Raw genomic sequence first — 72,089 nt, forward strand, 5'->3', positions numbered from 1 at the left:
TCTGAAATTTGTCAGTCAGATTAGTCATTGCATGTACAAATGTACACTCACTGGCCAATTTATTAGGTACACCTTGCTAGTACCAGGTTGGACACTCTTTTACTTTCAGAGCTGCTTTAATTCTTTGTGGCATAGATTCAACAAGGAGTTAGAAACATTCCTCAGAGATCTTGGTCCATATTCATATGATGGCATCACATAGTGACCCAGTCTGCCCACTGTCCTCTGACCTCTGACAGCAACAAGGCATTTTCCTCCACACAACTGCCGCTCACTGGGTATCGTCTCTTTTTGGACCATTCTCTGTGAACCCTAGAGATGGTTGTGTGTGAAAATCCCAGTAAATCAGCAATTTCTGAAATACTCAGACCAGCCCGTCTGGCACCAACAACCATGCCACGTTCAAAGTCACTTAAATCCCTTTTCTTCCCCATTCTGATGCTCAGTTTGAACTTCAGCAAGTCGTCTTCACCACGTCTAGATGCCTAAATGCTTTCAGGTGCTGCCATGCATTTGGCTGTTTGTTAACAAGCAACTGAACAAGTGTACCTAATAAAGTGGACACTGAACGTATGTGTCAACTCTAAGAGATTTGGATCCTTATCTCAATCTGCATGAAATTTCACTTATTGATGATCTTCTATTAGACGTGCACAGCAGTCCCTGTGTCAGTCTGCAAACATTTAACACAAGTAAATAAATAAAACCCACAATTCACATCCAGACACTAATTAACACCAGCTATTGAATTGACAAGATTCATTATTCCACCACATTTCACAGATATCAACTAAACACACTGTGTAATCCCAGTAACAAACAAAATTCTACTGCAGATAAAAAATATAATAGTTTTGATAACTGATTAATCATATAGTCTAAAAATCTAAGAAAAAAATTAATCTCCTCTGAGACCAGTTCCTCAGAAGTGCTAATCACTAGAAACTGAATATCTTTGGGGTTTGAACTGTTGAACAGTCAATAACCCGTGAGTATGATACATTTGAAAAGTATTTTTTCTGAAATTTTATAGAGAAAATATTTAGCTGATTATATAACTGACAGATTGAGGATAAATTGATCATTTTTATTGTTGGAATGTGTAGCAAATAACTGCTCTTTGTTATTGGGAACCTGAGCTGGATGGAGGCAAATTCCTGCCCAGTGATGTCCGTATGATTATAAAGTCCTGAATCTTGAACCTGATACACAGTAATAAGGACAATCTGAGGCATGTGCTGTAATTTGACCTGCCAGTTTTGGGAACTAACAGCACATCACGTCACTCACACATGAAGAAAACTAATGTTTCTGTGCAGCTCCTCAATAAAACAACACGTTGCACTGAGGTGATTCCCGGTGGAAATCGTGACCCCAGAACGGAGAAATACATTCGACTTTAAAAATAAAATTAAATCAAACAGGAAACCACACAACTCTGCTGAAGAGAAACACTATAACCTCACAGGCCACGGCAGGAATCATGGGTAAAGTGAAACTGAGGAGGAGAGGAGACAGAAAAACGTGTGTGATGAAGAGGAGGTAAAGAAACAGGAAAGAGCTTCTCAAACGCTTTCCTGCGTTGGAGGGTCTCCCCCCACCGCAAAGAAAAAACTAAACAGTACACGAATTATCTGAAATCACAGTGTCACTGGAAATTTACCTTGGAGTCGCCTCCTCATAGCAGAAAAGGTCATGCTGGTTCACAGTGAACTTAGTACTGCAAATATCAACTGTTGTCATATTTAAAAACACTTTTTTTTTTTTTTTTTATGCAATTAGATCAGTACTCAAGTTTAGTCATTTCTTCATTCATTTTCCAAACCTGTTTATTCCAGTTAAGGGTCATGGGTGGGTTGGAGCCTTTCCCAGCAGTCACTGGGTGAGAGACTGGGTACACCCTGGGCAGGCCACCACTTTATCACAGGGGCCTGACATGAAAGTGGATTATCACAAGATTTCAGAACAAGAATACTGCATTTACTGCTACACAATATGCAATGGAAGTAAACGTGCAGCCTTAGGACCCGGTCACATGGCACACGGCGACAGCTGAAAGAAAAGATAAAAAGTCGCAAATCGTTGAGAAAAGGTGGATGAAAGATCCTGCACTTTTCCTGTCACTCTTGATTCGAAAAGCCTGCGAATCAAGAGTGCAAGAGGGAACGAAACAAAACCAAAACTAACAAAAGAAAAACAAAGCAAACGGCAACCTCAACGCTTTGAATGAAATCAGAATGAAACATTCACAATGACGTTACCGACAGCAGGTATGAGACCGAGCGCAGCCCGCCCTGTTCTCAAGGCTGCAGTACTTGCAGGTGCGGGATTTGGTTGTCTTGACGACAGGTGTGAGATGTTCAACGACACCTCATATTGCATGATCAGCAAGGAGGCTAGGGAGGAAGTAGGAGTCACTCATGTCTGACTTTTGTTGTGTCGATAGGTGCCATAATTCTGATGTCTGATGCCTTCTATTGAAAGCCCTGCATCATCCAAGTTGGACATAGTGTCTAAACTGAATGAACAACCTGGTTCACAGTGGCAGTGAACCAGGTGAATATAACATGTTACTTAAGGCAATTAGGTACTTTACCAACAACTGCATAATTCCAGTGACAAAGTTTTGAAAAATAAGTCCAAATGGACTTGTTTGGCACAGTGGCTTATTGGTTAGCACTGATGCCTCACAGCAAAAATGTATGGGATTACTTCTTGCCTTGTCCTCTCTGTGTGGAGTTTGCATGTTATCCCCGTGTCTCTGTGGGATTTCTCCAGGCACTCAGTTTCCACAATCAAAAACATACAGATTTAGGGTCTGGTCTTTTCTCCATCCCTGCCCAAGGCAGTATCTCTACATCTTGAGTTGGTCCCCTCTGGCTGCCCACTGCTTCCTAGTGGTTGGAGTGTGTTTAACTGTACTTAATTCAATTTCAATTCAATTCAATTTTATTTATATAGCGCCAAATCACAACAAACAGTTGCCCCAAGGCGCTTTATATTGTAAGGCAAGGCCATACAATAATTATGTAAAAACCCCAAAGGTCAAAACGACCCCCTGTGAGCGAGCACTTGGCGACAGTGGGAAGGAAAAACCCCCTTTTAACAGGAAGAAACCTCCAGCAGAACCAGGCTCAGGGAGGGGCAGTCTTCTGCTGGGACTGGTTGGGGCTGAGGGAGAGAACCAGGAAAAAAGACATGCTGTGGAGGGGAGCAGAGATCAATCACTAATGATTAAATGCAGAGTGGTGCATACAGAGCAAAAAGAGAAAGAAACACTCAGTGCATCATGGGAACCCCCCAGCAGTCTAAGTCTATAGCAGCATAACTAAGAGATGGTTCAGGGTTACCTGATCCAGCCCTAACTATAAGCTTTAGCAAAAAGGAAAGTTTTAAGCCTAATCTTAAAAGTAGAGAGGGTGTCTGTCTCCTTGATCCGAATTGGGAGCTGGTTCCACAGGAGAAGAGCCTGAAAGCTGAAGGCTCTGCCTCCCATTCTACTCTTACAAACCCTAGGAACTACAAGTAAGCCTGCAGTCTGAGAGCGAAGCGCTCTATTGGGTGATATGGTACTATGAGGTCCCTAAGATAAGAAGGGACCTGATTATTCAAAACCTTATAAGTAAGAAGAAGAATTTTAAATTCTATTCTAGAATTAACAGGAAGCCAATGAAGAGAGGCCAATATGGGTGAGATATGCTCTCTCCTTCTAGTCCCCGTCAGTACTCTAGCTGCAGCATTTTGAATTAACTGAAGGCTTTCAGGGAACTTTTAGGACAACCTGATAATAATGAATTACAATAGTCCAGCCTAGAGAAATAAATGCATGAATTAGTTTTTCAGCATCACTCTGAGACAAGACCTTTCTAATTTTAGAGATATTGCGTAAATGCAAAAAGCAGTCTTACATATTTGTTTAATATGCGCTTTGAATGACATATCCTGATCAAAAATGACTCCAAGATTTCTCACAGTATTACTAGAGGTCAGGGTAATGCCATCCAGAGTAAGGATCTGGTTAGACACCATGTTTCTAAGATTTGTGGGCCAAGTACAATAACTTCAGTTTTATCTGAGTTTAAAAGCAGGAAATTAGAGGTCATCCATGTCCTTATGTCTGTAAGACAATCCTGCAGTTTAGCTAATTGGTGTGTGTCCTCTGGCTTCATGGATAGATAAAGCTGGGTATCATCTGCGTAACAATGAAAATTTAAGCAATGCCGTCTAATAATACTGCCTAAGGGAAGCATGTATAAAGTGAATAAAATTGGTCCTAGCACAGAACCTTGTGGAACTCCATAATTAACCTTAGTCTGTGAAGAAGATTCCCCATTACATGAACAAATTGTAATCTATTAGATAAATATGATTCAAACCACCGCAGCGCAGTGCCTTTAATACCTATGGCATGCTCTAATCTCTGTAATAAAATTTTATGGTCAACAGTATCAAAAGCAGCACTGAGGTCTAACAGAACAAGCACAGAGATGAGTCCACTGTCTGAGGCCATAAGAAGATCATTTGTAACCTTCACTAATGCTGTTTCTGTACTATGCTGAATTCTAAAACCTGACTGAACTCTTCAATAGACCATTCCTCTGCAGATGATCAGTTAGCTGTTTTACAACTACCCTTTCAAGAATTTTTGAGAGAAAAGGAAGGTTGGAGATTGGCCTATAATTAGCTAAGATAGCTGGGTCAAGTGATGGCTTTTAAGTAATGGTTTAATTACTGCCACCTTAAAAGCCTGTGGTACACATAGCCAACTAATAAAGACAGATTGATCATATTTAAGATCGAAGCATTAAATAATGGTAGGGCTTCCTTGAGCAGCCTGGTAGGAATGGGGTCCAATAGACATGTTGATGGTTTGGATGAAGTAACTAATGAAAATAACTCAGACAGAACAATCTGAGAGAAAGAGTCTAACCAAATACCGGCATCACTGAAAGCAGCCAAAGATAACGATACGTCTTTGGGATGGTTATGAGTATTTTTTTCTCTAATAGTTAAAATTTTATTAGCAAAGAAAGTCATGAAGTCATTACTAGTTAAAGTTAAAGGAATACTCGGCTCAATAGAGCTCTGACTCTTTGTCAGCCTGGCTACAGTGCTGAAAAGAAACCTGGGGTTGTTCTTATTTTCTTCAATTAGTGATGAGTAGTAAGATGTCCTAGCTTTATGGAGGGCTTTTTTATAGAGCAACAGACTCTTTTTCCAGGCTAAGTGAAGATCTTCTAAATTAGTGAGACGCCATTTCCTCTCCAACTTACGGGTTATCTGCTTTAAGCTGCGAGTTTGTGAGTTATACCATGGAGTCAGGCACTTCTGATTTAAAGCTCTCTTTTTCAGAGGAGCTACAGCATCCAAAGTTGTCTTCAATGAGGATGTAAAAACTATTGACGAGATACTCTATCTCACTTACAGAGTTTAGGTAGCTACTCTGCACTGTGTTGGTATATGGCATTAGGGAACATAAAGAAGGAAACATATCCTTAAACCTAGTTACAGTGCTTTCTGAAAGACGTCTAGTGTAATGAAACTTATTCCCCACTGCTGGGTAGTCCATCAGAGTAAATGTAAATGTTATTAAAAATGATCAGACAGAAGGGAGTTTTCAGGGAATACTGTTAAGTCTTCAATTTCCATACCATAAGTCAGAACAAGATCTAAGATATGATTAAAGTGGTGGGTGGACTCATTACATTTGAGCAAAGCCAATGAGTCTAATAATAGATTAAATGCAGTGTTGAGGCTGTCATTCTCAGCATCTGTGTGGGATGTTAAAATCGCCCACTATAATTATCTTATCTGAGCTAAGCACTAAGTCAGACAAAAGGTCTGAAAATTCACAGAGAAACTCACAGTAACGACCAGGAGGACGATAGATAACAACAAAATAAAACTGGTTTTTGGGACTTCCAAATTGGATGGACAAGACTAAGAGTCAAGCTTTCAAATGAATTAAAGCTCTGTCTGGGTTTTTGATTAATTAATAAGCTGGAGTGGAAGATTGCTGCTAATCCTCCGCCTCGGCCCGTGCTACGAGCGTTCTGGCAGTTAGTGTGACTCGGGGGTGTTGACTCGTTTAAACTAACATATTCATCCTGCTGTAACCAGGTTTCTGTAAGGCAGAATAAATCAATATGTTAATCAATTATTATATCATTTACTAACAGGGACTTAGAAGAGAGAGACCTAATGTTTAATAGACCACATTAACTGTTTAGTCTGTGGTGCAGTTGAAGGTGCTATATTATTTTTTCTTTTTGAACTTTTATGCTTAAATAGATTTTTGCTGGTTATTGGTGGTCTGGGAGCAGGCACCGTCTCTACGGGGATGGGGTAATGAGGGGATGGCAGGGGGGAGAGAAGCTGCAGAGAGGTGTGTAAGACTACAACTCTGCTTCCTGGTCCCAACCCTGGATAGTCACGGTTTGGAGGATTTAGAAAATTGGCCAGATTTCTAGAAATGAGAGCTGCTCCATCCAAAGTCGGATGGATGCCGTCTCTCCTAACAAGACCAGGTTTTCCCCAGAAGCTTTGCCAATTATCTATGAAGCCCACCTCATTTTTGGACACCACTCAGACAGCCAGCAATCAAGGAGAACATGCGGCTAAACATGTCACTCCCGGTCCAATTGGGGAGGGGCCCAGAGAAAACTACAGAGTCCGACATTGTTTTTGCAAAGTTACACACCGATTCAATGTTACTTTACTTAACTTAGGATAGGTTAATTTAATTTAACCTTTATTTAACCAGGTTAGTCCCATTTGACATCAAGATCTCTTTTGCAAGGGACACCTGGACAATTATAAAGTTTCCACTTCACCTAACCAGCATGTCTTTAAATGTGGGAGTAAACCAGAGCACCTGGAGGAAATCCACACAAACACGGGGAGAACATTCAAACTCCACACAGAAAGGCCACAGGTGGGAATCGATCCCATGACCTTCTTGCCGTGAGGCAACTGTGCTAACCGCTAAGCTACCATAATGCCACCGTGATAAATAAATGCAGAGGACAAATTTGTTGTATGTATGTACAGTGACAAAAAAGGCCCTTCTTGATAGCCACACTCCAAATTTCCAGTGTGGTAACTTTTGGGATTAAGTTAAAACAGAGACCAGCAATTACACTAGTGTGTCGACATTTTTAAAGCCCCTTTGATATGTTGTGTGAGTATGTATGTGTGTGTGGGGTTTTTTTTTTTAAACAGAGTCCAAGAGCCCATTTTGTTTATCGTTTCAGCTACATGGCATTATTGTTGTTGACAGTTCAGCTGGTCCCGTTAGTGTCCAGGGTCGCCACAGCTGATACAGTCTGATCCGCATAGGTATTTGGCACAAGTTTTACACCGGATGCCCTTCCTAATGTAACTCCAGTTTTACCTTGAGAAACACACACAGCCACTGGTGTTCCAAAGAGGTCTCCCATCCAAGTACTAACCAGACGCTGCACCGCTTAGCTTCTGAGATCTGAAGGGATCAGGCTGACACAGAGCAGACTGGCTAGCTACATGGATTTATTATTATCTATATTATAATTGCCAAGTGGCCTCTGTATGCATGCGTGCAATGGATTAGATCACGCAGAAACCGGGGAGGGCTGACATTTGCTGTTTGGTATGCATATGCATTTTGGGTCAAGGATGAACGCTGTGAAAACGGAAGGTTGATAGGACAAATATTTGGGGAAAATTACAATTTTAGCTAACCAGTAAACAATGGATGTGTGTCGAAATGCACCATGGAAGTGTGGGGGTTTTAAATGTTGTTATTTTGGTTCATGTCAGTTTAACAGTGTTGTTAGTGTTATTGATTTATTGTGTTTTTGTCATTTAATTGGTTTAGTCAGTTTAGGGTCATCTTGTTGTTACCATGAGTGAGTTAAGTGTCAGTTTTAGGTACCATAAGTAAAAAGTGTAGTGCTGTTGATGTCTTCCACCACAGTCTGTTTGTGTGTCAAATTAAAAGCACCTGCTTACAGCAGAATGCAGAAAAGACAAAAAGCTCTGTGTGCGTGCATGCGTGCGTGCAATTTATATCACACACAAACTGTGGAAAGCTGACATTTGCTATTTGGTGTGCTTATGTATTTTGGATCAAGGATGAAAGCCGTCAAAGAAGAACGTTGACAGGACTAATATTTTACAGAAGGTACATAAATTAACTAACAACACTGAACAATGGACATTGATTTTTATATTCTGGACTCACATGCCAATCCAGCAGGGGCGGTAAATCATCTATATATTACAAGTATGCATGTGTGCGTGATTTTATTTAGTAAGTTCAATGTAAATACATAACTGTAAATACATTACAAATACATGACTGACACAAGAAAGTGAAAACACTTGTTTTCATTGTGGTCCATTTAAAAATCAAATGACAAAGAAGTAATAGTAATAATAATAAGAAGTAATAATATAATAATAAAAATAATAACAGTAATAACAGTGTATATGATAACAAGAACCTAAACAATTTCTAAATACATTAAGACAGTAAAGTAACAAAAAAAGTAAAGAAATAAATAGGAAATAAAAGGGTTAACTTCTTCTACAAACTGTTGAGGTCTAAGCTCTAAGGTTCTAAAAACATTCTGGACTTACACACCATTCCAGCTCATGATAGAAACTTTGCATAATTTATTACCACCCTTGAAAAATGTCAGCTACCTATTTTATAAACACTACCCATTCTAGAGCCCATGGCAACGCACTAGTTTGTTTTATTGATTTTGGATATTGCAATATTTTTGGTTTCAAATTACAAAATCTGACCATACATAAGAATTAATAGCTCATTGCTGATTGAAAGGGTGTATTTACATTATTAATGACATGATGATGATGTGACAATAATATTTTTTATCACAATTATTTCTGAGACCTTCCTAGGGAGGTGTTCCAGGCACGCCCAGCTGGGAGCAGACCCCGGGGACGACCCAAGACTAGGTGGAGAGTTTGTATCTCCACACTGGCCTGGGAATGCCTCGGCATTCCCCAGTCAAAGGTGGTTAATGTGGCCAGGGTAAGGGAAGTCTGGGGTCCCCTGGAGCTGTTGCCCCTGCAACCAGGTCCTAGATAAGTGGTTGAAGATGAGTGAGTGTGATGAGTATTTCTGATGCAATATCTTATCATATAAAATAATTATTGTGGCAGGCTTCATCATATCCAGGTAGAAAGTTTGCCTGAAGATGCAAAGGATGATGGTTTCATGATTATGGCAGCTTGCAATTTTTTTATGTTGAATAATCATTCACTGTACAAAAATTTATAAAATATTACTTTTAAATACACATCAAATTTTCCTGTATGACATTTTTAAAATCTAAAACATAAAAAATAAGTTTAAAGGGAAAGCTAGCAATAAATAAATAAATATATCTTACAATTTAGCAGATAAAACCCCCCAAAAATATTGGAATTCATGCAGAATAAATGCCCCAAACGAATCACTTACAATAAATAAATTTAAAAATAACTGAGGATTATTTTGTCATCTTTTTAATAATTTCAGACCAAATCAAGTTCACCAAAGGACTGCTTATCAGTATGAGGTATGTTTTATGTGTTTTTACTGTACATCGCTCATTCTGCAGCTGTGTGTGCAGCTGAGTGTCTCCTCACTGCACAATAACTGACATGTTTGTGATTAAAAAACAACAACAACAACACACATATATGAACCATGAATACAACTCCTTTCTTCAGCTCTAAAACTAAAAACCTGAAAATCTACTTATTCAAATGCAATTTGGGTGAACAATATGTTTGCAGATTCAAAAATCTCTGGTCTAATTGCTCCCATTTGAGGGTGAGTGCGAGCCAACAAGGACAAATGAAAGTTTAAGGAGGCAGTATCGATTTGTGTGGAGGTCAGGAGTAGGTCACCTCTATCAGAGAATCAACAAACAGCCGCTAGCACCCTCCTCAGCTAAGCCAATCACCTTCTGACCCGGCCTACCGTTACCATGGCAAATGACCCTTAACCACATGGACCATATACTGCGCTCTTTGTTGAGTGAAAGCAGCACAGTGGAGCTATAAAACATCCGCAGCTAATGGCTACTAATTGCACATTTTCACTTGGAAAACACTACAATTTTCAGAATCATTTATTTTTGCATCTCTCATTTCATGTTCCTTCCATGATCTACTTTTGAGAAATAAACTCTAATTTCTTACATTTGGCTACTCGTTCCATCGTTCCCTCCTACTCTGCTCTTCATCCCTTCCTTCCTCTTTTTCCCCTCCCTTCCTCCGAGGCAGGCAGGCGGTGGTGGAAACCAAGCCTCTGGCAGTGTCTTCCTATCCTGAAGGAGCCCTCAGGTTCCAACCTGTCAATATCCCAGGCAGCATCTTGGCTCTGCTGTGGTGTCTGTCCCTCCTGTTAACCAAGAGACAACCACAATTTCAGCACCCCCGGCCCCGGGCCCCCCTGCTTTTCCACCATCCAGGCTCCCAAACCACACACAGGCCTCACATGTGTAAAAGGGCAGCACCCTGGCAGAAACAGCCAGCAATATGGCAGCTGACGGCAGCATTCTGTTCAGTGACATCACAAGCAGTCTGGATGAGATTCAAGTTGGCAAACTACAGTCAGTAAAATGCAAGAAAACCCAGTTAACGCAGTGAAAAAGGTCTAGTAATGTCACCACCTGTATCAATTTTACTTTGAGGAAGGACAAACCGAGCTATATATATATATATATATATATATATATATATATATATATATATATACACACACACACACACATACATACATGCATACAGACACACAGCAAGTAAAATCAGTATTGATCATGTCACTATTTTTCTCAGTAAATATATGAAATATATATATGAAATTTTCACCAAATGTTAGTAATAACCAAAGTAATCCACACATACAAAACATCAAACCATAAATTAAGTTAGCCTATGTGTGATAATATGAAATGTCATAGGAAAAGGGTATTGAACACCTGAAGAAACATAGGTGCAAAAAGGCATGGAAAGACACCAGCTGAAATGTACAACCCCAATTCCAATGAAGTTGGGATGTTGTATAAAATGTAAATAAAAACAGATTACAATGATTTGCAAATCCTCTTCAACCTATATTCAATTGAATACACCACAAAGACAAGATATTTAATGTTCAAACTGATGAACTTTATTGTTTTTGTGCAAATATTTGATCATTTTGAAATGGATGCCTGCAACACATTTCAAAAAAGCTGGGACAGTGGTATGTTTACCACTGTGTTACATCACCTTTCCTTCGAACAACATTCAAGAAGCATTTGGGAACTGAGGACACTAATTGTGAGTGTCATGATTTGGTATAAAAGGAGCATCCCCAAAAGGCTCAGCCATTCACAAGCAAAGATGGAGCGAGCATCACCACTTTGTGAACAACAGTCCCAGCTTTTTTGAAACGTGTTGCAGGCATCCATTTCAAAATGAGCAAATATTTGCACAAAAACAATAAAGTTTATCTGTCTGAACATTAAATATCTTGGCTATGTGGTGTATTCAATTGAATATAGGTTGAAGAGGATTTGCAAATCATTGTATTCTGTTTTTATTTACATTTCACACAATGTCCCAACTTCATTGGAATTGGGGTTATATCAGAAATTAAAAAGCAGTCTTGCCCCTTATCAGTGCAAATTAATATGAGCTGGGTCAGTCCCAACTGATGGCCTATAAAAAGGTGTCTCGTTACAAAGGTGTCATACAAGAAACATCTCATGATGGGTAAAAGCAAAGAGCTCTCTGAAGAGCTTCACAACCACATTGTTGCAAAACATACTGATGGCACTGATGACAGAAGGATTTCAAAACTTCTGAATGTTCCAGTGAATAATGTTGGGGCGATAATCTACGACCAGGTGCTCTTTGCAAGATTTCTGACAGAGGACTGAAAAGAACTATCTAAACAGTTGTCCAAGAACCAAGGACCACTTCAGAAATACCTGGATTTAGCTGGTACAATTGTTTCAAAGAAAACAATAAGTAATGCACTCAACCACCATGACCTGTATGAAAAATCTCATTTAAAGTTTGCTGCACAACATTTAGACAAGCCTGTGAAATACTGGGAGAATATAGTCTGGTCAGATGAAACCAAAATTGAACTCTTTGGATGCCATAATACACAACATAAGTGGCACTGCACATAACCACAAAAACATCATACATACTAACAGTGAAGTTTGGAGGTGGGAACATCATGGTGTGGGAATGTTTTTTCAGAATACATTTCAGCAAGACAGTGGACATTTCAGCAAGACAGTGATCCCAAACACAGAGCCAAGGAAACTTTCAATTGGTTTCAGAGAATGAAAATAAAGCTGCCACAATGATCCAGCCAATCACCTGATGCATGTAACTAGTTTCTCTATACAGGAGGCATCTTGAAGCTGTCATTACCAAAAAAGGCTTTTGTACGAAGTGTTCAATAAATTTCAGCAAGCGTGTTCAATACTTTTTCCCTGTGTCATTCCATTTTATTGCAAATAACTTAATTTCTGTATTTATTTGTTTTGGTTTCTTTGCATGTATGGATTACCTTGGTTGTTACTGACATCCAGTAAAAATTTAATGTCAGTTGCACCTTTAAAAATATATTTACTATGAAAATGGTGACATGTTCAGCACTTATTTTACCCACTGTACACAGGTAGCTGACATTTTTCAAGGGTGGTAAAAAATTAAGCAAAGTTTGTACAATGAGTTGAAATGGCACGTCAGTCCACAATTTTAGAACTTTAGACCAATATTTTTAGAAGAGGAACTCAACCCTTTTATTTCCTGTTAATTATGTAATTTTTAATGTTAATTTACTGTCTTAATGTATTTATAAATTGTTTAGGTTCTTGTTACCATATACACACTATTATCATTATCATTAGTCTTATTATTATTAACATTATTATTACTATATTTTATTATTACTTGTCTTTTGTCATTTGATTTTAAATTGACCACAACGCAATTGTTTTCACTTTCTTGTGTCATTGATGCATTTTTAACGTATTTACAATAATATTATGTACTTACATTGAATTTCCTAAATAAAATCCCGCACACATGCACGCTTTAATATATGATGATTTACTGCTCCCTGTTGGAATGGTGTGTAGTCCAGAATGTAATTAGCAACATTAGCTAACATCCGTAGTTTCTCCAAAAATACTAGTGCTATCAATGTTCCATTCTGGCACAGTTTATGCTTGACCCAAAAAAACATAAGCATACCAAATGGCAAATGTCAGCTGTCCCCAGTCGCACGCACGCCGACCTTTTCATTTTTTCTGCATTCTTCCCCAAGCAGGTGCTTTTAATTTTTACACACCCACAAACAGAGACAGTGGCGGAAGACATCCAAAGCAATACTATTTTCTCTCATGGTAGCCACAACATGACAACTAAGCTGACTAAACTAATTGAACTACAAAAACACAATAAATCAATAACAATAACAACACTGTTAAACTAACATGAACCAAAATAACAACATTTAAAACCCTAAAACCCTGAACCCCCATGGTGCATTGCAGCACAATGTCCACTGTTTAACTGGTTAGCTAAAATTAACTGCTATCAACTTTCCCTTTTCACAGCATTCATCCTTGACCCAAAATACATAAGCATACCAAACGGCAAATGTCAGCTCTCCCCAGTTGCATGCACGCATGCACAGCTTTTTCTTTTTTATGCATTCTGCTGGAGGCAGGTGCTTTTACTTTTTACACACGCACAGAGACGATGACTGCTACAAGCAAGTGCTTTTAATTTTTACACACCCACAAACAGAGACAGTGGCGGAAGTTGTAGTAACGACAATATGACACTTAATTAAACTGACTAAATCAATTGATTTACAAAAACACAATAAATCAATAACATTAACAACTCTGTTAAACTAACAGAATAAATTAAAAACAATATCAACGCTGTTAAAATAACATGAACCATAATAACATTTTCAACCCCGAAATCCTATGGTGCATTGCAGCACAATGTCCATTATTTACTGGTAAGCTAACATTGTTAATTTCTCCAAAAACATTAGTCCTGTCAACTTTCCGTAACACCTCATTAAAGATGTTTGACGGACACGTTACTTGAACCAACCTACCAAATATCTGACTACAAGTTTCACGGAAAAAATACTCAGTGTCTTTGCCAATAGCGCCACACTAGGGTCAAATCACAGAAAGGAATTTTAGAGCAATTTAAGGGACCAAATGGAAAGGAGAGTCTTAGCTTTGGCGTACGTGTGATTTTATAATATACACATGCACAAAGGCGTACATGTGGCAACATGTCACCCATTCTGTCTCATTCACACTCAAAACATGCACTCTTCGTGGCTGACTGCAAGGCACCGTGGCTGTCTACTGGGAGCTCAGGTTACAGCCAACCGGCGGGACAGACTTTATGAAATCCTCTCTCTCACACCCACTCTCTCCCCCTCCACAGGGCTCCGGAGGAGATATCAGGTTGCCGGTTCAGCGCCGGCCAGGCTTGGCGCTGGCGGCAGCTTGTGATGTTGGATGCCTGTGTGTGTGTGTGTATGTGCACGCTTGCATGCATGTGCATGTTTTATCTCCCATTCTTTGAGGGTATCAGCACACAACACTGCTGATACCCTCCAGGTATACAGGTGTGATTTACAGCATAGACGCCACGCACACTAAAGCTGACCGCTCCACATCCTTTGAAGCACACTGTATCACACAGTGCTGTGAGAAATAATGGAGTGATGAGGAGTTTAAATACTGCAATTCCTCAGTTTCACCACTACCCCAATTACAGGAAGTAAACAGAAAACTATCAACAGGCAGCATCTACTTCAGATTCTATGATGTCGTCTCTCCTCTTGCAAAGCCACTTGGAATAATCCATCACTGGAGAAATTGCTGTGGCCTACTTGCAGGACTGAGTTACAGGAAAGGTGGAAGAGCCACTATGTGGGCACGCCACGCAATGGTTCTGCTGCTGGCTCGCTTGCTAGCCCAGCATGGAATGGCATTCATGAATAATGGATGGAGACATCTGCCATCCCTGAATTATAGATCTGTGAAGACTCAGCACATGGGAACAGCCCAACAAGCGCTAATGGCTAACTCCCCATGACAAAATATGGTTTTGAGACACATGAATGATAGTTGGTTTGGGCTACCTTTCAGACAAGTTGAGTGAGGTGTGCATATATATATATGTGTGTGTGTGTGTGTGTGTGTGTGTGTGTGTGTGTGTGGTGTGTGTGTGTGTGTGTGTGTGTGTGTGTGTGTGTGTGTGTGTGTGTGTGTGTGTGTGTGTGTGTGTGTGTGTGTATTTCTCTAGCTAGATGAAGTGTTTAATGGATAAACTATACAGGAACTAATCAAGGCATTTAATTAGAAGGTAGAACTTGGAAATTCCAAGTTCTTGTGAGGATATACAGACATTTACAGACATTTAATGGAGCTTCATCAAGAGTGCCACAACGTTCAGGATCTTATGATGAGTTTTTTCCCCGATTCAATGTTTTATGTCTGGTTAATATGTCCAGTCAGGCCAGAGGGGCAAAAGTGTTCACAGCAAATGATCTTTGATTGAAGCACCATCTTACAGAGAGGACACAGTGTAGTCACATGAGCATGCAAGCTAATACCAATCGCACCAACTTGAGGCTAAAGGTATCCAACTATGATTCAAAGCAACAGCTAATCAAATCAAAAGTTAAATTTGCTCCAGTTTTGATTTTTTTTTTTTTTTTTTTTTAAAGTGTTGGAAATTTTTGGTTAAGCAAATAGGTTTCTAAAAAGGAATAATTTGCACCATCTCTCATACATCGTTATGTTATATGTCATAGAATCCAATGGACATTGAACTTGTTTGTCCTTTGGAGACCAAACATTCAACACAGTCAAAATGATGCCATTTAGGCTATTAATCCTATTAGTTGTAAGGTTTTCCTGTATTTTCAGTACACAGCATAACATATATAGTAATACTGATTAAACCAAGCATGTAAGTAGCAGCCAATTTACATTCTAGTGTGCTAACAGCTAACAAGCTGAATTATTCTCAAATACATTATTAACAGTGACTATGTTTACATGCCGTTAATATTCAGGTTAAGGTCAATATTCCGGTTTCTGAATCATTAGGAATAACCCGTTTACATGCTTAAGCAGACAGAGTTACTCCTGTATACATGGTCATTGGTATCATTTAGAATATCCCCATCTAAACAGCGACGCACATCTTCCACGGGTGCTTGATTTGTTCTGGCGTTCGTGCAAATCCTGCTTCGTGTAATCCTGCTTCATGTAAAACCCCTCACTACACACTTTTCTCAAACAGGCATTAACATTTTTCTCACTTTTCTCTCCTGCGGGCTGCCTCCTCATCAAAGCAGCAAGCACAGTCTATGGACCTGTTGCCAGATTTGGTGCAGGTCCGCACAGCAGAGAGGGGGGCGGTGTGAGTGGCCTGCTGCGGCATTTACTGAGCCCACAGACACGGTAAGCGCATCGGAGGCAATGAGAGCAATCGCGGTGATATGCCGACCGGTGCCAGCGACCAGCTCGCCTAATAAGGACGCAGAACACAATGCGTTGTTTACATCTGCTTCTGTGGTGTCCGGTGGGTTGCGCGCGCCGCATACAAGTAGTTGCCATACTCAAAAGACCAAGATTCCTTGCGGATAGGACATGCGCAGAACACAAAATAATGTTCCTTTCTACGGGGATATCCCGATGTGCGTTTATATGACCTGATATTCAGGTTAGAAAAGGAGTAACCAGGGGTCTTATTCGGGTTTTTAAAAACCGGAATATGAACATATTCGGGTTTTTGCGGGTGTTTACATGGCCGTGCGCAACCGGGTTATTGCTAATATTCCGGTTATGAAAGGGTTATTGGCTGCATGTAAACGTAGTTAATGACAATCAGCACCTCTAAATCTGAGGCCATAGTTCTCAGCAGGAAACCAATGGATTGCCTACTCTGGGTAGAGAATGTGATCTTGCTCCAAGTGAAGGAGTTCAAGTACCTCGGGGTCTTGTTCACGAGTGAGGGGACAATGGAGGTTGAGATTACTCGGAGAATCGCCGCAGCAGGTATGGTGTTGGATGCGCTTTACCGTACTGTTGTAATGAAAAGGGAGCTGAGCCAAAAGGTGCAGCTCTCAATCTACTGGTCAATCTTCGTTCCTACTCTCACCTGTGGTCATGAGGGTTGGGTCATGACCGAAAGAACTAGATAGTGGGTACAAGCGACTGAAATGGGTTTCCTCAAAAGGGTGGCTGGTGTCTCCCTTAGCGTTAGGGTGAGAAGCTCAGTCATTTTGTAAGTTCAGAGTAGAGCCGCTGCTCCTTCAAGATTGAGAGGAGCCAGCTGAGGTGGTTCGGGCATCTGGTAAGGACTCCTCCTTGTATGTTCAGCTGGAAGGAGACCCTGGAGAGGACCCAGGACTAGGTGGAGAGATTATATCTCCACACTGACCTCAGAACGCCTTGAGATCTCCCAGTCAGAAGTGGTTAATGTGGCCCAGAAAAGGGAAGTTTGGGGTCCCCTCCTGGAGCTGTTGACCCCGCGATGCGATCCAATCCAGGATAAATGGTTGGAGATGAGTGAGTGAGTGACATTATTAACCCTAATGCAGGGTGAAGAAACAGCAAGAAAAGTTAGTACTGTGTGGAACAATCAAAGAGCAAATCAAAGAAAACACCAAACTGTTTTTAATGTGTTGCAATTTCTTCCAATTTCCCTTTTCTACAGTTAAGCAAATACAGCAACAAACCCGAACTGACACTGAATTTCCAGTTTCATGCAGCGGAGGAAAGTGACAGCAGATTGTCCATAGAGGAATCAATACAGTGTATCAACATTACAACACCAAACCAATGGATGCAACTTTAAATGAGCTTCAGAAATCCTCATCCTAATAAGCCGTGGCTAATGTATTTGAGGTATTTGTAGGCCTCCTGCTTCTGATGTACAGTAGCTTCTTAAATATTCTATAATCTATGGTTACAAGTCCTGCTTTTTTAAAAGCAACAGAAATGAAACAGGAGGTGGATTTTTTTTTTTCCGGCTGACTCTACCAGGGACCACTTCGATCTCAGCCTCCCTCCCCAGGATTATCCTCTTATCAGTGCCTCAAAAGCCGGGCTAAGACGCGCCAGTAATTAGCCTATCTTTAATTAATGAGCACCTCTTTCCAAAACCACCCACAGTCCGTGTAGGTTCCCACTTGGAAGGCAAGCACTGCGGCGTAAAAATGAGCAGACTTAATCTTGTTTTCGTCTGAACAAAAGAATAAACATGCAGAAAAGGGCAAAGTTCATTTGAAGTAGTTGGGGAGTTGCACCACGCAGAATGTCCCTCATCTTGCATGCACGCCCGCAAACAAGCCTTTCTACACTGCAGGTTTCAAAGGGAATCCTGCCACCCACCACTGTTCCACTTTCTTGTGCGTGTGTTTGTGATGTCTGAGTGCGTGTGCACATTTGAGTGTGTGTTATCCGCTGTGCGGTGCTGCTCTGACATTATGCTACCACTCAACAAATTTCCATGCTCGATAAGCATCCTTGTGATCTGCGATGGAAACATGTAGGGGGGGAGACGAGGGACAGATTCACCTCCATCAACCTCCCTCGAGCTCAAACGATGAGCACACACAAGCTCGTTTGACCCTGTCACCTTTTGAAGCAGCCTCCAGACTGGGCAGAGAAACGGTAACGGCTGCATACTGTATATCTGGAGACCAACAGCTGCTGAAGGACACACACACACACACACACACACACACACACACACACACACACACACACACACACACACACACCAGCACGACTCCTGGTCACTAATTTTCTTGCTAATAGAATCAGAAAGGAGTGGGTCATCCGAAGGGGAATCGCAGCAAGATAACAGCTACTGATAAAAACAGAAGATGAGAAGAGAGAACGCCAACGGTGCCATGGCCTGGCACCCCAAAACGACAGGGGTGCAGGGATGCAGGAGGGTGGGGGGGGACTGCTTCTGCATGCATATATTAACGGTGCTTAGGCACACTAATTGCTTCTCACTTAGACAAATCTCCTGCAAATCACGGCTGCGCCGCCAGCACCGCTCAGGCCCCCCGGGAAGGAGAGACGGCAGGCAGGCGGACAGAGCGAGGGGCAGAGGAAGGGGGGTGCGGTGGCGGCGAGTGGAGCGTGTGTACCAGAGGCGCCTTGCAGCATGATGAAGGAGGAAGAAGTGGAAAAGGAGGAGGAGGAGGAGAGGGGGAGGCTCCCATGAGGATGTACAGAAACGAAAGAGAGAGAGAGAGAGAGAGAAGCTCCAACACTTTAAGAGTGTCTGTCTGTCTGTCTGTCTGTCTGTCTCTCTCTCTCTCTCTCTCTCTCTCTCTCTCTCTCTCTCTCTCTCTCTCTCTCTCTCTCTCTGTGTGTGCTCATCCATAGTCCAGGAAGAGCGCCCCCTCCCCAACCTTTTACACCCGTACCCTCAGAAGCCTCACTGCTGCTCCGCTCCTCCATCCCTCCACCTCCCTCCTTCTACTAGCTCTCAGATCTCTGCTCTGCCCCCTTGCTCTCGCCTCCTTTCACTCTGCCTCTCTCCCTCCCTATACAGAAAAGTGGAGGAAAGATGAAACTCTACAAAGGGGGAGGGAAAAAAAAAATCAATAACACAGATGGATAGCTGGATAACAGGGTCCGGCATGCTTCGGCGGTGAGGCAATCCAGAGGGTGCCCACACAACTTCCACACAGGCGGAGAGACAGGCAAAACAAGACGGCTGGGAAGAGGGCGGTGATCAGCCTCAGGAAGCCGATATCACCCTCAATACACAAGAACACTTGCAAAAGTACACACTACAGTGAATGTATGGCTGCATCCTGCATACACCAACAAAAAAATAACCTAAAGTACACTACAGTCCACACGCGCCAGTAAAGCACAAAATATACAGTGTGCTTGTTAGTAAATACACCCACATCTGCAAGAGTGCTCATCTTCAGCCACATGCACGCAATCGGAGAAAGGATACAACACAGTATCACACATCCTGAGGTGATGGAGTTGTTGTTGTCGTCACCAATATCATAGACGTTGAATAAGATCGATGTTACTGAAGGGCCTGTAATATTCTGTCGGGGTTATGGCACTAGTCAGGGTCTGAATGCAGCGAGTCCCATTAGGGGTTTAAGGTTCACAAGGCCTGATCGAACACAAGATCAACTGGAGTTCAGTCAAAGCAAAACCAAAGTACAGCAAACAGGAAGCGTCGCAAAACTTCCACCACCACTCAGTTATAAGCGCAGTCATGACTGAAAAACATGTTTTTCCCAACTTTTGACCTTAACCTCACTGAAAGTGCCGCAAGTAACCATCAAACAAACGAAGTTGTGGAGGACATATTATTGAAAATTATGGGGGGGGTCCCAAATAAGAGGCTGAGGTATAGCCATAAAATGCAAATTGTTGAATTTACATGTATACACTCACCATCCACTTTATTAGGTACACCTTGCTAGTACAGGGTTGGACCCCCTTTTGCCTTCAGAACTGCCTTAATTCTTCGTGGCATAGATTCAACAAGGCTTTGGAAACATTCCTCAGAGATGCTGGTCCATACAGACATTATAGCATCACACCCATTCAACTAGCCTGCCCATTCTCCTCTGACCTCTGACATCAACAAGGCATTTTCATCCATACAACTGCCGCTCACTGGATATCATCTCTTTTTCGTACCATTCTCTGTAAACCCTAGAGAAGGTTGTGCGTGAAAATCCCAGGAGATCTGCAATTTCTGAAATACTCAGACCAGCCCATGTGGCACCAACAACCATTCCACGTTCATAGTCACTTAAATCCAGTGGTGGGCACAGCTAACCAAAAAGTTAGCTTCGATAACAGATAATCAGCTAACTGAAAAGTTATCTTTTATAAAGCTTAAACCGTTTAAACCACTCAAAAAATTATCGGAAGCTACAGCTAACCAATAACTTTCAGTATTGTCTCCAGTACACTTACAACTACTAACAAGCTGATTTTGAGTTTTAACACAACGGTCGCTGCCGGTAGCATCAAAGGCAGCCACAGACCCAAACAATAAGTCAGCACTTCTGTCTTTGTGCATCCTCGCCCCTGCTGGAAGCTCCTGTTTACTACACAGGGTGCAGCAGCGAAACAGTTGAGAGGAGTAGCAAAGCTCAACTCTCTACTCAATAGCCGTGTCACCGTGAGACGGAGGTCTTGGAAAATAAAGCAGTGCTGACTTATGTTTTGTGATTTATAAATAAAATGAATACGGATAAAATAACTCCATTAACCCTCTGATGTCCAAGGGCATTTTTTTGGACAGTTCACTCGCCTGGCATAAATGTTTTATTATTGCTGTTAACAGCTTTTCCTGCATCCCACAATCAAGTTTTATGCCTGTTTTTTTCAGGATAACCTGTGCTTTCAGAATATATATGCTTTTGTTGAGTTTTATAAGTGTAATAAAGGTTTACAATCAAAAATAAGGAAGGAAAAAGTAAAGCGGAAAATAATTTTCCACGCACATTTATTCAAAACATACAGCAAACTATAATAAACAACTGTTTTGACACTTTATAAAGGTAATTTGAGGTCTTGTGTGAAAGACTGTACAACAAAAAGGTTCAAACACACACAAATGCACATTTTGAACAATATATACAAAATGATCTATGTGGTTTTTTTTTATTGCCTTCATGGTAAAAGCAACAGAGTTATCCAGTAACATTCACATGCAAACTAGTGGAGCAATCCTGATAGTTACACACTCTTTGTTTGAGCACGTGAGATTGTCATCAGAGGCTCTCCATCTGCGCAGTCTGCTTTCAGTGATCGCTGTGCGCAATGGCGCAGGGTGCATTTGGAGACCAATAGTATGTACTCATTGGAGCACCCAGGGGGCTATTCAAACGGGCCAACTAGTAACATATCATTCCTGAAAACGATCTTTGGTTTTTCTCATGAGGTGAATCTGCCCTACGATTGGATTTTGGAAAACCATGTGACGGTGAACCAATTCCGACTGGACACTCACATTGCACACGTCATCACACAGCTTCTATGAGGAGTACAAAGATGGCTGATGGCTGGCTCAAACATCCACAGAGTTAACTTTTCAGCAAAAAAAAAGTAATTTTCTATCTCATATCATTAAAAAGTTATTTATAATTTAGTAAAACTTGGTCTTAGCCGTCGTATACGACAGCATCTTAATGTCAATTCTGTCATTTGTACAAAGTTAAAATATAACACATATCGTTTAATTTTAAATAATGCACTAATTCTGAAGTTCTGTAACAAACACAGACAGATGTGAAAAGGATAATGGGTAAATGAACCTCCACTAACACTGATTGGTTGACTCATTCATTCTATGTAAAAACCAACATGTTAATGTGAGGTGACGTGTGTGCTGGTATTTAAATGTGCTTTTGTAAAATATGCCATTTTATTTATATGTTTTAAAAAAAATTATAATAAGCCATTTGCAAAAGCCAACTAAGTCAAGTTGTGATTGGAAAACCATCTGATGTAACCAGGGTCAAAATGCATAGAACACTGCCATCTACTGGCGCCCAGATGCTCAGCCCCTTACCCACAATCCTTTGCGTACCAGTTTTTTTTAAACAACAAACTCCACAATGACAATTGTAAATGAACATTATACAACCAAAATGTATACTTTTGTTTCTTTAGCTGCAGTAAGAGCCTGCAACAACTCTCAGGCACCCAAAGAATTATAATTTATGGGATATCTCAAATTAGGGTTAATACAGTCTCTACTGGCCAGTAGATGGCAGTAGAGACCCTAGAGCAAACAGGAAAATATTGGAAAAGCAACCTGAGCTTCTTCTGACATTTAAAACAAACACAATAACAAGTAACAACATCTATAAACCCATAGAATATATTCACAAGAGTTTTAGGCACAATATACAAAGAGTTTAATGCTGTTGTCCGTGTGGAGCCAGATCAGAGCGTCTCAAATGCATTTCTCCTGCCATGACTGTACCCATAATGCAATGGGCGGCAGAGAATGTCCACACTCACACTCTCAGGAGCACCACTAGCTTAATTATGACAAGCTAAAAGTGGACGCTCTCGTTTTGGCCAAACAACTTTCCACAGTTTCTGGGGATTCTGTGTTAGTACGCGCCCGTGGCCAAGGTGCTTGATGAATTCCTTCACAAAAAGTAGTTCCCAGATAACTGTGATATATTCCTGTGAGATAATGATTATATCTCATCTGAATCAATTCTAAAATTTACCGGTAATAAAATTATAAAGAGAACTGAAGTTTTAAGAGTGGCCATAATAAATATTTAAGAAACTTAAAAGTTTATAAGCATTGTAAACATTGACACGATGGAGTTTGATGCAGAAGAGTTCAGAAAGATACGATTGGAATGTTTTCATGACCATTTACAGTTGGCGATGAGAGACTTGGGTGTTAACTTCGTGTTAAAGTCAGAACAAGAAGTTGCACTGAACGAGATCTATCTGGGAAGAGACGCATTCTGTGTGTTGTCGCTCCAACGAGAGCGGCACACTGAGCAGGGTGGTGAAAGTAGTCCAGCGAGCTCAATCTGTGGGCGTGAGCTATCCCACAATGCCAAAACAGCAGAGATGTCGGTCCAATGAGAGCGGCACTCTGAGCAGGGTGGTCCACACTAAAACCTTCTAAATTACTGCAGTACTTTAAAACTAAAACATATAGCTGATATTTTCACGTTATAAAACTTCAGAAGTGACATTAATTTAAATAACATGTCCTAAATTAGTTTGGTTAAAATTTTAACCATAAGTTAAAACTGTATGCCTCTGGATGACTTGGGTGATATTGCCGGTGAATTAATATGGTGTCAGGAGCAATGATCTTGTGACCAGTTCGCCTCCCAGAGGAGAGCTGGTTTAGGGTTTCTCCCTAAACCAGCTCTCCTCTGTTTACAGAGAACAGAGCTGTTTATCTGCTACAAAACAGGTAAGCACTAAAATTTTTGATATCAGATTTAACAAAGGTTTTTATCTGTTAAAGCTTTATTTACTTCACCTGCAAAAATGTTAGCGATTTAAAAATTATCGGACCAAAATTTATTGGAAGATAATTGGTCTGATGATGGTTTTCCAAGTTATCTGAAAAGCTAATTCGATAATGAAAACATTATCTTCGATAATTAGCGGATTAGCGGAACTGTGCTTACCACTGCTTAAATCCCCTTTCGTCCCCATTCTGATACTTCAGCAAGTCATCTTCACTACATCTAGATGCCTAAATGTATTGAGTTGCTGCCGTGTGATTGGCTGATTAGCTATTTGTGTTAACAAGCAATTAAACAGGGGTACCTCATAAATTGCTGACATCAAAGGTCAAATCTGTATTTTTTTGGAGGTGATCTGAGTTCCATATGGTTTTGGTTACACTGCAATGTATTTTAAATTTTTAATAAATTTAAATAAATTAATAAATAAATAAACAAAAAAAGGCAAGGCAAAACGAAAAACAAATGATTACAAAGTGACTGCTATCCATCAGGATCACAGAAGCAGACCATAATCACACCCAGTCAGTTCCATTATTGAACCATCACAATAACTTCATGAGTGGGCAGCATGGTGGCCAAATGATTAGTGCACTCTTGTTTCCAGAGCAGAAAATGTCTGGTTCAAGTCCACCCATGCCCATTCTTTATGTCATGTAGAATTGCACCAGGGAGAGCATCCAGCGTAAAACGTGCCAAATCAACATGCAGATCCATACTGGCTCTGCTGTGGCAACCCCAAGGGAAAAAAGGGAGAAGCCGAAAAAGAACATCAAACACTTCATTAGTATGATACCTCGAAAAATCCCTATATTTCCAACCAGTAGGTGGTTCTGTGGAATAGGAGTTGGACTACCAATGTATACTGTGTTTCAGTGTCCCTGTCTGTGCTCAAGGACAGGGGTACCAGCCGTCGCTGGAGAAGTACACTGCAATGAACTGGCATCCCATCTAGTGTGAGTCATAGGCTCTCATCTGCTTCATGCTACAGTACCTAAGGATAAGCACCGGGTCGATGAACGTCAGGGTCTCCAAGCGAAACATTTCATTCTGAACATTTCATACAGTTTGTTCGATGTTGGTGTGGGAATATCACCAATTTTTAAATTACAGAATTATGCATATCACCGAGATAGCGTCACAAATATTTAAGTGACAAAGAATCTCTGTCCAGTGTGACAGAAGACATTCACAAATATCAAAGTAAAACTCACCCAAGAAGTCTAATTATTTCAATAATAATAACTGCTTAATTAATTCTTGAAATACAAAGGGGGCGGTGCTTGTCTTAGGAAGCCATTTAACCTTTGGCTTCTAGCTGTAATTTCTTATGTTCAATTCTTAAATATTGCGTGAAATAATTGCCATCTCATGTTTTCAACTTTCTGATTTGGTTTCTTCCTGTTAAAAGGGAGTTTTTCCTTCCCACTGTAGCCAAGTGCTTGCTCACAGGGGGTCGTTTTGACCGTTGGGGTTTTACATAATTATTGTATGACCTTGCCTTACAATATAAAGCGCCTTGGGGCAACTGTTTGTTGTGATTTGGCGCTATATAAAAAAATTGATTGATTGATTGATTGATTGAAAAATGCAGTTTATGATTATTCATTAAACGCGTTGGCCACCAGGGGGAGCCAAAGTTGTATGAAAAACACAATTCTGGAATAGTTCAGATTTTCTAACAACAGGTACATGCTTGCTCAACCAAACACAGTAAAACGTCATTTTGGTGTTTAAAGCCAAAGTAAAATAGTATCATACAAGATATGTTGTACTTGACCATTTTATAGACTATTAAACATAAAAGGGGTAGTTAAAAACACTTTTATCTACCTTTCTTGGGCGTCACTGGCTTCAGGTTATTGTGGTTTGACATTTAAAAATCAACTTATTGATACCTGATATTTTCATGAAGGCTGTAATCCACTATAGCAAGCAGTTTTATCGCACAACTTTTTAGCTAATGCACTTTTTTTCTCGTTTGTTTCAGTGGAACGCGACGAGCGCGTGCCATCTACTAGTGACGCAATCATGCTGCGTTCATGGCATGAATAAAATTTGACAAACGACTTTCACATTCAGCTATAGTCACGTTGAGAAGACAACCACAGAAAGGAAGCAATTATTAAATATAGAGTCGGCGAAAAGAGTGAAATGGCTTTAGAGTCCTTCACAACAGCATACATTTCAATAACATTTTTTTTCTCCAGATGAATTTTAATTGTGGCACAGATTTTTACATATAAGCCTGGGCTCGATTTATCAAATTGACCCAAATCATCAATTAATTAGATGTAGTTACAGTACTTGTGGACAGAGTAACAAAGGGAGTGCGTACTTTAAGCAGTAATGTAGCTGTTACACATTTTTGCCTTCATCTTGTAAAACAATTTTACGCTCACGTCAACTGTCTTTGTCGTAACTACTGTAAGAACATTTAAAAACTTCTTGTTGTAAGTTGTAGAATCATGCTGGCATGTTGTTCTGACAGCGCTGTGTTGTAAGTCCATGTGTCATAGTGTCAGATAATAATGTCAGCAGAAGCGGTTCTAGCTTGTATTATGCCCTGGGCAACACCCCCCCCCCCTTTTTTTTGGGGGGGGGGGCACCATTCCACACAACACTGGACCATTTTAATCAAATGTTTTATATCTAACTAGCTGGGGTACCCGGCACTGCCCGGGTTAACCTGTTTTAGACATAAGCCAAATGCCAATCATTTTAATCAAAACAATTGCCCAACATTTGTTTTTGTAATGCTGATGTCTTAAAAATATAATAGTTAATGGGGTAAAGTTTGTCCAGCAGAACTATAAGAGGTGGACTCCCCAAACTAAGTGGAAATACTTCCTTCAAATAGTCCTTCATGCAGACTTTGTTTTGCAATCCAATTTATAACAAAATGACACACAAAAGGTAGGTAACAGTAAATGTAAATATCAATGAATCACAATTGAGGTAGTGGTGTATTTCACTGTTTTCACATTGCAATTTTACAAACATAAAATGAATGTATTCAGACAGGAAGGCAAACTGGGTTGTACAGGACAGTCAGGTGCTTAACAGTTGAGAACATAAAGTAGCTGAAGGAAGGGATTAAATAAACAGAGATGGCCAACACATATACAGGGCTGGAAATTTGAATCTGCCTGATCATACCCACAGTCTCAGCCTAAGCGTGTTGTTGTTTTGCTGAGTGTGCTGTGGCTGTGCTGTGCTGAGTGTCCTGTAGAAAGAAATTAAATAAACAGAGATGGCCAACACATATACAGGGCTGGAAATTTGAATCTGCCTGGTCATACCCACAGCCGGCTATTTTGGGGGTAATTTTCAGTTTTTAGGGCTACATATTATAGTTTGGGAGTTTATCCCAGACAGACAGAAAGACAGACAGAAGTGGCAGCTAAGCACATGGTACAACAGTGTATGGTCTTACATAAATGGCTATTTTGGGGGTAATTTTCAGTTCAACTTTAAAAAAATGGTAGCAGTTTGTTCCCCATGTCATGAGGATTCAGAATATACATAGTTTTTAGGGCTACATATTATAGTTTGGGAGTTTATTGCACATGGTACAACACTGTATGGTCTTATGGTCTTCAGGCTCCTCTCCTGTGGAACCAGCTCCCAATTCAGATCAGGGAGACAGATACCCTCTCTACTTTTAAGATTAGGCTTAAAACTTTCCTTTTTGCTAAGGCTTATAGTTAGGGCTGGATCAGGTGACCCTGGACCATCCCTTAGTTATGCTGCTTTAGACGTAGACTGTGGGGGGGTTCCCATGATGCACTGTTTCTTTCTCTTTTTGCTCTGTATGCATCACTCTGCATTTAATCATTAGTGATCGATCTCTGCCCCCCTCCACAGCATGTCTTTTTCCTGGTTCTCTCCCTCAGCCCCAACCAGTCTCAGCAGAAGACTGCCCCTCCCTGAGCCTGGTTCTGCTGGAGGTTTCTTCCTGTTAAAGGGGAGTTTTTCCTTCCCACTGTAGCCAAGTGCTTGCTCACAGGGGGTCGTTTTGACCGTTGGGGTTTTTCATAATTATTGTATGGCCTTGCCTTACAATATAGAGCGCCTTGGGGCAACTGTCTGTTGTGATCTGGCGCTATATAAAAAAAAAGTTGATTGATTGATTGATTACATAAATGGCTATATTGGGGGTAATTTTCAGTTCAACTTCTTTAAAAAATGGTACCAGTTTGTTCCCCATGTCATGATTCAGAATATATATAGTTTTTAGGGCTACATATTATAGTTTGGGAGTTTATTCCGGACAGACAGACAGACAGATGTAGCCCTTTATGTATATAGATGTCTGGATGTTTGCTATTTCAGTTGGACTGAAAACTGTCATCCTATGTATAAGGAACGCATAGCAAGAGGCTAAGAAAAACATAAGACCTATTAATTACATTTGTTCTTCTCATTACATATTTATATCTAGGGGTGGCAATCTCTAAGTACCTCACAATTCAATTCAATTATGATTCGGAGCACTGCAATACGATTATAAATCAATTATCAATGCACTTTAATGCATCTTTTTATTTCTCATTGTATGACTGTTTGATACTTTTCAAAGCACTGTATTTCTAATGATCCATAAATTAATTTATTTCCAACAGATTATTTGCACCTGTGTCTCTAATTCACTGATTCTAAATTCTAAAAGGGGGGTGGGGGCATTGCCCCCCAGCCTTCCTGCTTACGCTGCTTGTGCAAGTGTAGGCTGACTCCACTTTGGACTATTACCAATCCAGAAAATTAAAGGGTAAAATGTGTACATGCACCTTATTGTGATTGAATGAATGAATGATGGAATGAATGGTTTATTCGGACCACAGAAATATACACAACAAAGGAAAAACAAAAAGAAAAGAAAAAATAACATGCATACAACTTAAAATACAATCTGCCATAAGCCTGCAGCATTCAGAACAAACATGCAGCTCAATACTGTGACAACTTATATTTCTGGATTATACGTACATCCAGTTAATATAATCCAAAAAGGAGTGGGGGGAAGTAAAAAACGTATTTATTCCCACTCCCTATTTCAACCACTTTAATGACTTCAATGCTACCGAACAAAATACATTTACAATATAGCAACACATAAAGGACAAAACTCATCCTTCTTCATCAGTCACATATCTAGAGAACATCATTTCTTTATATTGATATTTAAACTGATTGATATTTGGACATTGTTTGAGTTCCTCTGTCAGTTTATTCCATATTTTAGGACCACAAATGGAGACACAGAAACCTTTCCTGGTTGTCCGAGCGCCAGCAATTTTAAAATGATACAAGCCCTTTAAATTATATTTTCCCTCTCTCTCACTGAAAAATTCTTGAATTTTAAAGGGCAGTTGCTTATTTTTCACTTTATATATTAATTGAACAGTCTTAAATGAAATCATATCGTGGAGTTTTAATATTTTAGATTTAATGAACAATGGGTTGGTGTGGACTCGATAACCTGCATTGTGAATTGTTCTTAATGCTCTTTTTGGAAGAATGAATAATGGTTGCACTGTAGTTTTATAATTGTTGCCCCAAATTTCAGCACAGTAAGTCAGACAGGGTGCAACCAATGAACAATACAGAGTATATAGTGCTTTGCAATCAAGAACATGCTTTGTGATTCACGGGGAGAATATAAAGGGCTGTGCTACGTCATAATGTCAAACTCTGCATCAACCAACGAGGAAAACAGCGAAGGTTTGACATGGAAAATCATTGTAGACCTTCTTTTTTACACACAGAAAGTTGATCAGGAATTGAAAAGGGAATCAAAAGAGCATATGAAAATTCCGTAAGGTATGTAGTGCAACAAATAACTGAAACAATACTTCACATGGTGATACCAACACCAAATCCAGCACAAATTCTCCTTAGACATTACTCTTTTGAAAAAAACGATGGGCCACTCGAATTATCAATAGGCGGCCACGTTGGGGTCAATTGAAGAATTACACAGGGGTTAAAATATAAAAATGCTCTAGTCATATTGAAAACTATACCACATTATTTGTCTGATTATAAAGATTTCAAAAAGGTATAGTTTGGACTATCCATGACTGAATGTTATGGGGTAAAAACCTTAAGAATGGTGACAAAGGTCAATTTCAGTTTGTACAGGGGTCAAAAGTTAAAGTTGCTCCAATTTTAGTAAAAAATGGTGTAAATTGTTGATTGGGCTACTTGGATTGATAAATGGAATACTTTTGACTGTGCTGAATGCTTGGTCTCTAAAGTAAAGGTCAAATAATGTTGACATCCATTGAATTCATTGAATTCTATGACATGTGACATATGTTACCCTGTAACGTGATAACTAAGCATGATACATGGACTCAACCAATAATTTGCATCACCTTTGAACAAAATTGGAGCAACTCTAACTTTTGACCCCTGTACAAACTGAAACTGAACTTTGTCACCATTCTTGTTGTTTTTACCCCATAACTCCATAGAATTCAGTCATAGATAGTCCAAAATATACCTTTTTGGAATCTTTACAATCAGACAAATAATGTGGTATAATTTTCAATATGACTGGAGCAGTTTTATATTTTGACCCCTATGTAATTCTTCAATTGACCCCTACGTGGCCGCCTATTGAAAATTCTAGTGGCCCATAGGTTTTTTCAAAAGACTAATATCTAAAGTGTACTTTTGCTAAATTTGGTGCTTGTATCACCATTTGAAGGATTCCTCTGTAAATATTCTGTTATCTGCTGCACTGATGTCTTCTATAATACATTCCAATTCTAAGGAGGACTATACTAGTGTATACTAAAGTATATCTAAATATATAAAAAGAACCAGGGATGGTAGGTTGAAAAGCTTTTTTTATCCTATCCTTCAATGCGCATATTAAGCAAATATGTAGGACTGCTTTTTTGCATTTGCGCAATATCTCTAAAATTAGAAAGGTCTTGTCTCAGAGTAATGCTGAAAAACTAATTCATGCATTTATTTCCTATAGGCTGGACTATTGTAATTCATTATTATCAAGTTGTCCTAAAAGTTCCCTGAAAAGCCTTCAGTTAATTCAAAATGCTGCAGCTAGAGTACTGACAGGGACTAGAAGGAGAGAGCATATCTCACCCATATTGGCCTCTCTTCATTGGCTTCCTGTTAATTCTAGAATAGAATTTAAAATTCTTCTTCTTACTTATAAGGTTTTGAATAATCAGGTCCCATCTTATCTTAGGGACCTCATAGTACCATATCACCCCAATAGAGCGCTTCACTCTCAGACTGCAGGCTTACTTGTAGTTCCTAGGGTTTGTAAGAGTAGAATGGGAGGCAGAGCCTTCAGCTTTCAGGCTCCTCTCCTGTGGAACCAGCTCCCAATTCAGATCAGGGAGACAGACACCCTCTCTACTTTTAAGATTAGGCTTAAAACTTTCCTTTTTGCCAAAGCTTATAGTTAGGGCTGGATCAGGTGATCCTGAACCATCCCTTAGTTATGCTGCTATAGACTTAGACTGCTGGGGGGTTCCCATGATGCACTGAGTGTTTCTTTCTCTTTTTGCTCTGTATGCACCACTCTGCATTTAATCATTAGTGATTGATCTCTGCTCCCCTCCACAGCATGTCTTTTTCCTGATTCTCTCCCCTCAGCCCCAACCAGTCCCAGCAGAAGACTGCCCCTCCCTGAGCCTGGTTCTGCTGGAGGTTTCTTCCTGTTAAAAGGGAGTTTTTCCTTCCCACTGTCACCAAGTGCTTGCTCATAGGGGGTCGTTTTGACCGTTGGGGTTTTTCTGTAATTATTGTTTGGCTTTTGCCTTACAATATAAAGCGCCTTGGGGCAACTGTTTGTTGTGATTTGGCGCTATATAAATAAAATTGATTTGATTTGATTTGATCCCATGGAAATATTATTATTTTATAAATATACATTTTTATGTTAAAATAATTTATAAATATAATTATAAATATGCACTATTAGGCATAGTTGGTAATGGAACTGATATATCTTTTCAATTCCCATCCTGAACAGGAATTATATTAGAATTGTTAGCATTTGTACGTAACAAACGCTACCCACACTGATTATAACATAGGGCTTGTACAAGTGGGTTAGTCCATTCCAGGCAGTTTGTGTAAACAATAACTCAAAAACAATAAACACTATCATCTTCGAAGTCATAAATGTAAAGGAACCTTTACTGAAGACGACACCTGTCATATCTGATGAACTTTGACACACCAGCTCAATCATAAAAGCAACTTTGGTTTGCTTATGTCTGTTCAAAATGTTTTGCATCGTTGTTGTCCGCATCAAAAGGACATCACCAATTGTTTCAAAACAAATTTATTAAAACATTCCAGTTAATTTGCTCCCTTTGGTGTCGAAACATAATAAAACAGAAGTGCATTAACTGGAAACAATGAAATATTCAACACTGCCACCTGCTGGACATTTCTAGAATGTGCACCCATATAAAAATAATGAATTCCCTATTTAAAAGCTGCAGTCAGTGCACAGGTTGTCCGAAATTTTGATTTGATCAATGAAAATGACTGATGGGTGAAATGAACAATAACACTGGCAAACAATAAAATTGTGATCAGGAGACAATCTTACTGCAAGTCATACAATAATAGTAACAATGTGTAATTTGTAACACTACAATAAACAGACACACAAGGACCACTTTAAAAATAGAACGCAATGTAAAAATCCTTGCGGCCGTATGAGCATGTACCTTTTAACGGTGTCTGCAGGAGCGTGTGCGTGTGCGCATAGATGAGCTTTTGAAAAGAGTGGAAGCTAGCTTTGACCGCATGTGATGCACGTGCACGCTGATGTCCATAAGATGTCTTATAAATCACTCCAGAGGTGTTATCAGGTTACAAAAGCAGCATTTTCAGTTTTAGAAATGTTTATTTTTCGCTGGCTTTTACATAATATATGAGAAACGTGTTACATTTACACAGAAACGCAGCAGTTTGGGAGCGGAGCGTTATTCCGCCATATTGGATTAGCAGGAAACAAAACATGACCTTTTGACCTCTTAAAATAGGTCAAGGTAAGCCATCTTTGAACATGTCCAAGGTCTGTGTCCCAAGAATGTTCCCTGTGAATTGGCAGTAATAGGACTGGACTTATGCTGGGAGCACAGATGGACAGACGAACAGACACAGTGACCAACGGACGGACGCAAGGCCTTGGCAAAATCCTTCGGTCTTGGGTAAAACATCAACAATTACTTTCAGAATATATATATATATATATATATATATATATATATATATATATATATATATATATATATATATATATATATATATCTATCTATCTATCTATCTATCTATCTATCTATCTATCCTCTTAATACTGGTCAAAAACTCTTTTCTTGACTTGATGAGAGCGCACTGCCTATGAATCACCAGCGCCACCTTGTGTCAACCAGCTTGGATTAAAATAAAACTGACTCCAGGGTCAAACAGACAAGGGCAACAGGTTGATATAAGATTTGGTGATACTGGCATCTTGTGGTGGGTTATGTTTTCGACATGAGAGAGGAACGTTGACGTGTAATTTAAAAAAAAAAAAATCTACCTTTTACTGTTAAACTGTTTACTTTTTAAATAGTCTGATAGTGCCTGGACAAACACTACATACACAAAGTATAACACATATACTGAACCTATAAAATAATTAGTTTTAAACAGTACAGATCTGATTTGAGATGAAAAATATAATTAATATATTTTGTCCTTTTTTGTGTGCTACGTTTATATGTAGAGGTTGAATACAGTAAAGAAAAAAAATAATCTACACTCCTCATTACCAAAATGCTTTAATCTACTGTATAAAGTGTAAAGTGTACTGTATTTGTTAATGTTCAAATATTAAAAATTGCTCCTGTAATATCTTATTTCTGCGACCATTTCATAAATCTGTATCTAAAGAGTATCTATTATTATTATTATTATTATTATTATTATTATACTGTTTATTTTTATGTCGAATTTTATTCTTGCCTTAGTGTTGAGGAAACTTTTGTTTCATCGGCTGTGATTTGCTGGGACAGCACTTTGGCGCCCCCTAGTGACAGCTCTACAACGGCAGACGCAGCACACTGGTACAAAATTCATGACACTGAAACATGTTTCATTTGACCTTGGCATCATTGAAACTGTGGGACAGAAACAGTTTGGAGGGAAATATTATTGGAAATGTTACAATTTAATAATCAGCTGCAGAAACGAAGTAATCGACATATTATTGTGTAACAACGTGCACACATTTATAACATAATTCAGCAGATCAGGGGAAAAAAGTTCTTGGCTACATTTTGAGTAAGTAAATCACATTTATTTCATTTCACATTAGTAAAATTGTAGCTTTGTTGGGAAATTGCAATTTTATTATTGTTTCTTTTTTAACCTCAGAGATGTGGTAATAATAATAATAATAATAATAATTTTTATTAATAATGTCTCATATATTTGTGACTGCATCAAAGGTCAAGATTCATTAAAATCAATTTTGTTTTTTCTTTTTTATTATTATTGTATTAATATTTTAAACACCGGCAAAGTCAGTGGACGCAACAAATGTGTGGTTGGACTTTTACTCACTGAAGTTGGGGTTTTCCACCTCTGCTGGAGAGGACATGAGCTGATATGATATTAGGTTTATTTGGTGCATATATTGCATATGGTATGCGTATATTCCGGAAGACAGAGAAACTTAACAACACATGGCAAACACTTGATACTTATACAACTGGTAGCCCTTGGGGAGTTGATGTGCTGATTAGATTTTAAGTTTGTTTCATGATATACTTGTACATTACTGAGTGCTAAATATATTTCCTGTGAATGTAATGATAATGTGTGGTTGCACTTGGTACTTACACGTTAGGTCACACTTGTGGAGTTGAGCTTATTAGACCTGAGGGTTGTTTAGTCCACATATTTGCATAATTAATAAGGTTACCTTGAGCATGATCACTCAATAGACACTTGATACAAAGTAGATAAAGTGATGCAGTTTTTGGGATTGGTGGTGAGTGCTTTTTCTTGTGTCCACGATAACGCAGTAGCAATACATGGCAGACGCTTAATACGTATACCATAGATGGTGCTTGTGGAATTGATCGGCTAGTTAGATTTTATTTTTATTTATTTATTTATTTTTGTACATATATTTTCATTTTAAGAAAAACTAAGTATTTTTGTTCTGAAGTCAATAACTCATTAACAATACATGGTAGGCACTTGATACTTACACTATAGGTAGCCCCTGTAGAGTTTATGAGCTGATTAGATTTTATGGTTAATTGGGGCGTATATTTGTATATCAAGAAGAATTAAGTATTTTGTCATTTAAACTCAATAGACTCTTGACACTTATAACATATATACCCGCTGTGTATTTGATGAACCAATACAATTTTATGATTGTTTGGTACGTATATTGGCATTTCAATGAGGAAGGCGTGTTTTTCTTGATAACTCAGCGACATTGTGTATGTTTGGTGTCTATGTTTTGATGTTACTGAGGATGAAGCGAGCTCTCTCATGAATTCTGGGGGCCTCAAAACACGGCAGGACATCAGGCAACACACGTGCCTGGTGTTAATCTCTGGAACTCAAACACTATGATGTCTCTCTCACACACACACACACACACACAGAGCATGCACCAGCCTTCAGTTTGTGTTGTTGTACACGCGTGATGACCTTTGAACCCAGTGCAACCCGTTTCACTCAGCTGCGCTTCACATCGGTGCAGAGATGGTGTATACATGCAGGTGAGAGACAAACACAGTGTGACAGCTGTGCTCAGCCACGGCGGGTCAAAAGGTCAAAGCTCAACACAAGGTCAGCCAGGATGAGACAGACAGGCGACACACCTGTTCTGAAACCTGCTTTAAACCATCTCACTCGTTAACGGTTTCATTTTGTTCCACTGAGTGAGGGTTTTTATTTGTTATTTTTTCTGTCCTTTCTGTGCAAGACGCTGCTTTGACAACACTGACACACAGATGCGCTCAGAGGGAGCAGCTTCTGGATTTACAGAGCAAAGCTTTAGTGCTGTGAACACAGAAAGCTGAAACGTGTCATATTTCACTCCCACGCAGTCACCAAGCCGTGAGTGGGAGAACACAGAACCACAGGAAGCGCACAAACACAATCCTGCTCACATATGCACACAGCAACTGTGCAAACCGCAGCCTGCACGCGGCGCAACGCAACTATGAACATCTGTGAAACTTAAAGATTTCAGTTTCTGCTTATCTACTGAGCACAAGAAAGCACGTCCATTCATTTGGACCGTAAGTGTTTTTTATTATTAATAATATCTATATTATAATAGCCAAGTTGCCTCTGTGTGCATGTGTGCATGTGGCTTCGATCACAGAGAAACCGGGGACAGCTGACATTTGCCGTTTGGCATGCTGGTGTATTTTGAGTCAAGGATGAATGCTGCAGAAACAGAACGTTGATAGGACTTTTTTTTAAATTAGCAATTTTAGCTAACTAGTAAACACTGGATGTTGTGCTGCAATGCACCATGGGAGTTTGGGGTTTTAAATGTTGTTATTGTGGTTCATGCTAGTTTAACACTGTTATGAGTGTTATTGATTTATTGTGTTTTTGTAGTTCAATTGGTTTAGTCAGCTTAGTTAAGTGTCATGTTGCTGGTACCATGAGTGAAATGTGTATTGCTTGTTATGTCTTCCACCACTGTCTCTGTATGTTTAAAAATAGGAGCACCTGCTTGGAGCAAAATGCAGAAGAGACAAAAAGTGCTCCATGTGTACACCTTGATTAGTGCACAGGTGTGCCTTAGACTGTCCACAATAAAAGGCCACTCTGAAAGGTGCAGTTTTGTTTTATTGGGGGGGGATACCAGTCAGTATCTGGTGTGACCACCATTTGCCTCATGCAGTGCAACACATCTCCTTCGCATAGAGTTGATCAGGTTGTCAATTGTGGCCTGTGGAATGTTGGTCCACTCCTCTTCAATGGCTGTGCGAAGTTGCTGGATATTGGCAGGAACTGGTACACGCTGTTGTATACGCCGGTCCAGAGCATCCCAAACATGCTCAATGGGTGACATGTCCGGTGAGTATGCCGGCCATGCAAGAACTGGGACATTTTCAGCTTCCAAGAATTGTGTACAGATCCTTGCAACATGGGGACGTGCATTATCCTGCTGCAACATGAGGTGATGTTCTTGGATGTATGGCACAACAATGGGCCTCAGGATCTCGTCACGGTATCTCTGTGCATTCAAAATGCCATCAATAAAATGCACCTGTGTTCTTCGTCCATAACAGATGCCTGCCCATACCATAACCCCACCGCCACCATGGGCCACTCGATCCACAACACTGACATCAGAAAACCGCTCACCCACACGACGCCACACACGCTGTCTGCCATCTGCCCTGAACAGTGTGAACCGGGATTCATCCGTGAAGAGAACACCTCTCCAACGTGCCAAACGCCAGCGAATGTGAGCATTTGCCCACTCAAGTCAGTTACGACGACGAACTGGAGTCAGGTCGAGACCCCGATGAGGACGATGAGCATGCAGATGAGCTTCCCTGAGACGGTTTCTGACAGTTTGTGCAGAAATTCTTTGGTTATGCAAACCGATTGTTTCAGCAGCTGTCCGAGTGGCTGGTCTCAGACGATCTTGGAGGTGAACATGCTGGATGTGGAGGTCCTGGGCTGGTGTGGTTACACATGGTCTGCGGTTGTGAGGCTGGTTGGATGTACTGCCAAATTCTCTGAAACGCCTTTGGAGACGGCTTATGGTAGAGAAATGAACATTCAATACACGAGCAACAGCTCTGGTTGACATTCCTGCTGTCAGCATGCCAATTGCACGCTCCCTCAAATCTTGCGACATCTGTGGCATTGTGCTGTGTGATAAAACTGCACCTTTCAGAGTGGCCTTTTATTGTGGGCAGTCTAAGGCACACCTGTGCACTCATCATGGTGTCTAATCAGCATCTTGATATGGCACACCTGTGAGGTGGGATGGATTATCTCAGCAAAGGAGAAGTGCTCACTATCACAGATTTAGCCTGGTTTGTGAACAATATTTGAGGGAAATGGTGATATTGTGTATGTGGAAAAAGTTTTAGATCTTTGAGTTCATCTCATACAAAATGGGAGCAAAACCAAAGTGTTGCGTTTATATTTTGTTGAGTGTATTTTGGGACAAGAATGAACACTGCAAAAAAGGAACATTGATAGGACTAATATTTTTGAAGAGGCTACAGATATTATCTAACATTGCTAATTACATTGTGGACTCACACACCATTCCAGCAGGGGGCGGTAAATCATCTTCATATTAAAAAAGTGCATGCATGATTTTATTTAGTAAGTTCAAAGAAAGTACATAATATAACTGTAAATACGTTAAAATACACAGATGTCACAGTAAAGTGAAAACACTTATTTCCATTGTAGTCAATTTAAAAACCAAATGACAAAACAACAGTGAACAATGGACTTTGATATCACCAGACAAGCTCTGAACAAAATAAATCTCAACCTTGCCAGCTGTAGACCATGACATCAACTAAATGTGACAAATAATAAATACAATTATTTACAAAACTTTCTCATTTTAATCTCCTGTACTTTCAGTTAAAGTCATTATACGTAGAAACTTTGTATAATTTATTACCACCCTTGAAAAATGTCAGCTGCATATTTTAAAAACACAACCCAATCTAGAGCCCATGGATCCCCACGGGCAACATGATAGTTATTATTATATTTATTTATTTAGGAATTGCAGCTGTTTTTATACACAGCCCCTCTGTTGTCAGAAGCCATAAGTAATTGAACAGACTAACACAAATCTAAATATATAATGCTTAAATCATTACTTTTACAGCCAGTTTTCTTTCGACAAATTAGGGAACGGACACATGAACATTTCCAAGTTACTGTTATGTCTCAGATCTAATTTACATTACTCATTAATAAATACAAACAGTAGGATGAGTGTGGAAAATCTGTGTTTAAAAACTGAGTGACTGTACAAGAAGGATGCAGGTGAGGGAAGCCACCAAGACACCCAAAATAACTCTGAAGTTATACTTTGAAGTATTTATTTTGTTAAAGTCACTCAAATCATCAGAAGGTAATATTACACATAGATTAGTCATTGCATGTGTAGAGTAGAAAGTTACTTTCTGCTGTGTTAAATGTCTGATTGTTAATTATTGTGCAGCTCATCTTTTCTGTCCTCCTTTAAACTCAAATAAGACTCTTTGCAGGCAGAACATTTCATTTGGTCGTTATGCAACATTGTTTTTCTGATTGGACAAATGAATTCAGCTTTGAAAAAAATATATAAATAAACCCAACTGTGCAAACATTTCCTCACAAACCCATTTCTGTCTATTTGCAGAGTTTCCACTAGACGACGCTGTGCACCAGCTTCTATCCAAACACCATCCTGAAGCACATTGAAAGCAGATGTGTTGGAAGTGTTACAGGCTTCCCTGAAGAGGGCAGCTTTGTCACTACCTTCATATATATAAAAAAAAAAAACACTTGAAATGCACCGTCCTGTGCTCTCATTTCACCAGATAACACCTCACACACCAACTGTGCAACGCTGCACAACAAGGATCATACACGACCAAACCTGAGATGGATTCAATCAAATCTCTCCAAAATGCTTTTGCAAGCTGGAGGAAAGTGACCAAAAAGTCATACACACAACAGCACATTAACAAACAACGTGCTGGAGCACAAGCTGTGAAAGTGCTTCATGGCGCGGCCGCACCACACTCGGGCCCTCGTAGCCGTGTGGCGTGTTTGCTGCTCTGTGTTCTAAGCCCAGCATACGCCACAAGCTCTCGCTGCTTTTCCTCAACAGCTGCTAAACCCATTAAATCTGTAACCAGCCACCGGATCCGAGGGTTTAGAGCGGCAGAGGAGGGCTGTGCTGAACCACGCGGCACTCCACCATGAGCCTAGGGCCTGCTGCAAGAGGCACACTCAAAGAGACGTGCATGTAGCAGATTTATCATACGGCAAAAACGACACCAGCAAAAACAAACACAAAAACATCTACTTTTCTGGTCTGCACAACAGTATCAAAATTGGTAAATATGAAATAAAAATTATGTGCACTTTTATTTTGCACCGAATCCGATCAAGTACCACACAGCTAAAATCAAGTACAGTACAACAGCAGCAGCACACACATCTGCATATTTAATCCAACTCAATGCAGACCATGTCAGGATTTCCCCCAAATCCTGGTTTTGACTTTTTACCAGTGTCATGTGTTAGTTTCTTCACCAGATGGCGCCTTCTGTTATTTTTATTGTTCAGTAGTTGCCAGATACTTGGTCGCTCTTTACATTGCATGTTCCTTGAGCTTGCTTGAGATCCCACAGCCTGGTTCTTGATGGACTTTTCCACGATCCAAGATCCAGACTGTTTCCAGGAGGACCAAGCCTGACTGCCTCTCTGTGACCTTGACCGTGTCTACCTGCCGCTCCCATGCACTTAAGATGTTGAAGCTTCCCACAACTAAACTTCAAATAACCTGGCCAACTCTCTAATTCCTGTATTAGAGAGAACGGTCTTTTCTGGTGTTCCAGACGCCTTCCTGAGTGGCTCCCATGCTGCCCTGGTTCCTGGTCCCTGGATCCCTGCACAGCAAGTCACCTTGGAACTCCTCGAGTCTCAGCTCAGAGCGCGGCTCTACTTCACACCAGTTAAGTTCCTCCTCGTCTTAGTGGGATCCTGTTCTCACTTGTTCCTGTCTGTGACTGTGTTATGATAAAGAACTTTTCCAAGAACTCTGCATGAACTCTGATATCAAACTGTATTGAGCCCAGCTGTCTAAGTCCTGCTTAATTGGAACTGCGTCAAACGTGCAGAACTTGACCTTTGACCTCTCAATACAAATGATAAACTGTGGACACAATTTATGAACTGTGAACCATTGCTGAACAGTGAACCTTATTTCCTAAGAAGAGAATATTATTTCCAAGCCTCTGAAGAATCCTGTGCTAAGCCTTTTATGAACAGTGACTGTAGCTTCATTGTTACGGGTGCATTTACTCACCGTCTTTGTCTTCATTCCCTCTAGTTCCTGGTCTCGAAGGTGAGCGTTCCACCTGGTCCTGGTATCTGAACCCCTTTCCTCAGGTTATCCTCAAGACTGGCTCGGGATACTGCAGCTCCCTATTTTCACCGCCAGGAGGTGGGCCATCTCTCCATTCTGCAGGCGCCCCCAGCACAACATAATTTGTTATTTGTACTAATAAATATATTTTCATTTGTACTCATTTCTGTGTCCCGCTCCCTAGCATGTGGGTCCATTGCCTGAAACGGTCCAGTTCCGTCCCGGACCTCTAACCATAACACACCAGATATTAACAAATACATACTACAAATTACACACTATAGCTACACACACACTACTATCAGCAACAGGTTCCTTTGTTGTGTCCCACAGCAGCCTGTACTCGGGGGTCTTAAAATGGAGCAATATCACCACTTGGTGGACATTTACTATTAAAGCTGTACGGTTTTACAAATTTCACAAACTGACAACAATCCAAGCATTATGTCAGGTTATTTTTCTAACATTTTGCAAAATTCTAGCTCATTTGAATAAAGAAAACATATTTTTCTGGGGGAACTGGATAGCGAATGTTGCCTTTCTTGCAAACACCATTGTGGAGACAGACTGCAGGAGGCAGCGCATGCGCAAGCGTGTGGTTTTGAGATGACCTGTGGCCTGACCCACTTGCTTGATTCGTGTTCCCGTGGTGTACACGGTAACATCTGTAATATGTCTCATAAATCACTTCAGAGATGTTATCTCGATACAAAAACACTGTATTTTAGATTTAGAAGTGTTTATTTCTCGCCAGCTTTTACAAAATATATGAGAAATATATTATTTATACAGAAATAAGCTGTTTTGAAGTATTCTCCATCTTTGTGTATTTTATTCGAGTTAGCAGTCAGCTGACATCACGCTGCCTTTCTCAAGTCTGACCAGTGTCCTTCCCAGAATCCTCGGGGGAAGCCTCCACATGAGCTATGACATCACTACCCGTTGTAGGTCATGGCATCCAACTGCTTCAATTTCAACCCATCAGGGGTGGAAATTCTAAATTGTTTCCAGGCAGTGCGAATTTTGATCATATTGCCAATATCATATTAGGAAACCCTTATTTAAATGTTAAGGGATAAAATTACAGTTGTTCCAAAGAAAATTCTTGTTATGAATTAAATCTTAAAAAAACTAGGACTGCAAGCAGTCATATACAGGCCCTCGTTCCGCGACCGCCTACCCAGGCCAGTGTGTGCCCTTGTGACCAGATGTGGGCATGTGCATACAGGTGGCAACCACTCATTACACAGTTAAAATTTTAAGCAAATCACACAATGCATGAAGGAGTTATGACATGTTGATGGTTCATCCACTAGGGGGCGCTCAGTGTACAAACAGAGGGGCCAGGTGTGTTCAGGGGCCAACCATGATCACACATGTGAAGTTTCAAGTCAATCAGGCAAAGCATGAAGGAGTTATCATGACTTGTTGTTCCATGGCAAAGGGTCAAAATGGCGGCTCCATAGCAGCCACACCCTTCAACATAGAGAAAAGCTTTCGATAACTTTTGGTCAGTATCATCTCTGGATGCCGTGAAAGACATTTGAAGTGCATTGGACAAATCCCTAGGATGAGTTCGTTCAAACACAATGTGTGGAAATCATGGCAAAATGACAAGAAAATTCAAAATGACTGACTTCCTGTTTGGAGTAGACCAATGGTGCAAGAGACTTTTTTGTGCGTCTATGCAAGTCACATGTGTATCAATTTTCATCTCCCTACTCCAAAAAAACCCCTATGGGGAGTGTTTTTTGAAAGATTCAAGGGGGCGCTATTGAGGCATTTTGCCCCGCCCATGGGCGACGCCCCTATGAATTGTAAGAGGTTGTCGTGCTTGACCTGTGTATCAATTTTCATGATGATATGACAAAATTATAGCCGTCAAAAGGAAAAACGTAATTTCATGGCGAAGGGGTGATATTCGGCACGCCGCCACACGGACGCCGTTACTCGTAACTTCACGGCGATCATCGCCTACGTTCACCAACTTGTTCTGCATGTTTTAGAAGTGGAAGGACTTTGATGGGGTTAACTATGTGACATCAGTACCTGTTTAAGTATAATGTTCCATGGCGATGGGTCAAAATGGCGGCGCCATAGCGGCCACACCCTTCGACATAGAGAAAAGCTTTCGATAACTTTTGATCAGTATCGTATCTGGATGATCTGGAAGAAATTTGAAGTGCATTGGACAAAATCCCTAGGAGGAGTTCATTCAAATACAACGTGTGGAAATCATGCCAAAATGACAAGAAAATTCAAAATGGCCAACTTCCTGTTTGGAATAGACCCATGGTGCAAGAGACTTTTTTGTACATCTATGTAAGTCACACGTGTACCAATTTTCATCTCCCTACTCCAAAAAAGCCCCTATGGGGAGGGTTTTTTGAAAGTTTCAAGGGGGCGCTATTGAGGCATTTTGCCCCGCCCATGGGCGACGCCCCTATGAATTGTAAGAGGTTGTCGTGCTCGACCTGTGTATCAATTTTCATGATGATATGACAAAATTAAAGCCGTCAAAAGGAAGAACTTAATTTCATGGCGAATGGGCAATATTTGGCACGCCGCCACACGGACGCCGTTTCGTGTAACTTCACTGTGTTCATTGCCTATGTTCACCAACTTGTTCTGCATGTTGCAGAAGTGGAATGAAGTTGATTGGGTTAACTATGTGACATCAAGACCTGTTAAAGTAAAAATAGGACATTTCCTGTTACCACCGGGGCGCTATGGTGTAGGTGGGATGTTAATATATGCAGATGTTCAGGGTGGAGCCTTCATCATGTCCAGCAAGTTTGACGGATCTATGATTAAGTATGTGGGCATGACAGCTGTTCGAAGTGAAACGGCGTGCTCCGAAAAGCTCGCCGACTTCCTGTCGACATTTCAACCATAACGGTAAGAGACTTTTTTGTGCATCCCGACATGGTAAATATGTCTACCGAATTTCATGAGGCTGTGATGAAAAAACCCCAATGTGGAGGGGTTTTTGAAAATTTCTAGGGGGCGCTATTTCGCCATTTCGCTGCAACCATGTGCAACACCCCCAAAATATCGAATTTCAGATCAATTACAATAGGGTCCTCGTAGGACGTTGTCCTACTCGGGCCCTAATTAAAAGACAAAGGCTGTACAGCTTTAATTCAGGTACAACAGCATTTTGCCAAAACTGTGTGTGTGTGTGTGTGTGTGTGTGTGTGTGTGTGTGTGTGTTATCTAATCCACACCGTCAGATACTATCAAGTGCAACCTAAATAATATCATGCACATTACACATCCGGTCAGGTCTGGGAGCGTGCACTGGTACCATATCCACCACAACATGGAACCACCCAGACATACACCTATCAAAAACAACTCTCCATCTGTAGTCAGATGATCCCTGTGCATAGCCTTGGCCTTCTTCAAGTGCTGGATCAAGTCCAGAGAAATGCACCATATGGCCAAACTGTCATAGTTGAGGCTCTCTGATAATGTGACACTCCTCGTCTGAGTCTCTCCAAGTAATGGTTTGTTTGACACAAAGACGTTTCAGTGGTCTAAGATCCTGCAAAGAGATCTGGAACTAAAGACATCCAGTTACTAGTTATGTTACTAGTTACCGTCCAGGTCTCACAACCATACAGTCAGACAGGAAGCACCAGGGTCCTAAATACTTGGACCATCATTCTCCTGGAAAGATATCATCATCATCATCAAACACCTCTGTCCAGCAATCATGATTCCACAAGCTCTTCCCCGACATCTCTGTATCTCAAAGGCTGAGGACCCAGAAACAGGAATGTCACTGCTGAGACTAGTGAATGTCTGCACAAGTTCAACACTTTCAGGCTGAGTCCAGGAAATGATTAAAAGCCTGAGTGTTTAGTCTTGATCCAGGACAATCACAAACCAAGACTCCTCCAATTCCTCACTCAGCTGTTTAATCCAATCCAATCCAATCCAATCCACTTTATTTATAAAGCACATTTAAACAGACCCGAGTCTCCAAAGTGCTGCACAACAAAAGCATAGACACGGAAAATAGCAATAATAACAATAATAACAATAAAATAATACATAAAACCATGATAAAAAAATAAATTTCAATAAAATAAAAATAAAATAAGACACAAGGACCGTACAACTCACGCGGTGTTAAAAGCCAAGGAATAAAAATGGGCCTTAAGACGGGACTTAAAACACTCCACAGTGGGAGCAGATCGGACATGTAGGGGCAGAGCGTTCCAGAGTCTGGGACCGACCACGGAGAAGGCTCTGTCCCCTCGAGTTTTAAGTCTCGTCCTAGGCACCATGAGCTGGGACTGGCCCTCGGACCTCAGAGCTCGTGCTGGAGTGTAGACCTGGAGGCAGTTGATGATATATTGTGGGGCCAGTCCATTCAGAGCTTTAAAAACAAACAAAAGTATCTTAAAATCAATTCTGAAACGTACAGGGAGTCAGTGCAGAGAAGCCAAAATTGGGGTAATATGCTCACGCTTTCTGGCCCCTGTTAAAGTCAAGCCGCTGAATTCTGGACTAACTGCAGTCGGGAAAGTGCGTTATGGCTAATCCCCGAATAAAGTGCATTGCAGTAGTCTAAACGAGAAGAAATAAAAGCGCGCATGACTTGTTCAAACAATTTAAAAGGGATAAAAGGTTTCACTTTTGATAAAAGACGAAGGTAATAAAAACTCAATTTTAAAACCGCGTTAACCTGTTTATCAAATTTAAGATCGCTGTCTATGGTGACACCAAGGCTGGTGACTTTGGGACGCACAAAACTTTGGAGGTCCCAAGTCAAAGTTCAACTGCTCAAGTGTTCAAGTGCTGCAGAGCATCCTTTGAAGATCACAGCATCATCCACAAATGTTCTCACCAACAAAGGCACCTAAGCCGCTGGTTTTCACTGCACTACCCAACATCCAGTCCACACAAGCACCGATCAACACAGGAGGGACAACATATCTCTGACAAACACCACTGGAAGAATGTTGATGACCCCAGCAGCTGCAGAAGGCCAAGAGGTGCCAATGTTTCATATGACTGCAGGAGAGAGAATGGTACTTTGAGGAGTTGGGGAGAGAACAGTCGCCTGCCTGGGTGAGTACCATGTAGGATTCGTGGTGGTTCCGTAGTGTTGTGGATGCATCCTCCCAGACTTTAGTGCACACCAGATACTATTAAACATAAATCAGATACTATTAGTCCATGGGAAAGGCAGTTTGTCAGTACCACTTAAGGTGCAACACAGTCCAGAGTCAGTATACTATGGCCTACACAAAAATGTACCATACCCATCACAGGGTGGTAGGTAGCTGTAGCCAGGTCAGGGTCAGTGAACTATTACACAGGGGTCAAAAATTAAAGGATATCACATTATTTGTCTGATCATAAAGAATCCAAAAAGGTATAGTTTGGACCACCTATAACTGAATGCATTTGAGTTATGGGGCAAAAACAGCAGAAATGGTCCATCATGTCCTATTTTCAGGGTTACCGCAGTCCAGCATTAAGGGTTTTCAGCTGGTTAAGAACACTGCTGCCAGACTTTTGACATGAAGCAGAAGGTTTCAACATATCACACCCATCTTGGCGTCTTTACACTGGCTCCCTGTCTCTGTGAGAGCAGATTTTGAGGTTTTATTATTGACTTATAAGGTTGTTCATGGACTGGTGCCGTCTTATCTGGCTGATCTGGTGGAACACTATGTGCCGGCCCTGGCTTTGCGGTTGCAGGATGCAGGACTTCTCTGTGTGTCCAGGGTGAAGAAGTCAGCGGGTCAATGAGCTTTTTTTTTTATCATGCACCCACTCTGTGGAACGGTCTCCCTGTGACCGTGAGGCAGTCAGAGTCTGTGGACATTTTTAAGTCAAGACTTAAAACCTATTTCTAATTCTCTTTCTTATGAGTAGTTTTTATTTTTTATCTCTTTTATTCTTTTACTATTTACTCTTTTAAATTTTTATTTATTTATTTTAATTTTTAGGTTGAACTGTTTTGTGTGAGGCACCTTGAGACAGCTTTTGTTGTGATTTGGCACTTTATAAGGTGATGAAATTGAATTGAATTGAAATTTTAGTTTACAGGAGTCACAAGGTGAAGCTGCTCCAATTTAGTGGTTTTACAAAGAAATAGTTTGGACCATCTGTTATGCTTACGTAGTTATCACATTATGGGGACATTGACCTTGTTTGACAAACATCAAACAAAGATCAAACATTCAACACAACCAGAACTGTTCCATTTATTAATCCTATTCACTAAAATCATTTGCATGAGTTTTCACCAAAATGGAGCAACTTTAAATTTTGAGCCCTGTAAAAACTGAAATTGACCTTTGTCACCATTTTTACAGTTTTTACCCCATAACTCAAAAACATTCAGTTATAGATCATCCAAACTATGGCTTTTTGAAATCCCTATGATCAGACAAATAATGTGGTATAATTTCGAATATGACTGGAGGATTTTTACATTTTGACCCCTGTGTAATCCTTCCTTGACCCCTATCTGGCATACTAAGGCTTTATTGTACATTAAGTGTTGTTTAGGCTCTTTAAGCGGTACCAACTGGATCAAAGGATACAAGAGAAGTTGGCCCAATGCAAACCCAACTGGGGCTAACCCCCCCCCCCCAACCTGGGCCGAGTTTTTAACCTGGGCGAAGTTCTCCCAAGGGCCAAGTTCTCTTGTCAGCTGGTCAAAATTGGTTTCGTACCCATAGGTTATATCATGACTGCACTAAAAACACAGCAAATACTGTCCTGATACTATTAAGTACACAAAAGAAGCACCAAAAAGATCAAATATTGTGATAGCAGCTCGTGGGCCGCAGATATTATCAAGTGCATTCTTATTACTAACAACTCCGCAGTAAAATATTGGTACTCACTAATACAAACCAGATAGTAGGCAGAGCACAGTGGAAACTTCGGGGGGGTCATACAAGAAAATGACAACAGTCTATTGTACGAAGATAATTCCTGAAGCGATTACCCAGCATCCACTGTGCATCATTTATTAAACAAACAGTGTGTGTGTGTGTGTTTGCTCTGCAGTCCTGCGCCTGAACGGCTCCCAGAGCTTCCATTTGCTGTGCTGCAGGATATCGCGGCACTTTTCATTTCCAGGCTTCACATCACCGCCTCGTTAAACTGACCTGTCCCTCTGCACAGTGTTCAAGCTCAGCCTGACCGCGGCTTTTCTTTACTTTTCTTAAAAACACTGCGTTCTGCCTGCCCTCCATTCGGCTCATTTCAGCGATTTGTCTGGATTTGCTTCACACCTCTGTGTCTGGACTGTTTCAGTGTGTCCACATTCCCTCAGCGCTCTCAGCAAAGCGAAGCGATTAACCGCAGACTGTGATTAGCGGCCCACTGCTGCACCCTGAGGAGGATCTGATGCTCACATCACAACCGCCGTCTCCAAATGTCTGGACGGCACCACTCAAATCGTCCCACATTTGTTTGTCTCATCGTAAACGTGTCACGATCCTGCTGTTGTCCTCTTAATCCTTATTTTTCATTTGTCCAGTTACTTATGGGCTCTGAAAGTGGAGTGACTGTATAAACAATAAATGTGATATTTGTACTCGTGTCGTTGAAGACAGATCAGACGTGTGCGTCCACCTGTGTGACTGATGTGTACGTGATGTCTTGATAAAGACTTTGTGTATCAAGGTAAAACTTGGTACACTTTGTGTCAGTAGCATGGCCCAAGCAGAGGGTCACCCCCTTGAGTCTGGTCTGCTTGAGGTTTCTTCCTCAAATCATTAGAGGGAGGTTTTCCTTACCACTGTCACCTGTAGGGGTTCATAAGGTTAGACTTTACTTGCGTGAAGTTGAAGCGCCTTGAGGAAGCTTTGTTGTGATTTGGCGCTATATGAATGAAATAAACTGAAATTGAATTAAATAACACGAGGTCGTCTCACTAGTCCTTGGGCACATTTGAAGTTGGTTGCATTTTGATGCATTATATTGGAATACTTCTATATAAATGATTGTTTTTGAGTTCTTCATATTTATTTCACTCGCTAATATATTTGTCCATCATCCTTTTCACCCTCACTCTGGGCATCAAGAATCAGTCTGGATGCTTGTGCAGCTGTAAATCTTGCTATTTTAGGTCTGCTTGCTTCCCTGCAAAACAGTAAAATATACTGATTAGAGTTGGCAAATTACAAAACCATCTGAAGCTATAATGTTAAAAATCTTATCGATCTTCCTCGAGGGTCATCAGTGACCCCTCAGAATTTTGGATTATACTTGCCACACGGATCGGTTGATCCTTGCAAAATTCTATGAACAAATGCAGGACAAATAGATTGACAGATTCACAATAGAACACTTTTTTTCTGATTAAAGGGAAAAAATGGTGCACAAAAATATATGCCCGGGGTCATACATGACCCCAGTCGGTCACTTGAGGGTTAAACCCCTTGAATTAAAGCTGAAAGTCAACACAACACAATTCTCAATTGTCACATTGTTGTATTACAAATAAATGGTAAATAGACTGCATTTACATAGCACATTTCCATCTGCATCAAAAGCTCAAAGCGCGTTACAATGATGCCTCACATTCACCCACCAATGGCAGGGTGCTGCCATGCAAGGTGCTCACTATGCACCGGGTGCAACTAGGGGATTAAGGACCTTTCCCAAGGGCCCTTAGTGATTTTCCGGTCAGGCTGGGGTTTGAACCGAGGATCCTCTGTTTTCAAGCCCAACGCTTAACCACTAGACCATCACCTCCCCCCAAAACAGTATTGTTGTCAATCTACTGATGGACCCAACTGTAACGCATCATAAAGCTTTTCTTGATTGAAAATAATTTCACGTTATGTTTTCCTTTGTACTCCAGCATAAAATGGAACTTCATCGCTTTTGCTCACACAGCCTGTTAGAAGAGTTTGTGAAGTTCAGCCAATTTGCCGTCTTTATAGTTATACATTCAAATGGAAGACTTAAAAAATAGCAGTGCTTATATGTTCATTTGCTTTACTCCATTTTAGCCCACAGCCTTATTATCTTGTGAAATGGAGCAGAAAACATGTGGTATGGGAAAAAGAGAGAGAGAGAGCGAGCAGGCCTGAGTGTAAAATATGTGATGGCAGCGGTGCTGGAGAGGCTCCATTACAGCCGAATCCTCCCAGAGATGCTATTTTCATCCAAGATAAATTGTGCTGTGGAGCACAGACAAATACTGTGCACTCGGTGCGCCTTCTCCTGATAACCGAGGTGAGCGAGGAGGCCTGGTGCAGCATTCATTTAAACATCTTCTTTTGCCATCTCCTAGGTGGTGCGTGTCCTCGGCGCCTGGAAAGCTGGTTTCATACCCGCCCGCAGGCGAGTTTATCAGCCAGAAGCCCACAGTTGCAGAAACATCTCTTCCATAGAGTCACATTGAAGATTAATTACACGGTGATGGTGAAGGGGAAAAAACAAAGGTCGATCCATCTGCGTCAGGGCGAGTGGACAGCCCCACCCACGGCACCGCGGGTGAATGCTTTGGCACTGCCATCTATCACAGGGGCGGCCGTTACACAAACACAAGGTCAGGGCACTCCATGTTTGCTTGCACCGGCTCCCCCCCCAAGCCAGGGCCACGGCGGCCACACTCGTACCTTTCCCTGCCCTTTTCCAGCCCTCAGAAGACCAGGAGGCAAAGCTAAACCACCAGACACCATGCTGAAGATAAAGCCGGCACCGTGTTACCTAAAGGTAGTGGACAACTGACAGCGCACTGTCAGTCCTGCTCTGCAGACTGATGGGAGCTGAGAAAATTGCTGAGGAGTAGAAGTCATTAAGTGGCTGTGATTTATTTAGGTGTTATCCCCCGAGACAGGCAGGATTTATAAAGCTGCAGTAACACATATGATGAGCTGGGTCAAGTCTGGGTTATCTACATGAAGTCAGCTGGAATTTTTGACAGGAACACAGATACATAACTGCAATTTACACATTCCTTTATTTCAGGTGGAGGGGGGAGGGGGAGGGGCTCACCTAATTATAAAAGATATATCATATTAAAATCTGGAGAATTTTATTGCATCAGATGATTCCAAAAAGCAATTTTGTTTAGTGTATCTAATATGTAATATTCCATAGATGTGTCTGCCACCTGCTGGACAGCCATTGGATGCTGGATTGATGATGGATTAGGAGCAGGTGTGGTTGTCAGTAAGTAAGACAGACCACTTCTACACAGAAGTGTGATAAATCAGAGGAGTAAACATTACATCACAGCAATTGTTCTGATACTCAAATATGGTCATAAACTCCACACAACACTGCTGCAAGGATCTTGTATGACTTTAGTCACGAAAAAGAGAGAATGAGGGTATATTTGAAAGTCATGTGATGGGATCTGAAGAGAGATGGTTTCTGCACAGAAACTTAGTAAATCAGATAAACTTTTGTTTGCTGGATGTTCTACAGATCCACTGGTCCTATAATTAATCTCTTTACATTATTTGATGGTGTGTATTACAAGCCCAAACTAATTTTAAAGTTCCCAAATAAATGTAATATTTTCAAATAGCTAACAAACCAGAATCAGTTTTATTCAATTTACAAAAATAAAACACATGATTCTGTTGACATACGCCATTAACCACCTTTTATTGTGCTGCTCTCTATAAATCTGTTGAATTGAAAACCAACAAATAATGGTAATTCACCATTTTTTTTTTTATTATTGTCACACGTTTGTAATATTATTTAGCCTACTTTAGTGCAACATATAGCCAAACATATATATAAAAACAACTTCAACATGCTCTCCATAATACTAGGACGAGGACTAATGGACCCTGGGACTAGTGGGAAGTTCCCTTCTGGTGTAGTTCTGTTTGAAAACTCAGTCTGGTAACAACCACAAGGAAAGCAGTTTCTATAAATGTTGCCAAAGCAGATATTTCCTCCTTCCCTCTTCTCTAGTTGTGGGTTTCACATTATATATGTATGGAAGTGAACGACCAGACACCACTACTTGTCTATCAAAGGGAAAGTATTCTTAGATTGTTTTGAGTTGATGTCACTGAGTCCCATGAGCTACTAGCTAGCTGTTTGCTAACAAATAAGTTCAGGTCAAAGTCTATAAAATGCTTTATATGTAAGTAGTTCATATTGTCATAATTTATCAATATATTCAACAGGAGCTCATTAAATAGAGTCCTCTTTCAGCTGTCGCTACATGCTAGCTGAAAGTTTTCTCCCGCCATGTTAGCGTTACAGTTTTAGCATCATATAAACTTCCAACACAGTACATTGGCTGCTATAATGTTCAGACATGTTCATGCTAAAAACTCCTCTATGGGTCTATTTGGATACACAGTTAAGAGCTAATTAGCTAACATTTAAAGTCTTTTGGAATGGGACAGTTGGTGCTACCTAACGGGAAAAAACTGCACCTAAACATGCCAGATAAGTGTGAATGTCACTACTGGGTGTAACAAAAGCTTTGCTGTGTTTCCCCGCAAGCCAATATTGAAAGGTAAGAAATGTTTAATGCCGATACATTATTGTCTGGAGGCCATTACTGCAGGTTTTAATTCCAAACAATAACTTTAGCAGCTGCTTTCACTGGAAAAATTCACAATCTTACCAGAAACAAAGACATAGCTTGGATGGATTTGTTGTTGAAAACCCTCCATAGTGTGAATTATATAGTAATTATTTTGGGGGTCCTTATGTAACATTATTTAGCTAATGTTATCCTGCCCTTCATCTATAGACAGCTGACACAATTTAAGTCAGTACCTCTGAAGGTAAGAAAGTAAAGTATACAGTGCATTTAGAAAGTATTCACAGGGGCTTCACTTTTTCCATTTTGTTACGTTACAGCCTTATTCCAAAATGGATGAAATTCATTTTCCCCCCCAGAATTCTACACACAATACCCAATAATGACAATGTGAAAAAAATTGGGAGATTTCTTTGCAAATTTATCAAAAAATTAAAAACTAAAGAAATCACGTGTCCAAAACTATTCACAGCCTTTGCCATGAAGTTCAAAATTGAGCTCAGGTGCATCCCGTTTCCACCGATCATCTTTGAGGTATTTACTGGAGTCCACCTGGGGTAAATTCAGTTGACTGGACATGATTTGGAAAGACACACACTTGTCTACGTATAAAGTCCAACAATTGACAGTACATCTCAGAGCAGAAACCAAACATGAAGTCAAAGGAGTTGTCCGTAGAAACTCCATAGGTGTGTGTGTGGATGTGAATGTGTTTGTCTATCTGTATGTGGCTTGACTGCAGACTGGCATCCTGTCCAGGGTGTGCCCCTCCTCACGCCCTATGGCTGCTGGGATAGGCTCCAGACTCCCTATGACCCTTAATAGTCCATGAGGCAGTCATCAATTTTGACCTAACTGGTACCACTGAAGGTGACTTCATGGCACTTACAATCCAGCCTCAGTGTACCATGACCTACACAAAAATGTATGATAGCCATCCCAGGGTGGTAGCTGTAGCCAGGTAGGGATCAGTGAAGAAATACACAGAGGTCAAAATTTAAAAATGCTGCAATCATATTGAAAACTATATCACATTGTTTGTCTGATCATAACAATTCCAAAAAAAGTATAGTTTGGACTATTTATGATGGAATGTTCTGGAGTTATGGGGTAAAAACAGCAAAAAATGGTGACAAAGGTCAATTTCAGTTTGTACAGGGGTCAAAAGTTAAAGGTGCTCCGATTTCAGTAATGGAGCAATTTCAGTATTCACATGCAGCGACTTAAGAAATAAACTCAGGATTCTCAGATACTTCTTTTAATCTTCTGCATCTACAGAGAAAAAAAAATATCCTGAATATAAGAACCGATCCTAATGTTTGTAGTGATCAAAGTTGGCATTAGCTCTGTTTTAAGGACTTATAAACTTTATTGGTAAATACAACAGTAAAACAAATGTGTTTGTGAGTTAATAAAAGGTTCTGAAAGCCAGATGGTGGTAATTACAGGGTCCGAGTTCTCAGCACGGCACGGCAGCGCTTACTCAGACGGCACCATCAGGTCTCATCTTCATCAGAAGCTTATTTGGAAAAAGTAATCAGAGTATTTGTACTTTGACCCTAATGGTCGGCATGGTGTTTGTTTTTACTCAAGGTCAAATTATGGCCATCGGGTATTGCGAAGACTTTGTGTCCGTCTGTGCTCAGAATGAGTCCAGTCCTGTTACGGCCAGAGTCTTCAAATTCACACGGAACATTCTTGGGACACAGACCTTGGACATGTTCAAAGATGGCTAACTTTGACCTATTTTAAGAGGTCAAAAGGTCACACTCTGTTTCCTAGTTTTAAGCTCATACGGCCGAGGGTGTTTTAGCATTGCGTTATATTTGTTTTCCGCTGGATGTAGCGTTCTCAGACACAAATTAAGAAACATGCACAGGGACAAAAGCTGCAGCACGGGAATAAAAAAGTCCCTTTGAATGTTTTATGACAACACTTTAAAGAGGAGCCTGGATGTCTGGCGTGCCGGTCCAGCTCTGTCCCTCCTCTGCCAGGCGGGAACTGGATCTGACCCGCCGAGTTCCATGGACTCCAGGCGGCTCGTCTACAACGGACAGACAATAGAAGCTGAAGGGAGGAGGAGTGTGGGAGGTTTACAGCAGGCGTGGGCAGAGGGTGAGGAATGTTCGGGCCCATCCTCTGGTGCACAGAATCCAGATCCACTATGAGAGGAATGTGAGAACAGGATCTCATTAGAAGACCGGGAGCTGCAGCACAGACCTGCACACGGCAGGACGTATCGATGCACACAGTAGTACTTTAAAAAGACATCCAAATAGCAGCTTGGACGTGAGGAACGAAATGTGCTCTGAAAAGCAAATTCCTCTATATTTATGTCATATTTTCTATCCAATATGTTAGAAGTTCTTCAGTTAGTCTACAATCGCCACCATCAGGCCAACTGCTCCTGAAATCAGTTCTTTCTATAGAGTGAAGAAGTAAACAGAGGAAAAACTGACCAAACCAACAAAAACAGTCAGATACAAAGCTAATTGTTAACAAGTTTTAAAATGTTTTCATGAGTTTTTAAGTATTAGGACATCTTAAATATTGACTCATGAAAACCATTTTGTCTGTTTGAACATTTGACCCGCCCCCGTTCACCAAGTCCCAGGGTTGTAGACCCGTGGCCACCAGGTGCTTGCCTTCAACCTCCAACCCCCCCCCCCCCCAGACTTGGCATCATGAGGAGACCCTGGTTTCCTTAATCCAGGGGCACAGACTCTATCAATCTAGAACCAGAGAGTGTTCCAGTTATAGAGAAATCATGCTTCTCTCTGCCAGGGAAGAGAATTGATCTGTTAGTCGAACCTCAGATGCAGGAGGATCAATGCAGGTTCCGTCCTGATCGTGGAACAGTGGACCAGCTCTCTGCCCTCAAGGATATTTGAAGGGTCTTGGGAGTCTGACCAGCCAGTCAACACGTGTTTTGTGGACTTGGAAAAGGCATACAAACACATCCCTAGAGGTGTCCTGTGGGGGGTTCTGCAGGAGAACAGGGTACTGGTGTTGCCAACCAAATGGTCCCTCCTAAAAAAAAAAAAAAAAGGTTTTCCCTGCTTTCACACTGCACATGCATCATTTCAGACCATAGCAGCACATCTGAGACTGACTCTCTGAGTCTGACTCTGTACACCCAAAGCGATCAAAGGGAATAATGTGATTATTAACCATCAGATCACAAATTAAAACCTCTTAAATCATTCTAAAGTCAGTTTTAAGCAGAAACAAGGCAGTTATAAGCAGAAAAACAGGCAATAAAGGGTGGGTTGCTACTGTAAAGAATAAATGTAAATATATGCTATTTTATGCATAATTAGCTTTGCATGCTAACAATGCTAAAGGTTACCAAACTGAATAAAAGGTTTTGTGTTCATTATTTTCAAAAAATAACAAATGTTTATAAGTATGTACACCATGCTGGCTCCAATGAACTAGGTTTTGTATGGAATGAATAAAGTTGAATAGAGTGTATACTTGTGCCATAATGCGTTTAAGAGTTTTATCATGATGTCAAATGAATGAAAATGTGTATGCCTATGCTTTGGTGGGTGTGCAATTGATTTATGATGGTTTTGAATTGATACAATATTATACAGTTTGATTAATGATTGAACTGTATTGAACATGTGGAACTGCTAACAGGTGTGTTGACTCTCAAATCAGTAAAAGTGTTTTAGTTTAAGGTTTTCATAAAATAACATATGCTTAGAAATAGAGTGTAACATGTTGGTTTAAACATGTCAGGCATTGACCATTTAAATAAAGTCATGACTAATGCCTGACATGACGTTCCATGATATGTTCAAAGGTCATGAGGTTAAGATGTGTACTGCAAATAATATTGCTGTTGCCTCTGTTTATAATCAAATGGTTTATTACATTCATGTTTGAACTATGCAAATCGATAATGTGCAGTTGAATGATTGTACTGTTCAAAATTAATTGCTGCTTGCTGTATTCTGTAAAATGTGAGTGATCTCATACTTTGATGGTGTTAAAGAGTTTTGCTTCCAGAGGGAAAACAATGGCTGGGTTATTTCTTATCTGAGCCAACCTTGAGAGTCAATTTCAATTTATTTTCATTTATATAGCGCCAAATCACAACAGAGTTGCCTCAAAGCGCTTCACACAAGTCTAACCTTACCAACCTCCAGAGCAACAGCGGTAAGGAAAAACTCCCTCTGAGGAAGAAACCTCAAGCAGACCAGACTCAAAGGGGTGACCCTCTGCTTGGGCCATGATACAAACATAAATTACAGAACAATTCACAGACGAATATACAAGAAATGCTATTGGCACACAGGACAGGAGGGTCTCCAGCACCAATACAACTCCCATCTCTGGATGGAGCTGCACCTTAAACAAAGAGAAAAAACAATCAGGCATCAGAAAGACAAAAAATACTGTATAACTTCAGCATTAAACAACAAGAAAAACAGAAGAAATACTAAAGTGATTGCTGGGCACTAGCCCTAAACTTCACTAAAAGACCCAGAATTTAGGTAAAGTTGAGGCCGCGGCACGCTCCAATTACTATTAAATGAATTAAAAGAGTAAAAAGCGTAAAACAAAACTGTACCAGTATGCTAGCCATATGAAAGCGAAAATAAGTGCGTCTAAGTGCAAAAGTGTCTGGAAGAATACAATAATGTCGCTGTGAACTGAAGTTGTGCACCTTTCCTCTCATATGTAACAACAAGTTGAAGAGAGTGACTCCTTAACACTGATCTACATTAATTAATGAGTTACACATTGTCGCGAGGACAATGTGAGGCTGCATGTACTGGTGACCTCTGTGCCTCTGTGTGGGTGATTATCAGACCAGTTCCCATCACAACATTGGATGATTAAGGATCAATAACATTGCCCTGCTTTATGGACTCTTTTTTTTTCCCCATTTCTATCATGGAGATACAGGGGTTGGAAGGTGATTGATTGATTGTGTGAACAGGTGTCTTTTATACAGGTAACAAGTTCAAACAGGTGCAATTAATACAGGTAAAGAGTGCAGAATAAGAGGGCTTCTTAAAGAAAAATTAATTCTTGCTGGTTGGTAGGGGATCAAATACTTATTTTATGCAATAAAATGCAAATTCATTATTTAAAAATCATACAATGTGATTTTCTGGATTTTTTTTTTTTTTTTTAGATTCTGTCTCTCACCTATGAAGTGTACCTACGATCAAAATGACAGACCTGTCCATTCTTTGTAGGTGGGAAAACCTGCAAAACTGACAGGGGGTCAAAAACTTATTTTCCCAACTGTACATTTATTTACATTTTTGCGCTTAGACTAAGGACATCTGAGGCTGGATACCCCTCCCAAACAGATTTCTGGACTGAAAGGATAAGAACTCTGAGTTTGAAAAGAAGAGAGTTCATTTTGCTGAACACTGCTGTGGATATCAGTTTTGTGGCGTTATTAAAATATGTGTATGCATTCTGAACCCATGTTTGCGCAAAGATGAGTAATTTTTGATGATTGATCTGCTGTGGTGTTTTAATAAACCTGGTAGGTTTACCTTTAATTCACATTACTGTTGTCTGTGTATTCTATCTTTACACTGCCATCAGATTCACAGGGGGAACCTGAGATTTTCTGTTTTGAGAAAAGGTTATTTTCACCAACACTTAAGTCCCTTCGGCTGCTTGCCACAGCAAATCCAAGGTGGATTTGCATGTTGATTTGGCACAGGTTTTACGCCGGATGCCCTTCCTGACGCAACTCCACATTACATGGAGAAATGTGGCAGGGGTGGGATTTGAACCCAGAACCTTCCGAACTGAAACCAAGCGTATTAACCACTTGGCCACCACACCACTAACGCTCTGAAATGATGAGGGCGCTCTGATCGCTTCCTCTGTCTTTTATTATGAAATAAAGCTGAATTTATGTGGAAACAATTTATGTACAAAAGCTTCAGGTATCTGTTGCTGAGATAGATGATGAGTGGAGTGCAGTTTTAATCGGCGAAACACTGGTGACTCACAGAAATGATGCATGCGCGGTGAAGGCAGGGCGGCCCAATTTTTAGGGGGAACCATTCGGTCTGTGACACTGGAACTGCTGCAACACACAATCCGGGCTTGGTATGATCAAAGTAAGAGCTGTGTCCACATTCTATGCATCACAACACACCTGTTCCTTTGATCCTGATCCCTCACCTTTGATATCTCTGGTTGATTATCCTTAATACTGATTTTTCACCTTCCTTTTGAAAGGATCACTCATCAAAGGCTAACGGCAAGATACAGATCTGCAGCAAAATCGAAATGGTTCTTCTTTGACAAACACCACATTTCGGTGAAATCCTTTCATGTCCTTTTAAGAGATACTGCTGACAAACAGAAACAGCACCAATATAAACTGTTGTGACAGAGACTAAGAGTTCCCTCTGGGTGAGAATCACTGAAATCACCACCTCTGACGCAGCTTTAAAGTACTTGTACTGGAAATAAAAAAACTCACTTCTTAAAGTCCCCTGATAATGTGAAATGTTTTTTTTTCCCCTGTCATCAAAGCAGCAGGTGCGTTTCCACTGGCAGTTTGGCAATAAAAAAAAAAAAAAAAAAGCAAAAACAGCATCTATTCAAAATGCACAGCTGACCATCTGCAAAGTGTCATTATCATTCTCGTCTTTCACCAGTTTTCAGTGGCAAATGGACAAATTATTGATTTCAATATTCATATGACTGAACTGCAGAGAAAAAGCTCATTTGAAATTAAACAAGTATGAATGAATATAAATACTGGAGATGGGCTCATTTGCATTTTTGATGTGATTCTTTATTTGCATACATCCAATTCCTACAGCTGTGCATCATTCACAACATCTGCAGAAAGAAACAGAAAAATTGTGTAGGACACCAGTCCATCGCAGGTCACTTCCCCAGAAAAGGCCGGTACCCATTCCCAGGATGGTGGACCGGGCACAATGCAGATAAAGTGTGAGGTCCAAGGACACAGACTGGAATCAAACCCAGGTCTACATAATGGTAGCCCAACTCCTCATCCCACTGAGTGCCCTGCTCAGCCATTCATACAGAGATTAACTTACATTAGTTCCTAACTGTTAAGATGCTTCAAGGAAACAAGGCTGGTGAAAAAAAAAAACACACACACAACGCAGCGCAGATTTAAGTTTGCCACAAAAACAAAGGAAGACTACTGCTGAAGGTCCAAGGAGAAGACCACGAATTAAAGAAAGACCAAGTCAAAACCATTTGTGAATCCTTCCACAGATAAGACGCAGTATTTCTGGGACAATGTTCTATGAGCAAATAAACCAAAGTGGAATTCTTTGGAAATGCAGAGGATCAGTTTGTTTGAAGGCAACAAAATGAAGCCCAGAAGGAAAATAAGATCTGACCTACAGTGAGACATGTTGGAGCTTCGATCCCGCTCTGGTATTGGAGACACTGAATGTGTCAAAGGAAACATGAAATCAGAAGATCACTGAGGTATTTTAGGACTAAATGTGTTGCTCAGAGTCAGAACACCAGGCCTGAATAAGGTTTTTGTTGGTTTTCTGCAGGACAATGAACCCAAATTCCAAACACAAAAGAATGGTGGCCTTCAAAGTGGCCACAAATGAATTCTGACCCAAAACCCATTTGAAGAACTGAAATCTGCTACTGCACCACAGACTCCTGCAGACTCACAAGAACACGGCAATGGACGAGATCAGAGGTCAAGAACAAGGGTCGAGATGGTGCAGAGACTTCCTGAACCTGATCATGTCAGTTTTTTTTTTTTTTATGAACTCCATTTTAAGCCTTGATCACCTGCAGCAAAGAAAACCTGCACAGTCTCCACTGTTTCTGCAACCAGAGTACATTTTATGCAATTTTTACACATATTTTTAAGATTTTGATTTTCTGAAATTGATTCTTTTGCATTTTATTCTGACTCACGTTGCTGTTCGTGAACCCTGACTGGTTTGTTTTGGACATGACTCTACTAGTTCATAGTACATTGATCATGTTACAGTTTTGTGATTTTTCCAAACTACAGTTACAGAAATGTGCAAGAAAGTTTGAACTTAATGTTCACACAGAATAATGTTGTTTTCACAGCAAAAATAAACAATGCTACAAAAACAAGGAAATGCTTAAAAAAAAGCCAGAATTGTTTTGCATTGTGAGTTATACTGATATTATATCAAGACACCTATTTATTAAAGGGGGTCATATTGTACAAAAAACATTATTTAATCTCATCTTTACGGTTAAATATGGTGACAGTCCAATTTAAAGCATCCACAAAAAGTGTAACAATTCTGTGACTGGACTTTTACTAATTCTCCTTCTGCTAAAATGGTCAGTTTTCAACGTCCGTGACATATGTCACAGAAGTCCATATGTGGACTCCTGCAAAATTTTTGACAGCCCTCTTAACCTGTGGTCTGAGTGGTTCTGTGTGACGATAACTCTTCATCTTCACAGTTCTATGTCATGACTGGAATAGGATTTTGTTGCATTTCTTCCAAACATCGAACTTCTTCATCTGCATTGTTCTCTTGTGGATCAAACCTTTTAAAAATCCACTAACAGCACATTTGTGATTAATTCATTCGGTGGAGACATTGTACACTGACAAGTGAGACACGGAACCGCCAAACGCTGGCGCAGAGAAGAACATAAAATATTGAGCATCTTGTCTCCTGCAGACATGATGCCGAACGTGGACGAGGAATCCGGCAGCAGCGGCAGATTTGCCATCTGTCAACTTGGCTCATTTTAATATCATCAACACAGCTGTGGGAAGGAGCACAGCTACCTTCTGACTGAACGCACTAATAGCGCGTTGGCTGCAGCATGTCGTCGCTGTGCAGCAGGGAGGCCCGCTGGAGCGGACGGAAAAACAGGAGCACGGACAAGATGAGGTGGCTGAGTGTCTGAAACCTGCTGCAACAGAATGTGGCGTGAGCGGATTTCTCTGATTGTGTCCCCGTATGGCTGCCTGAGGGCTACACACAGCGTTATAAGAAGGATTTGAGTTGACACAAGTCACAGTCACTCCATCGCCGGTGAGGAGGAGGAGGAGATGAATTATTCAACCAGCCAAGCTCTGCTCGCTTCTGACGTCTTGTTGTGTATTCTGGGGAGGTGAGGCAAGATGGGAACAACAAGAAGCAGCAGCACCTCCCCATCACATGACAGAGCACCCCAGCAACCTCGATTTTCCCGAGGACAGGGCATCATTTCAGAGAGCAGAGGTAGAATAATAGCTTGCTCTCAAAATGACAGCCATCGTCGCAGCACAACATCACAGATTGCTGGTCTGTGGCTCCACACGTACGGGATTAAATGACAGCTCTGCCCCGCTGATAGTGAAGCATCTCAACCCTGAGTAGGTGTTCCTTCCTTCTGGCTCAGCCCGGCTTTGATGGCATTATGCCGCCACAGCGCAACTTTCAGCTCGGTTTCGCTGCCCGCTGCTGGGGTGAGCCATCAAAGCCAGAAAAATAAGAACAGCGACGTAAGAAAACATTGTTATTCACGTGTAAATGCAGGACAGGAAGATTCATATTAAGCAGGTTGTTCAGTCGCACTGCGGTGGGATCGAAACACTGGCGTGTTCAGGATTATCTGACCAAGGTGGCCTCGGGGCGGGGTAACACAGTACTTAGTGAGTTAACCTCATTTCCCAACAACAAAAAACACCAATGAAGACAGAGGAGAAACACAAAACAAAAACCATATTTAGTAAATGATACTAGCAGTAATGATTAGTTTTAATTAAGTTAAAGAGCATTTTGTGTAGGTGTAAAATACAGGAATGTACATGCGTGCGTATGTTTGAGGGGAAGCTGTCATTCTATACGCAGGTTGCAACAGGTATTATAAGATGTGTGATAATGCAGATGATTGTGAAACGTTGCATCAATGCCACCAAGCCCACAAACTGCAGGTGAGACCTCACAGCATGCAGGAGACCCAAAGCCATGACAGGCACCACATGGCACAGTCCACCCCCGACCTCCCCCTGGGGGAGGATATACAGTAGTGTTCAGAATAATAGTAGTGCTATGTGACTAAAAGGCTTAATCCAGGTTTTGAGTATATTTCTTATTGTTACATGGAAACAAGGTACCAGTAGATTCAGTAGATTCTCACAAATCCAACAAGACCAAGCATTCATGATATGCACACTCTTAAGGCTATGAAATTGGGCGATTAGTAAAAAAAAAAGTAGAAAAGGGGGTGTTCACAATAATACTTGTAGTAGTGTGGCATTCAGTCAGTGAGTCCGTCAATTTTGTGGAAAAAACAGGTGTGAATCAGGTGTCCCCTGTTTAAGGATGAAGCCAGCACCTGTTGAACATGCTTTTCTCTTTGAAAGCCTGAGGAAAATGGGACATTCAAGACATTGTTCAGAAGAACAGCGTAGTTTGATTAAAAAGTTGGAGAGGGGAAAACTTATACGCAGGTGCAAAAAATTATAGGCTGTTCATCTACAATGATCTCCAATGCTTTAAAATGGACAAAAAAAAAAAAAAAAAAAAAAAAAGACGCGTGGAAGAAAACAGAAAACACCCATCAAAATGGATAGAAGAATAACCAGAATGGCAAAGGCTCACCCATTGATCAGCTCCAGGATGATCAAAGACAGTCTGGAGTTACCTGTTAAGTGCTGTGACAGTTAGAAGACGCCTGTGTGAAGCTAATTTATTTGCAAGAATCCCCTGCAAAGTCCCTCTGTTAAATAAAAGACGTGCAGAAGAGGTTACAATTTGCCAAAGAACACATCAACTGGCCTAAGTGTGCTTGGGGGCTTGAGGACCCCAAGCACACTAGTAAACAAGCAAAATCTTGGTTCCAAACCAACAAAATTAATGCCTCACAGATGTGAAGAAATTATGAAAAACTGTGGTTATACAACTAAATACTAGTTTAGTGATTCACAGGATTGCTAAAAAGCAGTTTGAACATAATAGTTTTGAGTTTGTAGCATCAACAGCAGATGCTACTATTACTGTGAACACCCCCTTTTGTACTTTTTTTTTTTTACTAATAGCCCAATTTCATAGCCTTAAGAGTGTGCATATCATGAATGCTTGGTCTTGTTGGATTTGTGAGAATCTACTGAATCTACTGGTACCTTGTTTCTCATGTAACGATAAGAAATATACTCAAAACCTGGATTAATCTTTTTAGTCACATAGCAGTACTATTATTCTGAACACTACTGTACACCACTGCCAGGAGGCGAGAGATGACCACAGACCAGCCACTCCAGATGAAGGTGTACCCGACCAAACTGCAAGCATGATGTAAGACACAGAACCCCCACCCACCCACCCTCAAGACCCTAAACCTCAGATGGATCCAAGCCCTATAGTAAGGGACGGCCGCTGCACCAGGCCATCCAGAGATGTGGGCTGAAGGAACCCCCACAGCCAATGGTAAAGTTTTCCCATTGGCTGTGAAAAAAAAAGACACCACCTTTTTCAATAAAGTTTAAATTGTAAATAGACTGCGTTTATATAGCATTTTTCCATCTGAATCAGAAGCGCAAAGCACTTCACAATGATGCCTCATATTCACCCACCAATGTCAAGGTGCCGCCATGCAAGGCATTCACCACACACTGGGAGGGAGCCACTGGGGATCAAGGACCTTACCCAAGGGTCCTTAGTGATATGCTGGCCTGATGAGGTTTGATCCAAGGACCCTCTGGTCTCAGGCCCACTGCTAACCACCAGAGTAGACCATCATCAAACTACAGACAAAAATGTGTTTTTACAATTTCATCAGAAGTAATAAAACAAAGACAAGTTTTAAATTCCATGCATACAACCCCAATTCCAGTGAAGTTGGGACGTTGTGTAAAATGGAAATAAAAACAGTGATTTGCAAATCCTCTTCAACCTATATTCAATTGAATACACCACAAAGACAAGATATTTAATGTTCAAACTGATGAACTTTATTGTTTTTGTGCAAATATTTGTTCATTTTGAAATGGATGCCTGCAATACGTTTCAAAAAAGCTGGGACAGTGGTATGTTTACCGCTGTGTTACATCACCTTTCCTTCTAACAATACTCAAGCGTTTGGGAACTGAGGACACCAATTGTTGAAGCTTTGTAGGTGGAATTCTTTACCATTCTTGCTTGATGTACGAATTCAGTCGTTCAACAGTCCGGGGTCTCCGTTGTCATATTTTGCGCTTCATAATGCGCCACACATTTTCAATGGGTAACAGGTCTGGACTGCAGGCAGGCCAGTCCAGTACCTGCACTCTTTTACTATGAAGCCACGCTGTTGTAACACGTGCAGAATGTGGCTTGGCATTGTCTTGCTGAAATAAGCAGGGACGTCCCTGAAAAAGACGTTGCTTGGATGGCAGCATGTGTTGCTCCAAAACCCGGACGTACCTTTCAGCATTGATGGCGCCATCACAGATGTGTAAGTTGCCCATGACATGGGCACTAACACACCCCCATACCATCACAGATGCTGACTTTTGAACTTTGCGCTGGTAACAATCTGGATGGTCTTTTTCCTCTTTTGTCCAGAGGACACGACGTCCATGATTTCCAAAGACAATTTGAAATGTGGACTCAGACCACAGCACACTTTTCCACTTTGTGTCTGTCCATTTCAAATGAGCTCGGGCCCAGAGAAGGCGGCGGCGTTTCTGGATGTTGATGTATGGCTTTCACTTTGCATGGTAGAGTTTTAACTTGCACTTGTAGATGTAGCGACGAACTGTGTTAACTGACAATGGTTTTCTGAAGTGTTCCTGAGCCCACGCGGTAAGATCCTTTACACAATGATGTCGGGTTTTAATGCAGTGCCGCCTGAGGGTTTGAAGATCATAGGCATTCAATGTTGGTTTTCAGCCTTGCCGCTTACGTGTACAACCCCTGGCAATAATTATGGAATCACTGGCCTCGGAGGATGTTAATTCAGTTGTTTAATTTTGTAGAAAAAAAGCAGATCACAAACATGACACAAAACTAAAGTCATTTAAAATGGCAACTTTCTGGCTTTAAGAAACACTATAAGAAATCAGGAAAAATGATTGTGGCAGTCAGTAACGGTTACTTTTTTAGACCAAGCAGAGGGAAAAAAATATGGACTCACTCAATTCTGAGGAATAAATTATGGAATCACCCTGTAAATTTTCATCCCCAAAACTAACACCTGCATCAAATCAGATCTGCTTGTTAGTCTGCATCTAAAAAGGAGTGATCACATCTTGGAGAGCTGTTGCACCAAGTGGACTGACATGAATCATGGCTCCAACATGAGAGATGTCAATTGAAACAAAGGAGAGGATTATCAAACTCTTAAAAGAGGGTAAATCATCACGCAATATTGCAAAAGATGTTGGTTGTTCACAGTCAGCTGTGTCTAAACTCTGGACCAAATACAAACAACATGGGAAGGTTGTTAAAGGCAAACATACTGGTAAACCAAGGACGACATCAAAGTGTCAAGACAGAAAACTTAAAGCAATATGTCTCAAAAATCGAAAATGCACAACAAAACAAATGAGGAACGAATGGGAGGAAACTGGAGTCAGCGTCTGTGACCGAACTGTAAGAAACCGCCTAAAGGAAAAGGGATTTACATACAGAAAAGCTAAACGAAAGCCATCATTAACACCTAAACAGAAAAAAACAAAGTTACAATGGGCTAAGGAAAAGCAATTGTGGACTGTGGATGACTGGATGAAAGTCATATTCAGTGATGAATCTCGAATCTGCATTGGGCAAGGTGATGATGCTGGAACTTTTGTTTGGTGCCGTTCCAATGAGATTTATAAAGATGACTGCCTGAAGAGAACATGTAAATTTCCAGTCATTGATGATATGGGGCTGCATGTCAGGTAAAGGCACTGGGGAGATGGCTGTCATTACATCATCAATAAATGCACAAGTTTATGTTGATATTTTGGACACTTTTCTTATCCCATCAATTGAAAGGATGTTTGGGGATGATGAAATCATTTTTCAAGACGATAATTCATCTTGCCATAGAGCAAAAACTGTGAAAACATTCCTTGCAAAAAGACACATAGGGTCAATGTCATGACCTGCAAATAGTCCGGATCTTAATCCAATTGAAAATCTTTGGTGGAAGTTGAAGAAAATGGTCCATGACAAGGCTCCAACCTGCAAATCTGATCTGGCAACAGCAATCAGAGAAAGTTGGAGCCAGATTGATGAGTACTGTTTGTCACTCATTAAGTCCATGCCTCAGAGACTACAAGCTGTTATAAAACCCAGAGGTGGCGCAACAAAATACTAGTGATGTGTTGGAGCATTCTTTTTCATGATTCCATAATTTTTTCCACAGAATTGAGTGATTCCATATTTTTCCCCTCTGCTTGGTCTAAAAAAGTTAAGTAGTTTCTTAAAGCCAGAAAGTTGCCATTTGAAATGACTTTAGTTTTGTATCATGTCTGTGATCTGCTTTTTTTCTACAAAATTAAACAACTGAATGAACATCCTCAGCGGCCGGTGATTCCATAATTTTTGCCAGGGGTTGTAGAAAGTTCAGATTCTCTGAATCTTCTGATTGTATTATGGACTGTAGATGATGGAATCCCTAAATTCCTTGCAATTGAATTTTGAGAAACATTGTTCTTAAAATGTTAGACTATTTTTTCATGCAGTTGTTCACAAAGTGGTGATCCTCACCCCATCTTTGCTTGTGAATGGCTGAGACTTTTGGGGATGCTCCTTTTATACCCAATCATGACACTCACCTGCTTCCAGTTAGGTGTTGTTTGAGCATTCATCAACTTTCCCAGTATTTGTTGCCCCGTCCCAACATTTTTGAAACGTGTTTCAGGCATCCATTTCAAAATGAGCAAATATTTGCAGAAAAAACAATAAAGTTTATCAGTTTGAACATTAAATATCTTGTCTTTGTGGTGTATTCAATTGAATCTAGGTTGAAGAGGATTTTCAAATCGTATTCTGTTTTTAATTTACATTTTACACAACGTCCCAACTTCATTGGAATTGTACATGGGTGGGACATGCCATGCCATGTCATGCCATGCCATGCAGCCCCCCCCACAGACCCAGTCATGAACAAGCCCAGAAAGATCCGAGCCACATGGTGTGGTGTAACTTAGTTGTTTATTTTAATTCCACAAATTTTTCAAAAAAATTACAAAATACTCAAATGGAGAGAACACAGGACTCACAATTTTTCTTATTATTTCTACTTTTTGTTTACACTGTGTCATCCCGTGGCGACTACTCATATATACAATAAGCTTCAAGATACCAGTATATATATAAATCTTAGCAGTCAGAATTTAAATTCTGCTGTTGCCGCTTTGAAACAAGAAGCTAAACCATTGACAACACTTAACATCAAAGGTTTTGGAGACACAAAAAAGAGGATAAAAGGCAAAGGAGCCGTCAGGAACCGAGGACAAGGAGAGACGGGAAGGAGGTGGCCAAACAGTGACTATTCATTTTTTTCACGTCTGTGACTTCATAATGAGAGCAACTGATGATGTTTGCAGGATTCTGAGTGGAAACGATCGCACTTCAAAGGAAGATATGACCTCGTATAAACGTGGGTTCTTCAGTTTTCTAAGTGGTGACAGAAAAACCTTCTCAGGACACAAACTTTATGGCTAAAACTGAAAATAAACTCAGACTCGCGTGCACTTGTACGACATGTTGACAGTAATTGTAACAGTCAGTGGCACGCACACACACACACACACACGAGCGCGCATGCACACTCCTGAGGCTCAGGAGGCTGCGTGCATTCTAAAGGAACCAAGGAAAACAACAACGTGGTGAGGAAGATGTGTGCGAACGCATGCGGTCGTCGACCTTTGCCCTGTCAGTCGCCACGCCTCCTCTAGTATCACAGTGAACATTATTACAGTCTGGCTGCAGGATTTCAGCCCTGCAAACGTGGACGACAATGACGGCGGGGACGCAAAGGAGACGCCACGATGCAACTTGCACTGACGCACAAACATTTAAACCACCCTCAACTCTGACTGGGTTTTAAAACAGTTAAAAATCAGATCCAGAGATTTAAAATTTCACTAAAATCTGTGTGTTTTTAAAAAGTAGTGAAGGATTACGTCAGCTAATGAACTTAGAAATACAGATTTTTTTTAAAAACCAAATTTTGTGGCGCTTCAAGGACCCTCTCAGTGCAAACTGTGTTTTCTTTTTTAATTCCTGGCTCCGGTGCGACTGCCACAAATGCCGCGTCACCTCTTCAAGTGTTTCAAACCGCCAACTCAAACGCTGTCGAGCTGACACGTTCCAACAGGCTGCTGATGAAAGGACGTGGGCGTGTCCACGGTGACGCATACAGTGATGTCAGAGGAAGTCTGCTGGGATAATGCCGCGGTGCTCCCCCTCTGAAACAAGGGATAATGCTTCAAAACAATGACGTCAGAGGGCGAAACGACTTGGTTTGGAGTCCACACCGAGTAATAATAATAATTATATGTTTATATATACTATTTACAGACTCAAAAACGCCATGCTGTAGCTTTTTCTTATAATTATGAAAAAAGAAAAGAAAAACTCCAACGATGTATTAAAATAAATGCTGAATTTAAGATAGCACTTGTTATTTTTCCGTAGATGGCCTGACCGGTCGTTTTTTTGTTGTTGTTTGTCTTGTTGATAAGCACAGTGTCTTGTTCTAGCACCTACAAAATAAAACGTCAGGGAAGCTTTTTGTCATGCAGGAGTCTTGAGGACGTCGTCGTTACTGGCTATACACCAAAGAAAGTCAATGTCTTGTTTAAAAAAAAAAAAAAAAAAAGAACAGAAAAGAAAAAAAGGTCCTCAACAGGAACGAAAACCGATTACTGAAGAATTCTCAGATGATCCGCTTGGCCTTTTCCATTCTTCAAAATCGAATGTGGGTCAGAGGATGCTTGGCTGCCTCTGCAAGACCGTTCTGTCACATCTTCCTGTGCCCTGCACCTGTTGGTCGCCGCCTCCCTCGGCTGGTTACAGCTGCTTGTCGCTCTCCTTCTTCAGTCGGCTGAAACGAAACAAAATCAAGCGTGAACATCAGAGATCCGTGACGGCGGAGACGCGGCTGGTGTGTGTGTGTAAAAGGTGGGGTGCAACCTCTAATGTAAACTGTGATATTTAGGGGAAGATCCACGAAAAGGTGGTTCGTCTGACCTGTAGTAGTCCTCCTGGCCGGGCAGCGGCCCTCCGTGCATATGATGGTGTCCGTGGAGCCACTGCTGCTCCATGGCCAGCCTCTGGAGCTCGGCTGACTGGGCGTGCATGGCCTGCAGCTGGTGGGCTGCGGACATGGGTGGGGGCAAACCTGCTGGTAGGTCCCGTGGATATGGAGTACCTGGAGAAACAGCGTGCAATGTTTTATCAAGCAAACTGGTGAGGTGAAGAGCGACAGAACGTCTTACGGTTTATGACTGACGAGAACTTACCGAAGACGGGGTGGCGCAGCATCTCGTGTTCGTGTGGCGGCTGGCCGAGCAGCGGGTTGGGAATGGCACCGGGCGGGTAAGGGAAGCGGGCCAGGTGAGGTCCGGCTGCCAGCGGATCCACTGCCAGCGGGTGGGCCCCCGACCCTGGAGGACACACAAGACATTCACCACCACCTTCTGGGTGTCAGAGTCTTCAGGTCAGAGAACACTCATTTCACAGTGCATGCCACAGACGTCTGATATTACTTCTCTCAAAGCGCAAGGACACTTTTATCCACGGTGCCTATTTTCCCTTTTGAACCAATAACATTAACAACATTTAACATTTAATTTAGATTTTAAAAAAGATTTTCCCCATTTGAAAGCTTCACGTGACTACGTTACTGCAGTAAGATTAAAACACAAAGCAAAGCTGCAATCAGACGCTCATTTCTTTACATTCTGAGAGAACAACAAAAAAGAGAATTAATCTTTAATTTAAAGTCCTTGCTCACGTTTCGCTGTGATGAGAGAAGTAATATCAAATGAAAAATATATACAGTGCACTTTATATTACTACAACAAATCAAACAGATTTCATTCAGGAAGTTAGCTGTTTTTAAACAAACTGCAAATCATCTCATTTACAAAACAACTCATGTTCAAATATCTTCATATCTTAAATATCTTAAAGGACATCTCACATTTTTAATATCCCACAGTTAGTAAGACAAAATAAAAGTACTCATGATTGTAAGTGTCTCCGCACACGTGCTAATAATTAGTGATCTCTGATGTATTTTATTCCTCTCACTCTGAGCGTAGGCAGGTGCATTTCCGGAAAACGTCTCTCAGCAATCCTTCAATGTGTGATGTCCTTATTCGCAAAAAATCCCAATGACTGACAGATGGAGGGAAATGAACCTGCTCCACCCAAGAACGAAACTTCTGAGCTGCCATTCAAAAGTGACGGCTCGGATTTACAGAGAGGAGGTGACGCGCTTTATCCCAAAAATCTTTTTAACTTTTTCAGAGTGTCGGATTTTGGAACCTAAAGTGTGGTGATGCGCTGTTTGTGTAGATGCGGGTTTACTGAAGCTGTGGACGTGGATGTCGGGACATCTGACACTGTTTTTAACAGACTACCTGGACACAGGAGATGGATTTGTTACATTGGAGAAAGTCGGAATACATTATTTCCAGGAGTTAATGGATGTTGTTTAATGTACCACGATCATGAGAGAGGTGAAACTGCAGCCGGTGAGGCTGTGCTTCTTTGTTCGTGTGTACTTTACATTTGGAAAACAATATAACACGGTGAGTCTGGCATGTTCAGGATTTTACCCCTTTTGTGTTTTGTTGCAAGCTTTGTTTTTTGTTGTTTTTTTTGCTTTGAGGGGCTGGAGTGATTGTATGTGTGTGCTGATGCTCGTTGCTAATCTCAGCTCGCTGGGAAAAGGAATGTCTCCAAGTCCTTTTTGTCCCTGGCAGCAGATGTATTTTATTTTTTTTAAATATTTTATTGATAGCAACACTTATAATTAATCGTGCACAAAACTGAACTTGGAGCAGAGATGGTTATTGACAGACTGAGTTTATGACTCATGGCCATGCAGGTGCACAGAAACCTTCACAGAGCTGCAGCTTTTACTGTGACTGCATCAAAATGAACAGTTTTCACTTAAAATGAGTCGTCATAACACAACATCACAATGTAAACATTGGAATTAATTTGTGCCTCTGTTCTTAATGTTATCAGGTACATTGCATTGAAGCGCACGCTGGAACGCTTCTCGTAGCGATGTCACTTGTCGGAAATGAGTACTTTGTTTTCGGCCGTCTCTGTAGCTGTTTGCTGCGACTGCTGTATACTTTGAAACAGGTCACGGAAGTGCACAACATAATCCCGGTGGACCATTGGATGGTCACTAACAGCCTC

General features: G+C 40.8%; 1 protein-coding gene and 1 long non-coding RNA gene across 6 annotated transcripts in view; both read right to left on the reverse strand.

The window, feature by feature from the left end:
• Positions 1-1,790: 1,790 nt before the first annotated feature.
• LOC117511733 lies at positions 1,791-21,259 on the reverse strand. Its single transcript, XR_004561061.1, has 3 exons — positions 21,249-21,259; positions 14,703-14,707; positions 1,791-1,878 (listed from the first exon to the last, which is right to left on the reverse strand). It is a non-coding gene; the product is annotated as an uncharacterized LOC117511733 (long non-coding RNA).
• Positions 21,260-67,837: 46,578 nt separating this feature from the next.
• Positions 67,838-72,089, reverse strand: part of rerea (arginine-glutamic acid dipeptide (RE) repeats a) — a 353,076-nt gene continuing 348,824 nt past the window's right edge. For 3 of the 5 annotated variants that reach the window (XM_034173287.1, XM_034173286.1, XM_034173290.1), the window contains 3 exons: positions 70,172-70,345; positions 69,900-70,080; positions 67,838-69,753 (listed from right to left, as the gene is read on the reverse strand). In XM_034173287.1, coding sequence (XP_034029178.1) covers positions 69,720-69,753; positions 69,900-70,080; positions 70,172-70,345 — 389 coding nt within the window. In that variant the 3' untranslated portion in view covers positions 67,838-69,719. The remainder of the gene's footprint in view (positions 69,754-69,899; positions 70,081-70,171; positions 70,346-72,089) is intronic. The other 2 variants (XM_034173289.1, XM_034173291.1) reach the window with 1 other exon arrangement.

Source organism: Thalassophryne amazonica, chromosome 6, assembly GCF_902500255.1.
Source record: "Thalassophryne amazonica chromosome 6, fThaAma1.1, whole genome shotgun sequence".
Taxonomy (NCBI): domain Eukaryota; kingdom Metazoa; phylum Chordata; class Actinopteri; order Batrachoidiformes; family Batrachoididae; genus Thalassophryne; species Thalassophryne amazonica.